At 44.1% G+C, this 71,831-nt stretch overlaps 3 protein-coding genes across 4 annotated transcripts; 2 read left to right on the top strand and 1 right to left on the bottom strand.

Moving 5' to 3' along the window:
• The first annotated feature begins 202 nt into the window (after positions 1–202).
• Positions 203–13,524, top strand: Tex55 (testis expressed 55). Its single transcript, XM_038344386.1, has 4 exons — positions 203–1,024; positions 2,076–2,219; positions 6,544–6,606; positions 13,480–13,524. The coding sequence occupies exons 1-4, from the start codon at positions 203–205 to the stop codon at positions 13,522–13,524; spliced, it is 1,074 nt and encodes a 357-aa protein (XP_038200314.1).
• A 6,791-nt stretch (positions 13,525–20,315) lies between these two features.
• Upk1b (uroplakin 1B) lies at positions 20,316–47,820 on the top strand. 2 transcript variants are annotated; one of them, XM_038346021.1, is made up of 8 exons: positions 20,316–20,414; positions 31,190–31,277; positions 32,264–32,464; positions 34,902–34,976; positions 35,634–35,756; positions 39,792–39,971; positions 42,858–42,941; positions 46,781–47,820. In XM_038346021.1, the coding sequence occupies exons 2-8, from the start codon at positions 31,209–31,211 to the stop codon at positions 46,829–46,831; spliced, it is 783 nt and encodes a 260-aa protein (XP_038201949.1). In that variant the 5' UTR covers positions 20,316–20,414; positions 31,190–31,208; the 3' UTR covers positions 46,832–47,820. The 2 variants fall into 2 exon arrangements, with proteins under 2 accessions (XP_038201949.1, XP_038201950.1); XM_038346022.1 differs by lacking the exon at positions 20,316–20,414 and adding an exon at positions 22,182–22,224.
• Positions 47,821–53,057: 5,237 nt separating this feature from the next.
• On the bottom strand, positions 53,058–71,173 carry B4galt4 (beta-1,4-galactosyltransferase 4). Its single transcript, XM_042055809.1, is given in 13 exon segments — positions 53,058–54,007; positions 56,504–56,608; positions 59,682–59,804; positions 61,173–61,274; positions 62,645–62,898; positions 65,573–65,614; positions 65,616–65,720; positions 65,722–65,763; positions 69,587–69,676; positions 69,679–69,744; positions 69,747–69,799; positions 69,802–69,822; positions 70,783–71,173. Coding segments are annotated over 13 exon segments (1,389 nt in total). The 5' UTR covers positions 71,036–71,173; the 3' UTR covers positions 53,058–53,874.
• Positions 71,174–71,831: the final 658 nt, after the last annotated feature.

Genomic DNA, 71,831 nt, shown 5'->3' with positions numbered 1-71,831 from the left:
AATTACCCATGGGCAGTAGTTTTCCTTTTGACAGTGATGGTTGTTTAGTCAGCAGGAAAGCCACCTACCTACTCAGCTGCCTCAGCAGAGGCAGAACAAAGCCCAGCAGAGTCACAAGTTCATGGAAGGTTGCCTAGACAACCAAACTCAGGCCCCACCCACAGTGCTTGGCAACCAAAGCCAGTCAGAGGTGCAGCAGAAAATGGATAATCCTCCACAAGAGGCTCCAGATGGATCCTTGAACTATGAAAACACAGACAACGGATCTGAACATGCTGGGGTTGGATCATCCGAGCAAACTGGTGGCAAAGCATCCAGCCAAACTGCTAATGCTGGGTCTGGACAGACTGACCAAAGAACTCCTGAAGAGGCTTCTCAGTTGACTGACCATAAAAGAACATCTCAGCAGGCTGACCGCAGATCATCCAGTGAGGCTGAGAGAAGAACTTCTGAGCTGCCTAATCAGCAATTGCCCAGTTTGCTCGAGGGAAAAGCCTCTGAGAAGATAGATGACCGAGTGTCGTTGCCCTCTGTTAGGAAAGCTTCTGAGAAGACTGACCAAGGACCTTTAGAATATGATGAGGAGACTTCACCAGACCAAGCTGACTATGAGACATCAGGAAAGAGTCAACGCCAAGTCTACAGCCAAGATGAGTTCCTAGATGAAGATGACACTGATCAGCACAGGTCTAGTGAGGACAACAACCAAATTAGACACGAAACAGAAAAACAGGCTGAGTACCGCTCATACTACAAAACACTTGCCCAGGCTGAGAACCGCTCATTATCTGAAATTGGTGACAACAAAGAGATCAAAGACGCTGACTTTAAAATACAGCCTTGCACATTTGAAGATAGCCAAACGGACATCAGATCCAAGGTCTCAACTGGCGAGGAAACAGAAAGTGCAACCACTGTCCAAGCTTACCACCTACTTGATACTGAATTCACCAGTGATTCCCAGTCCTCGTATGAAAAACTGCCCTCCATCACCACCAAATTTCAGACCACAGAAATCACTACTGTAGGTAAAAGGGACATCTGATGTCTGCCTGGGAGGTTGGAGGACAGGACAGGATCTGTGGCATTAGGAACAAGAACATGGGGGGTAGAAAGATGCAGGTTAAATCAGAGATGAGGAATAAACCCATGTAACGTCTTTAGTGCTATCCATAGGTTTCAAGAAGGGTGTGAAACAAAAGAGATATATTGCCTCCTGGTTTTCCTCTGGACACGCAGGAAGGATCAATGAAGCCAGGATTTAGGAAACCAATGGTTTCAGGTTCTGTTCCTAACTCTGTGTCACTCAATCACTTCCCACGATGGGTGTTATCATAGCAAGGACCACCCAATCACTTCCCACTGGGTGCCTACCATAGCAAGGACCACTCAATCACTTCCCACGATGGGTGTCTACCATAGCAAGGACCACTCAATCACTTCCCACGATGGGTGTTATCATAGCAAGGACCACCCAATCACTTCCCACAATGGGTGTCTACCATAGCAAGGACCACCCAATCACTTCCCACAATGGGTATCTACCATAGCAAGGAGATGTGAAGTTAACTGGATATCCCTGTGTGGGAGAAAGTATTTAAAGCAGAGAAATCTAAGATATCCTCCCACCAAGTTTTGAGGTGCTTTATAGTGCTTAAGGATGATTTGGCTCTGCCAAAGAACTGGCTCTGAGGATCATAGCCATTCATGGTTACTGGGACAGATACATTCTCTCCTTGGTGTAAGCTCTGGTAATTTACCCATGCTTCTGTAAATAACCTTTGATCCATGCTCTTGTAAGGAACCCTTAAAGGTCATTAGTCTCTCTCTCTCTCTCTCTCTCTCTCTCTCTCTCTCTCTCTCTCTCTCTCTCTCACACACACACACACACACACACACACCATGAAAGTAGCACAACTAGTATCTTTCTTAATTCTCAGTGTTAAATCTTAATTCTTGACTTTAAATTTCATTAAATCTAGATCCCACTGATAATGACAGCAAAAAAAGTGCTATTATTTTTAAATTTATTTTCTAAAAAAAGATAAATCTTTGGGGGACTATTTCAATTTCAGGATGTTACAGAATTTGATCAAAGAAAGGGTTCTCAGAGATCGAGCCAAACTTACAGGAGGCGATTCCCTCCAATCATTTTTGAAGACCCTTATCAAATCGCACTCCGCTACATGGAAAAGCACAACATCCTTCAGATATTCCAGGTAAAGCTCTTAATTCTTAACCTTTCTTCCTGATTGTTGGCTATTTCAGAAATTAGTGTTTTAACCAAAAAAAGTAGATGAGAAATACCAAGCCAATGATACCGTGACATTAAGTTTATCAAAAGCATTGGAGACCATGTAGGATGGTCGTTGGGGTAGAATTTGGCCAGTAATTATCATTTTAGCTTTAAATAAGTGTATAAGAAAAAAATCAGCAAAAAAAAACCAAAACAAAACAAAGTTTGAGGGCTTTTTAGAGCCGAGTCTTCAAAAGCAGACCATTCTCAGGACCACCTGAGAGCAACATTCTTTAGAAGGAAATGATAGAAATTACAAATTCCTTCCAGTTCCTGAATCATAAATCTCACTGATGCCAGGGTTTAGAACTGGAACTTCCTTTAAAAAGATTTCTTGAACAGTATAGAAATATGAGAGATTATTGCAGCTGTAATTTGGTTGTTTTGTTCACCGGGTACGTTTCTTTTATCCGATAAGCAACGCACATATCCATCTATGACAGCGTGTGTTTGGAGTGACTGTTTCGACAGGTTAAAATTTGAGTAGTTTGCCTCTTATTAAAGCATCCAAAATAGAAAAGTTTGGAGCAGCGTATGGAGCAGCGGTTCTCAACCTGTGGGTTCCCACCTCTGGGGGTCAAACAACCTTTTCACAGGGTCACTTCAGACCATCAGAAAACACTGATATTTACATCATGATTTATAAGGGTAGCAAAATTACAGTTATGAAGAAGTAATGAGGATGATTTTGTGACTGGGGGTTCAGAACAACATGAGGAACTGTATTAATGGGTCGCAGCATTAGGAAGGTTGAGAACCACTGGCACAGCAGGAGGAACAAATACCTTGCTCTATGAGCACCACCATTCATATTCTAAGTTGGTCACGCCTCACATTACTTAGTTTCTATGGCTCTCAGATTCCTCATATAAAATAGGGATTTGAAATATCTATTTCATTCGCTCTGCTTTATGATGTTTCCTTATTAAAATATCCTGTGCTTTGTACAGTTTAAGTGGCCAGGTTTCTGCCTTTAATCAGAGAACCAGTAATTGCTAAACAAAACTAGGGAATGTATTTAGGAAAGCAGAGTTCAGGGGCTGGCAAGACAGTTCAGTTGATTAAAATGCTTGCCTTTTGATCTACTGAAGGCGTAAGTCACAAAACAATCCCACACCAGTTTGGAATTATGATTTTAAAAAAATGGTTATTTAGGGGGCTGGAGAGATGGCTCAGAGGTTAAGAGCACTGGCTGCTCTTCCAGAGGTCCTGAGTTCAATTCCCAGCAACCACATGGTGGCTCACAACCATCTGTACTGAGATCTGACGCCCTCCTCTGGTGTGCGGGCATACATCAAGACAGAATGTTGTATACATAATAAATAAATAAATTTTAAAAATGGTTATTTATTTAAAAGGAAAAAACTTATAGATCACTGTCCCAGACAACAACCCTTTGCGTGATCAGGAAAGGAGTCTAGTAGCTGGAAGCAGAGCCAGAATCAAGAGAGTGAGCATGTGGCTACTGCTGCTTTTTAAAGCAAATGAGACCACACCCAAGTGGGCTGGTATCTTAAAGGCTATTGGCTGAAGGAGCAGAAGGAGCTCCTGCAGCACCCCTTTTGTTTAAGTAAGAGAGTTCTAAACCCAATACAAAACAATATATACTAGGAACAGATACTAATAAAAGATTAGAATTACATAAACATATGTTAAACATATGCATAAACAATATTAAACAAGGAACATATGCTAAATGTTTTAACAAACATTCTATCCTATGGAGTCTATGTCTTGTAGAGGAAATGGCTTGGCTAGATCATAAGAGGACAATAACTATGACTATCTTCAATCCTATCGAAGGCCTGAGAAAGGAGATAATATTACTTGAGCAGGCAGGAAGTACAAACAAGTAGCTTCTAAAGCGAGCAATATATGACAGAGACAATTAGCTACCTGAGCAATCACCCAAAGTCTCATTTTGCAACATTTAAGGAACCAACTTTGGCTATGGCCTAGAATAACTGACAGACCATTTTCAAAGGCAAGAAATTTTTCAAAACCGTCTTACCCTGTCTTGGCAAGATTTGACAGTCCTGTTTATCCATTTCTGAATACTATATCTTGTCAGTGGTCGAGGCATGGGCACTTCTTTGCCCAAAGGCCAGTTTTTGCAAGAAGAAAACAGACTCCAAGTGGAATGTCTTTGGTGCTCAACATTCTCTAGATCGGTGCTGCCAGGAGCAATTATGTCTCATGTCAACAAAACCCTAAGTTATTTAAATGCCATGTTCCACAGATCCTTGAAGTGGTGAAAATTATCTACCTATACAGAATATAATCTCTATGTATCTAAAGAACCTGATTAGTCTAACTATGACAAACATAGATGACTATTGATCTATAATTCTTAATACCTACCTAACTTAAAGATTAAGACAGTAAACAACTGTGCAATAAATGACAATGACCTCCAAATGTAAACAATGTATAAGTATCTTGATCAGAGGTAGAAATGTACACTGCAATATGGTAAATATATATATTATAAATACATAAAAATGTTTTAAACAGAGGTAGAAGCATACATGCATACAATATTCAATATAATTTAACTTTGTATCAATAATCTACAAAACTGGGGCTGGAGACATGGCTCAGAGGTTAAGAGCATTGCCTGCTCTTCCAAAGGTCCTGAGTTCGATTCCCAGCAACCACATGGTGGCTCACAACCATCTCTAATGGGGTCTGGTGCCCTCTTCTGGCGTGCAGGCATACACACAGACAGAATATTGTATACATAATAAATACATACATACATACATACATATAAAAAATAATAATCTACAAAACTTTATGGCCAGATTTCAATCCCCAAAACCCAGGTAAAGGTGGAAGGAGAGAACTGACTCCATAGAGCTGTTCTCCAAGCTCCCAGGCTGGACCAAGGTACATACACACACATGCACACACATACATACATACTAATACAACTTTCCTACATGTACCAAGGTACATATACACATACATGCATGCACATACATACACACTAATGCAAGCTCCCTGCATGGACCAAGGTATATAAACACACACACTCACACATGTACATACACACTAACGCAAGCTCCCTGCATGGACCATGGTACATACACACTAATACAAGCTCCCCACATAGATGAAGGTATACACACATGCACACACACACACATGCATACACATACATACACATGAATACAAGCTCTCTGCATGTACCAAGATACACAGAGACATGCACACAGATGCATACAGACTAATGCAAGCTCTCCCATGTACCAAGGTACACACACACATACACATTAATGCAAGCTCTCCTCATGTAACAAAGTACACAGACACACACATGCACACGCATACATACACACTAAGGAAAGCTCCACACATGTACCAAGATACACACACACGTGCATACATGTACATATACACATTAAAAATAAATTTAATTTTTAAAAAAGTTTTGTCTATTCGATAATTTTTCAAATTAAAGAAAAGTAATGCTTATAAATGGAGTGTGATATTAAAGAAAATAAATTATCAAATATATATATTGTTCAATAAAAATATATATGAAGGGGATGAATATATAGCTCAGTGAGAAGATACTTGCCCCACATGCACAAGGTTTCCAACACTATAAAATCAATTGATTAATTAATTTAATTAAAAACTTCAAGTATATATATTGAATAAAGAATTGAGTGATACAGATACATTTAGCATATTTAAATATGTTATTCCTGAAATGAACATGATTGTTATTCCCTGCAAATGAGATGCTTGCTTGCTTGCTTTGTGACAGCATTTTGAGTTATTCAATAACAGTAAAAAGTATGGAAGTTAATCTCATCAGTCTTATATATCCTTCCTCATTTAACACTAAAACTAAACATGATTTTTATGTTTTAAAGTCAAGTATTTTGGACAATTATATGTAAATCCGCAGTGCCCTTCTTTTGTTCCCTTTTAAGAACTCTTTTTTAACTGTTTAAAGCAAACAACTTATTAACTGGTCATCTAGCAACATCACAGTTCTCAAAAGCTTTGCAACTTTCCCACCACCTCTTTGGTCTTGGAAACAACCAACGAGATGCATTGCTCTTTAAATAAAACTTTTAGCCCTCTAAATTTGATCTTGATTTGCCTGACTTCATCCAAATAAAGAAAGTAAGATGTTTCTTGGGGATATGGGAACGCCTTTAGAATGGCTAGGGCAGTAGGAGCTGACTGCAAACCTCTTGGAACCAAGTGTGGTGTGTTGTGCTTTCTCTCAGCAGATCACTGAAAACCTAGTCTATGAAAAGCCAGATGACCCTCTGAGCTTCATGCTAGACCAGGTATGGAGTGGGAGAGAACAACCCTTCTGTTCTCATTGTCAGAACACAGCACACACAGACCATGAACAGCTCCAAGCCATCATAAAGGAAATGTACTGCAGCTTCCATCCAAGAGTTTTTACTTGTCCAGAACAAATCTAGGGATGGGGGTTCACCTTTTGAATGCCGGTGCTCAGGGAGCAGAAGCAGGCAGATCTTTGTGAGTTCAAGGCCAGCTAGGGCTACATAGTGAGACCCTGTCTCAAACTGGAAAAGAGCGGCTCAGCATCACAGAAGCCTCCCTCCTCAAGAGTTCCCACATAGGAGTTGCTTATTTTGACCTCTCTAAGACCTTGATCACTTTTCTTTAAAATTGTACTGTCGAACATGAATCATAAAACACTTTTGTTGAGACCTGTGAGCTCTCTGAACTGTCTTTGCTGTTCTCATCTTCTCTATTTTGCCCCAGATTCTGTCTGGGAGATGGAGCCTTCTGTTGCATGTAGCTATTCATCCATTTTCATCACTGCATGCTATTCGTCGGGTAGACTGCTACAGCTGACTCATTCTCTTTTCCAAGGATATGGAGAATATTTCCAATTTGGAGCTATTATTATAAAAACCCTTGTGGTAAGCTTTCCCATCCGGGTCGTTCAGTGGTATGTCACTCTTGGCTGTATACTTTAATCACTGGATTGTAGAACATGGATCTGCTTAGCTTCAAATGGATTTTTTTCATTTTCCAACATGAGTGTACCAGCTTGCATCCCTCCCCGCGATGGCTCTGTAGCTTTACCAGTGTTCATTGTTGCTACCGTATTTAACCATGGCTGTGCAGGTAAGCAGGTAGTAAAATTTACAGTATCCTTTTGCCTCTTCCTGGCTGATGGGCATTGGCATGCTTTTCCATCTGTTTACTGGCCATTTGGAAACACTTAGTTTTCTATAGTATTACTTCATGTATTAGTCCTTAGCAACAGGCTTCTGTATGTTCTGGCTGTGGGCATTTGGTTAATCATGTATGTTTGTATATCCATCCACTCTCTGTCTGACCCTCTAGCTCTTACCTTTTGATGAGCAGAAAGTCTCAAGTTTACTATCAACTGTAACAATATTTTTATTTATGATTAATACTTTCACTGTCTTATGTTAGAAGTTTCACCCACATTTGGCTATAGTTTCCTAAATTACTCTCTCTCTCTCTCTCTCTCTCTCTCTCTCTCTCTCTCTCTCTCTCTCTCTCTCTCTCTCTCTCTCTCTCTCTCTCTCTCTCTTTGTGTGTGTGTGTGTAAAATAAATAAGGATTTCTTTGTTACCTTTCAAATCTATGTCTACAATCTTGAATCAGTTTTGTATATCATAGGAGACTGGGTAAAGATTCACTTCTTTCATTCATCCAGAAACCAGCCCCTTTTAGTAAAGGTCATAGTTTACACACAGATCTGTATTTCAATCATTCCACATATTTATTAGTACTTGCTTCAAAATAAGACTCTTAATTATTGTGACTGGAATAACTCAGTACCTAGTAGAGAAAGCTTGTCTGCTTTATTCTCCTTTAAACATATCTCTGATATTCTTAGACTTCTATTTCCATGTTAGTTTTAAGAATTATGAAGTTACACAAACCTATACTTCCATATACATACAAGCATACACTAGGAGGAATGTGTGTGTCTGTTTGTGTGGTTGCTTTTGGTCTCAACTGGGTCATTATTTGGGGAGAGTGATAGCTTTAAAATGAATGCTTCCCATCCTTCTTGGCCATTCATTTAGGACTTAAGTTCTCTCAGTACGTTTACTATCTGCATACATGTTGTACATGTATTTTGGTGGCTTCCTTGTGGGCATTTAGTGTTTTTGATGCTAGTGATGCAGAAATATGGTTTTGCTATTCTTATAGTCATTAGCCTCACTGACCCTGACTTGATTCTAGTGAAGTATTTCCAGTATCTGTTGAAGCACTGGGGGTTTCCGCAGACACACACACATCATTTTCTTTTGACCTTTCCAATCCTTCTTGCTCCCTTGTCTGATCACCTGTGGGGCAGGTCTTCTCTGTGATGCTTCACAGCCATCTTCCTCTCTTCTCCTCCCTACATAAAGGCTGATCTCTAGGAACGCAATTAGGCTTGTATCCTGATTCTCTGCTGGGCTGAGACCATGAGAAACCCCAGATGAAGAGCAGAAAGAAAAAGAAAAGCATGCTTAGGTTTATTACTGTGGCCTTCTTTATGAGTACATGCTGATCTGTCTGTCTGGAGGCATCTTATTTTGCATGACTATTACCTTTTGGATTCCAATCATGTTTAAATCCCACCTCAGTGTGTAGTGCACATGTACGCACATGAATGCACGTGCGCGCGCGCGCACACACACATACACACACACCTTCAGGCCTAAAGTTACTTCTACTGTATCTAGCTTTGATTACCTTGATCCATATGGGTCCCCATATCTATTTCTTTTTTAAGTAACCCCTTTACCTTCATAGAATTCTAATGTGAATGTATGATCTGTTTTTCTGTTTGTTGTTGTTTTGTTTGAGATAATGATCGATGAAGCACACGGGTTAGAGATCTCCAGAATAATTAATGCTGAATGCAAGTACCTGCTTTGATTTACCTTATTTGTTCTTTAAAAAATATTTTTTCACTACTTCACTATTAAATGTTTATTGTTTGTAACTGTCATTGCTCATTTAAATAAGTTCCCTTCTCATATATTTTCTGAGATTTTTTAAAATAAATTTTATCAAATTCAAAATCCTTTACTTTACCTTTAGAGATGATTGTGTGATTTTTTTGTTCTTATTTTAGCAAAAGGGAGAATTTTTTTTTTTTTTACTTTTAGAGCTTTTCAATCATATGTACGGAAAACTGCACAGATCTGAAGGGGGTCTTCCATGACTCAAAGCATGGAGCAAAAGCACAGAAAATCAGTACAAATGCATAGCTATTGTGGCAGCTTAGGTGAAAATGGCTTCATAGGCTCACAGGGAGTGGCACTATTAGGAAGTGTGTTCTTGCTGGAGTAGGTGCGGCCTTGTTGGAGGAAGTGTGTCACTAGGGGGCAGACTTTGGGTTTTCAGATGCTCAAGCCAAGCCTGCTGTCTCTTCCTTCCTGCTGCCTGAGGGTCCAGATGTACAACCTCTCTCAGCCCTTCTCCAGCTCCACGTCTGCCTGCAAGCCACCATGCTTCCCACCGTGGTGACAATGACCAAACCTCTAAACTGTAAGCCGGCCCCAATTAAATGTTCTCCTTTATGGGAGTTATTCTGGCCATGGTGTTTCTTCACAGCATTAGAAACCCTAAGACAGCTTTATTGAAACTGAATGCGAAGAGCACACTCCACCGAGCAAAGTCACTCTCAGGCAAACACATGGCTCGAGAGCTGCCTTGTTTCCAGTCCAGGAGCTTTGGGTTATAAAGGAAGGGTTCCCTGAAGAACTGGGTATTTCTTGACCTGACCTAAGTTATATAACCTTGTGTTTACTGAGCATGTGCCGGTCATCCCATAATCCTCTCTGTTGGAGTGAGGAAAATGCTATGCTGCTCATACGTGGTAGCCCCTAAGTTATGACATCCCAAAGGTCACCCTGGGACACTCTACTTCTTTTGTACACATGTGTCTCTTGGGAATACCCTCCTAGGTTTCACTTCCTAAATGTGGTCTTATTTTTCCTGTTCATTGAAGGGGGCCATCATACAATCCTTAGGGTGATCTCCAGCAGTACAGGGGATGATAAAGGCTTGCCTGGGGTGGCCTTTCCAGTTTCTCTGTTCTAGAGTTAACCTTACGGTTCACAGTTCTGCTTTCTTCCCTCAAAATCAAGACAGCATGTTGGCAGCTCCTCAGAACTCAGTGAGGTGCCTTACCCTTTCTCCTACATGAAATATTCATTATTGTTACTTCTAAATTAATGTCCTTTAAAATGTAACATGAAAGTAATGAAATACGTATTGATTACTTAAGAGTTTTCTTCCTTGATCAGCAACATAATTGAGATTCACTCACAGGGTACATATTTGTAGTGAGAGCTACAGGCCTGCTTTTCGTCCTGCCCGGCTCCCACTCAGCTAACTTTACCTGAAATAACAACACACAAACTGCATTCATTTAAACACTGCCTGGCCCATTAGTTTCAGCCTCTTACTCACATCTTGATTAACCCATATCTAATAATCTGTGTAGCACCACGAAGTGGTGCCTTACAGGGAAGATTCTAGTGTACGTCCATCTTGGGCTGGAGCTTCATTGCGTTTGACCTGGTGGCTGGCTTCATCGCGTCTGTCTCCCTGAGCAGAGGCACCACGGTCTTACTTAGGAGAGGCGTAGCATCTGACTGAGCCATCTACCTCACTTCCTTCTTCCTGTTCTGTCTACTCCACCCACCTAAGGGCTGGCCCATTAAATGAGCCAGGCAGTTTTTTTTTATTAACCAATGAAATCAACTCAAACAGAAGACTCTCCCACATCACATATTGTCATTATTTTTTATTTGTAAATTCTCATTCTGAGTTATATATCAGTGATCCTTCGTGGGTTATTATGTGTACCTCTATAGTGAACATAGAGTTACAATGATTTTTTGACACACACATGTATTTCTAGTGCTCACATATCCAAATATATGATTTCTGAGGCATAGGATATTGCCATGAATTCAACTTTAAACTTTTATATTTTATCTATGCTGTGGTGTGTGTGTGTGTGTGTGTGTGTGTGTGTGTGTGTGTGTGTGTATTGGGTCCCATGTACCAGGAAGTGTGTTCAGAGTCAGAGGACAACCTGCAAGAGTCCGTTCTTTTGACCCCTCTTCTAAGGATCCCAATTATATGGATTTGGGGTCACTTGAAGTTGTCCTACAGCTAACCTGAGACCTGGTAGAAAGGATAACTGGAATCCCCATGGTTGAATCTAGTGTCTAGAAACAGTCAGCCAGAGAGATCTCTGGAATACTGAGTTCTTCACTGTTCACAACTGAAAGACAAAATGTTAGTGCCATTGGGAGAGAAATTAGAAGGTGAGATGATGATTTTGATCATGGTTTGCTGAGCTTCCAATGTTAGGGTAAAGTCACAAACAAAACTGTTGAGAAGCTGTTGTTAAGCATATGGCTCTCCCTCCTTTTCTATTTCTTCTCTAAATCTCCTGTGATCATCCTTTACCTCAATCCTCTTCTAAAACTGTGATCTTTAATGTCATAAAAACGTGCCATGGGCCAACTGAAAAAACTGTCTCCAGCATTCTCTTCCTCAGCCCTGAGACTTTTGACAGGGTAATCACTTGTCACCTTCAACTCTACTTATTTCCTAACTCTCCTGCACCCCCGAGGGCCACCTTTCCCCTAGACAGGTGTCCATCCCTTGGGCGTTCTCCAAGGTTTAATCTCTGTCGACTTGACTATCTCCATACTAATCACGGAGTATTCTTCTGTCTCTAGCTACCGACACAATGCAATTCCAAAGTCCTCACATCTCACGATTATCTCTCAGGGCTGGAAATATATTGTTCCATGCGTTTTCAGGTTTAGGGTTTCTGATGAGAAGTCTGTTGTTGTAGTTCTGAAGAATTTGCCTATGATCATAAGTTGGTATCTTTCTCCTTCAATTCCCCTCAGCTTTCAATTGTCTTTTCCTGTTATTTAGTCTAAGAATTTTAACTATAATGTACTGTGAAGAAATCGGCTTTGGGTTGTGCTTATTTAGAATTTTAAATGCCACTCACACTTGAATTCCCATCTCTTTTCTTATATTTGGGGGGAAATTCTGCTATAATTTCATTGAATTGGTTATTTTTCCCTAAATATATTTATGGTTATGTGAGTGTGAGTGAGTGAAAGAAAAGGGGATGAGGATGTCAGTGGAAAACAGAAAAAGATAAAGAATACCTTGAAACTGGAGTTCAGGTGGTTGTGAAGTGTCTAAGATGGGAACTGTGTGTGTGTGTGTGTGTGTGTGTGTGTGTGTGTGTGTGTGTGCGCGCGCGCGCATTCATCTTTGAGAACATGGGCATTGTGAGTGCGTTGGAGCGCATGTGGAGGCCAGAGGACAACCCGGAGGGTCATCCTTCATCTTCTACCTTGTTGGAGACAGGGTCCCTTTGTTGTTTTTCCCCTGACTATACCAGGCTAACTGGCTTTGAGTGTCTGCTGGGAATTCTCTCTACCTCCCATATCCCTGTAGGAACACTAAGATTTAAAATGCTCCTGCCTCAAATCAGGTTTTTATGTGGATTTGAACTCAGGCCCTCATGTTTGTGCAGTGAGTATTTTTGCTTTTACCCATCTTCATAGCTCCTTTTCATCACTGAAAGTTAAATTAGAAAAATCGCTTTATGAGGACTGAGTCAAATGCTGGCCGTGTAGACCTGAGGACCTAGCCAGCACTTTAATATTTTAGGGAGCAGTTTAGTCCATCTTGTTCTCAAGCCAGTGGTTCATGACCTGTGTGCTTCATGACTCCTTTGGGGGGGTCGAACGGCTCTTCACAGGGGTTGCCTAAGATCATCGGAAAAGACAGATATTTACTTTACGATTCATAACAGTAGCAAAACCACAGTTATGAAGAGGGCTCCTCAAGCTGCGATTACAGGCAGTTGTGAGCCATGAGATCAGAGTGCTGGGGTCCAAACTCATGTCCTCTGCAAGAGCAGTGTGTGCTTTTAACCACTGAGCCATCTCTCCAGACTTTGTGTATCTTGATTTTGTAACGGTTTATCTAGAGATGACACCATGGATCTTCTCTCGTGGAGTCTAAATTATTTGTGCTTACTCAGTCCAAAGACTTTTATATTTTAAACTGCTACTTATTTAACCCCCACAGGAGGTAGTGATTCTGAGGAGATAAAGATTCCAAGTGGAAAATTTGCCTTTTCTTCTTCTCCTTAGGTACAGGAGATGATCCGATACAGAGACCAGCGGAGGAGCATCTGAAGACTAACTCGCCAGCACTGTGCTCTGTCACCCACGTCAACTCTGTGCTCCTCTCTCCCTGGGGGAAAAATGTGTTTTCAGCAGGCATTGACAGTGATTCTGCCTAAGTATGTTCTCGGTTTAGGTCAGAATATATAGAGTGCCTTTGTAAATTTCACACGACTACTCTAGGTATCTCTGGATAATCCCACAAAATGCACACACTATGGCTTCTTATCACTGCCTGCTTCATTCTGCCCTTGGTGAATGAGATTGAATCTTCCCCTGGCTTTTAGCCTATAGTAAAACTCAGGCATTGTGTTACTACCCTACACACATCTGGACAGGTGAGGCAATGCCACTTCCTCATCACCTTTATCCCCTAGAGAAATTTATATCAGGCAGAATGTGCAACCAGTCCAACTGGTATTTAGCAACCAAATGCTTTAACTCAGTCCATCTGGTATGAGAGTATCTGGTCAGAAATCATACTTGAGATGATTGATCGATTCTATTTTTGGATGGCAAACATTTTAAAGCTTTTCTATGCGAACATTGATGTGGACTTGACTCTTGGTATTGTTAGCTAATGACGAGGTAAGGCCATGTGACTATACGGCAATGGATTATGCTTGTTTGACATTCACACACAAATCTGCTGTCCTGGCTCTGACTGTTTCTTTCCCATAATTGTACGCCCAGCATTCCTGCATGGTTTCCAGATTGTTTAGCTTTTCCTTTAAGTTGTTCATGAACTGTGCGTGTGTTCAAACTCAATGAACGCTCTCTATGTAGAGGCAGCTTGTCAGCCTGGAAGCTGAGCTGAAAGCTGACCGACAAGTGGTGACCTACGGAATAAACTAGAGTGATGTAAACTAATAACCTAAAGCCTGAGGGGTCATCCCTGTTATTAGCCATAGAAATGTGGAGGCTTCAAGGCCATGGTGTATTAAGTGATGATTCTGTTGGGGGAGCACACTTTTAATCCTCACATTTAAAAGCCAGAGAAGGACAACCTGAGGTTCAAGACCAGTCTGGGCTATCTAACAAGATGATATCATGTATAAAAGGAAATGAAAAGGGGCTGATAAAATGGCTCAGTGCATATAGTACTTTCCATAACAGCCGGTCAACCTGAGTTCAACCCCTGAATCCCACAGTCAAATGAAGGAACTGACTGGGAGGGGGGGGCGTGGGGGGGGAAGGTCCTCTGATCTCCATGCTGTCACTGTAGTGCACACGCCCCACCACGACTTTCCCCACACATGCATCCTACACATGCCACTCACACAGTAATAATAAAGAAAATTAACTTTAAAGCACTGAATTTAGGGTTTTTTTTTTTCATGTCTGACCCTAGTATTAGATAGTTACCAAGTTTCTACAGGTGGCGCACCCCTGATCCAACCACTCCAGCAGCTGCAGCCACACCCTCAGCTTATCTCCAAGGCCTTTCGACAGCCTCTGTGACTCCCGTCATGAGGCAGTGGACCAAAGGGGATGAGTGGGCTGTGATTTCTTCTGCATGTCGTCACCTGAGAAAGAAGAACCACATGCACAACACTTCCCACCTCCTGACTCAGGAGCTCTACACAAAGGCGTCTGCTGGAGGAGATAATTAGCAGCAGCTTTTGAGTGGCAGGAAGTAGGCCCCCCCAGGCCAGAAGTAAGCACTCAGCGCTGGCATCTGAGCGCTGATTGGGGAGCAGGAGGCGGGGGGGGGGGGCTTGGAATTGGCCCGCTGTGACTAGATACCAAGAGGACAGAGTCGCCACGTAGAAAAAATGTGGGGGCTGCAAGTCTCAGTGGGGAGTAAACTGAGATTCCAACACGTGGCTTCTTTTATTTTATTTGGTTTTTCACACAGGGTTTCTCTATGTACATAGCCTTGGCTGTCCTGAAACTCGCTCTGTAGACCAAACTGACCTCAAACGCATAAATCCATCTGCCTCTGCCTCGGTCTTGCAAGTACTGGGATTGAAGGCACATGATATCATGCTTGGCTTGAAAGACCTGAGTTCTTGCAGGAAGCTTTCAAGGACAGTTGTGAAAAGAATTACCCTCAGGGCTATGAGGTGTGTCTCAAGTGTGGCTTTGGGTTGAGAGGGAAACTTAAGTAACCCAGGCTGGACTCAGACTTGCAGCACAGCTGAGAATGACCTCGGGCTTCAGCTTTTTCCTGCCTCTGCCTCCCAAGTGCACAGGCTGATGGGTGTGGCAATGGGCCTCCCTCACTTTTGTCACTGATTTCGGTCACAGTGGCAAAAAGCAGATCTCTTTCCCTGGGCTTCCGCATTCCCTCCCTTCCTCCCCCTACCTCTCCCACTTCCCTCCCTCACCACTTCTTTCTTCTAGGCAGAGTCTCCTGTAGCCCAGGCTAACCTCAAAGTTGCTTTGTAACCAAGGATGATCTTGAACTTCTGATACTTCTATCCCTGCCTTCCAAATGATGGAATTATAAGTATATAACCACACCCAGTTCTGTGAAGTCCTGGCGATCAAACCCAGAGCTTCCTGCGTGACTAGCAGGCACTGTGCCAGCTGAGCAACATCCCCAACCCTCCTCTCTGCTATTGAAAGATTTCATTTCCCTCTCCCTTAGCACAGTGGGCAATGCATGAGCCTCATAAAGAGGAATCTGAGCATCATTGGCAATTAGGGAAATGTAAGTGAGAGTTGCAATGAAGCAACGTGTCTCGTTTAGCAGAATGGTTGCGGTCAAAAGGTGAGATGGTGGCAAGTATTGGTAGAAGTGGAAAGAAATCAAATCCCCTCTATCCTGCTAGTGGAGATGTAAAATGCTACAGCTATGTTCTGGTCTAGATGACTCTTGAGAGTGATGAGCTCAGTAAGATCAGCCAGAGATGAAATGTTGTATGATTTTACTTAAAGTTCATCATTATTATTAAATAATTAATATTAACTATCAATCATTAGTATTAATTACATTGATGTCAATAATTAGCACTTAACATACTTATAAATATCCAAATTTGAAGAAGCAGAAAGCACACTGTGGTTATTGGGAGCTGAAGGAGAGCAGAAGAATTAGAAGCCACTTGAAGAGTCAACTCATCTGTTTTGGAAGATGGAGAACTCTGGAGACGTGTTGCATGAGAGTGTGCATGTCCTTCACCCTCCCTGACTGTACACTCAGCACAACTAGTTAGCGAATGGTGTGTGCGATTTCTGCAATTGTTAAATTTAAAAGGGAAAGGTGGTGTGTCCACACACAGTGGTGTTACTTGGCAATGAAAGAGTGGAATACAGAACGCAAGGCTGTGACACAAACAGGCCTAAGGAAAGACATATATGGTTTCACTACATTAAATCTCAAGAACAGGAAAGTTTGTGGTGTAGACGGAGACCAGCACATGCCAGTTGGGATGAAAGGTGCTTCCAAGAGATGAATTTTGTGAGATATAACATATTTTAATACATTTTAATATAAAAGCTTGGAGGTTAGCATTTTTAAGCTTGCTGGAAAACAGAAAAAATGGTAAAAAAAAAAATATAGCTGTGAAATTCAGAACAGCAATGTTCAAGTCTTCTAGAAATATCTTTCTATTCCCCCCAATCCTAAGAGTCTCCCCATCTCACTCTCCTACTCAAGAAACCCTTTAGTAGCCCATCCTTGTCTGTACTTAGCCATTCTTCTCGCCTGTCTTCTTTGCTCTTACATAGCCCTCTCTTAACTCTATTCACCCCCACCTGCTTCTCTACCTTGCAGCACAGATCAGCACAGGTAAGCACAACTATGCCTGGAGTTTGGTCTCCGCTGATATCTGTGTGCATAGAGGTATAGACAAGTGTTGTTCCAGGGTACCTGTGTCCCAGGAGCTGTAACTATAATCTTCTCGTCAGCCATGTGAGGCTGTGGGTTCAGCCCTCAGCCCCAAGGAAGGGAAATATTTAATTAGGAACACTGTGAGGGTAAAGCTCAGAGAGAGTTGTGGTTTTGACCTGTGGCTATGAGCCACTGGGGGACTCTCTTTTCGGAAGACAATTACAGTCATGTTAGTCCTCACAATGGTCATCACCAAAACTTCCCCACTATAAAACCACTCAGTGGATGAATTATGCCTCCAGAAATGGCACCAAGTTTAGAGGGCTTCATAGGAAAAGTTTGTGTCAAATTTTTATAATAAAAATGTGAGGATAATTGTAAATCTATTGCCCATCTATTCATGGGTCAAATACATACAATGACATTACAGTAAATCAATCCAAATGCTGTTACTGTTGCTACTATTTAATATGTATAAGTATATGATCTAACCCACATCATATAATACCTTTTGACATACATAATAGCAAACACATATAGAAAAAAAAAGTCAAATAGATGAAACAATGATTAACTAGATAAAACAAAGTAGAAAAGTAGGATAACATGAAATCTTGAGTTTAAAAGCCTTTAAATATAATGCCAAAATCAGAAATCATTAAAAGCTGTACATAATTTACATAAGTAAGCAATACTTATAGGGTAACTAAAAAAGCCAAATGGTAACTTGATATGGAATTTCCCTCTATTTACTGTGAATATGTTTTATTGCCATTGGTTAATAAAGAAGCTGCTTTTTGCTAATGACTTAACAGAATATAGTCAGGCTGGAAAAGATATACAGAGAGAATAGACAGAGTCAGGGAGAAGCCATGTAGCTGCCACAGGAGACAGACACCAGACACCGGATGAAACCTTAACCATAGACCACAACCACATGGCGATACACAGATGAACAGAAATGGGTTCATTTAAGATATAAGAGCTAGTTAGAAATATGCATAAGCTAATAGGCCAAGCAATGTTTTAATTAATGCAGTTTCTATGTGCTTATTTCGGGTCTGGGCAGCCAGGAAATGAACAAGCAGCTTCATCTATAGTAACTAAAAAAATTAATAATTGCAACATACATAGTGCACCAATATTCTCAAAAATGTATCAAGCCTTCCTCAGGTTAACTTGTAAGACTACACACACTATACTTATAGAAGATGGCCAAGAACGTGAAAGAAAATTGACTGTAGTGTATTAAATCAGAATGGTCCCCACAGGCTCACATATTTGGATGCTTGGTTCCCAGTTGTTGGAACTATTAGGGAAGGGTTGGGAGGTGTGGCCTTACTGGGGAAGGTGTGTCATTGGTGACAGGCTTTGAGGGTTCAAAAACCCACGTTGCTCCTAATCTCTAAGTCACTGTGCCTCCTGCTTGCTGGTCAGATTTAGCTCTCAGCTACAACTTCAGTGCCATGCCTGTGTGCCTGCTGCTGGGCTGTCTGCCATGGTGATCATGGACTCCAACCCTCTGCAATCATGAGCCCAATTAAGTGCTTTATTTTAGAGGCTGCCTTGGCCATGTCATATAAGCAATATAAAATTAAGACATTTGCTTGTGAGAGCATGTGACTGACAAAAGAAAAAGAAATTTTAAAAAGTTGAAAACTTTTAAAATGCCTTTTTGTCTTAAGATAGTACCCAAAGGTGAAGAGAAATGGGGACTTTCACTGTTCCAGGAAACAATCATTTCACAACATCTCTGAAATGCTCATAAGTCAAAATATTTTTAAATAAACATAGCCTTTGGGCACAAATTTAAATTTTAAAAATGTTACTAAGGAAATGATAAGCATTTAAAAACCCGTGTTTTCTGCAACATTATTAAAACAACGGGAACTTTTTTGATGACCTGAATTTTCAGCCAGGCAGATGGTTTCAAATTCATCAAGCAGAATACAATGCATCCATTAAAATGACGTCGCAAATAGGCAGCTGTCTCTCCATCTGTGATACGAAGAAGGTGGTGTAAAGGAAAACAGCTTCAGTTGTAAACATTGGAAATGTTTGACGTCTAGGGATATAAGAACAACTGAGGAGGGTTCCTCAGCCTTGCTCAGGAATAGGCCTCCGCTATGAAAATCTGTTTCATTGGGTGACCCTCGCCTAAAGACATAGATCACGGAGGCACCCAGTGCAGAGCTCAGACAGGCCTTCACTCTCAAAGCTGCCAGGGCATGGTCCGAGGCTGTCCCGCCTATAATGTGCTTGAGTCTCTATGGGCCTGGATCTCAGGGCACACTCTGATGAGCAAACTATGCTCTAACTCTGTTCCTCGAGTAAAAAGGAAAGCATTGCCTGTGAGGAGACGGTGCTAATCTGTGAGAACTCCCAAGTCTATTGATTAAAGCTTCCAGTTCTTTCCACTATCCCTTCCTTTACTCTTCCCCTCAGTGCTAGCTAGGCTATGTGCTGCTATTGACCCATTAAAAGCAATATTGTTCATGCTGTGTGTATATGACTCATAGTGGTCCTTAAGGAAGGGACAAAGAGAAGAGAAAAGGAAGGACCTGGTTAGACATCGAATAATTACTTGATTGTATCTCTATGTTTCTCCATCTGTTTCTAACTTTCTTCTCCTCTACGAGTTGCTGTTCACCTTATGAACATGACTTAAGCTTTTACTGTCCGTGAGAATATAACCTGTGGCTACAGACAATGAACCTGGCCCTGACACTGCAAGCAAACAGAGAAGGGAGAATGATCAGCCTTCTTCATTATGCAAAAGCTTAGAAGTTAATGATCCAATCAAACAAAAGAGCATCAACTAAACACAAAAATCCTGAGTTTGTATTCAAGGAGAAAAGCTGACCTCTCCATCAGAGATACACATTCCAAAGCAGCAGAAATCTGCCCGCAGTGCTTCCTGCTCAGCCGGGCAGGTTCAGGCAGCAGCAGGCCCAGCCCATGTGAGATGTCTCCTCCCAATCACAGACCACCCTTCCCTGGGACTGTAGTTCCAGAGAAGGCAGTGGGGTAGAAAAGCATCTTGGGCTGGTGTGCACTCCAGAGTGAGTCAGTGCAGCCCAGAGCCAGCAGGCAAAGGGAGAAGAGACCACCCAGCAGCCACTGTGTAAGTACTCGAACATCTCAGAGAAGCCCACTGTGCACTCTGGGCTCTCCTGGGAGCTAGGAAATGGGGTTTGATGAGTCTGTCCCATTTGTAGTTTAAGATCTTGCAACTCTTCTGGGAAAATCTCTTTCAATAATTAATTACCTGTCCTCTTACCTGACAAAAAGTTTCCTATTCTTCTGATAAATCATTTGGTCTGACAAGCCTTGAAAGGATTGGTGGCGCGATTTCTTTGCGGGTCTTCCCTCTAAACAGCTCTGCTTTGATCAGTGTGTGGTCTGGAATAAGTCAGCCAATTAGTTTTCTCTAATCAAGGCCACTTTTACCAGACCGAGTTTTACTGTTCGCCAATGAGTTGATCCACCAGGATCGGCAGGTTTTAGATACACATATTTCTGTTCTAATATTTTTTTACACAAACAAGTTGCTTCAAGTAACACTCGTATTATTAGATTTTTATATTTCTATGATTCTGTTTATAAGTCTAAATTTTCATTTATCAGTAGCTTTAGGCATTTTTAAGAACATTTATGAATTTGGATTAATTTTAACATCTTTAAAAAAAGTCAAGGCACTTGGTTGCGGGCTGTTTCTTGGTGGGGAGAACTGATAAGCACAGCATCAAGAAGGCAATATGCTTCCTGCTGTGCATTATTTCATTGTTATAGGTAATGTGGTTGCTGTGTAGTTCTTTTGATTAATCTTCCTAGTAAGTATAAAAATGTCTTTTTTTTTCTTCTCCGCTTACAGCACACTGTTTTGCTTTGTGTTATACTAGGCTTCCAAAATCAACTTTCCTATATTTTTAACTACCAAGAAAGACTCATAAACATTTAGACAGCAGGAGAAGTTAGGCACCAGTTAGGCAAAAAGTAAGTGAAACGACAATCCTTTTCACTCTTGCTTACATTCCGAGCAACAGCATCAATCAAGCCCAGAGTCCACTGTGCCCTGCTCTGGAATTCGGGCCTGATGGCCCTGCAGGCTGCATACAAACCCGAGGAGCCACTGCTGCCTAACTGGGACAGAGACCACACAGATGAGGAGGGTCCTGCTTCGTCTTTCTCTTTTTCACCCTCTCTTTTCTTTCCTCCCTCCCATTTTCCTGATCCAAATTTCTCTAGCATGAGTTTGAGGTGTGGTTTGTGTATTCTCTGGTGCCAGAAACTTGAGTAAGTAAAAGAGGTAATGAACTTGAAAAGACAATCTCATGGGTGGTAGGGGAGCCTCACCTCTCTCCTGCTTTGGACATTGCTTTGTTTAGTGAGCAATTGTTTTTAAGCCTATCCACCGTGTCTGAAGGTATCAACACCCTGGGTATGAATAACTTGATAAGAAAACAAACTTAAAGAAGGCACAAGAAAAGGGGAATAAAAGAAAGAAATGCCTTTTCAACCTCTTAAAAATCAGGGCTTCTAAAAGCAAAAGGCCTCCCAGGGTGTTGAGCAATGAAATCATAGAGAAGCCGGGTCATCTGGACATTCTTCATTAGGGCGGGGCTCACGGGGCCCCTTACGTGGGAACAGGCGAGGTGAGGCGCACAGTCAGCCGACCGTGCCATCGCTGTTAGTGTACACAGCTATTTCTCTGCTTCTGCTGCTGGACACTCACGTGACTTGCACCTCCTACCTGTTTCTTCTCTAGCACTTCCATGGGTGAGGGAAGGGGTATGTGAGAATGATATGAGAGGTCTCAGAAAGTCAGGACTGCGAGCCAGTCTCTAATGCTGGGTGCTCAATAGAAGGCAAGAGGAGAGGGCATGTCACATCTCTGGGAGTCAACTATCCAGAGAGAAAGACCCAAGCTGCAGGTGTGCCCATGCGCTCTTGCTCTCTCTCTCTCTCGCTCTCTCTCTCTCTCTCTCTCTCTCTCTCTCTCTCTCTCTCTCTCCTCTCTCTCTCTCCCATCTCTCTTTCCCATCTCTCTCTCTCTCTCTGTGTGCCACCCTCTTTCCCCTCATCTCCCTCCCTCTCTTTACCTTTTCTTTTTATCATTGTTGTTTTAAGTTTTGCTAGGCAGGTACTCTGCCACTGAGCTACATCCCCAGCCTTGTTTTATGTTTTGAAACAGGGGTCTCTCACAATGTAGCCCAGACTGGCTTCAAACTCACAGCCCTCCTCTCTTGGCCCCAGAGGGATGGAATTGCAAACACAGACATGAGACACCACTCCCAGCCTGAGGTTCCAAGCTTGGCAAGGGAGGTTTGTCTTTTTAAGTTGTACTTTTGTTTGGGGTCTGTGTCCTTCGGGCAGAACCCTTCTTCTGCCTTGAAGATCAGTAAGCAGAAAGAGATAGTAAAATCACTCGCCATGAGGCATGGCTGTTGATGGCTCATGAGACTCACCATGTTTCTTCTAGATGTTTCTGCATATTAACCAGGAGCTAAAGGGTGATTCTGTATCTATGGCATTTCATGAACTGAAGGGAAGAGAGGAGAAGACTGAGCAGGGGGTGGGGATGGGGTGGGAGGTGAAGGTCTCCCTCCTGGTGGTTTTGTGTGCAAGATTCCCTTAACTGTGAGATAAAAGTCGGGTCAATGGCAGGGGAATTAAAAGCCTCTCAATTTTAAACATGAATGGAAATAACATCTTAAAAAGAAGACATATTAGGGCCGGTGGGGTGGCTCCTCAGGTAGACACTTGCCTAGCAAGCCTGGTGACTTAAGTTTAATTCTTAGAGCCCATGGAAAAAGGAAAGAACCAACTGCCACAGGTTGTCCTCTGACCTCTGTACACAAGTGATAGCATGCTCATGCCCATATTCACACAACACACACACACACCCTCTGTGTGTGTGTGTGTGTGTGTGTGTGTGTGTGTATACTGATCTATTGAGAGAAAGAGCTTGATCTTAAAGAACTGGATTGCTAGATTGTGTGATTTTTAACTAACAGCGTGTCTGCAGAGTAGATGGCAACCTAAAAACTCAGAGTTGATCTCTCAGATTGAAACTCAGGATGGCTTCCAATGCTGCAGTTTTAGAAAGAGCTACTACTGTTTCTCCAGAGAACATCAGCGTTTGCACTTCCATTGACTGGGAAGCCTTCCGTGTGATAGAGGCTGAGCCACTTTACTCAGACTCTTCTGATGTGTCAGGTGCGGTGGTGCACATTTTAATCCAGCACTTGGGAAGCTGGGGTGGGAGAATTACAAATTCTAGTCTGGGATACACAGTGAGACCTCATCTAAAAAAAATAGTCTACTAACTTAAATGTTACATCCGAACGAAGGAGTTTTCATAGAAATACCTAAACTGGTATTTTGAGGCAAGAAAACAAAACAAACAAAATCTAGGCACCAGGTCCTCCCCAAGTTGACAGGTATTATTAGCCATCACAGGAAGAGGGTGTCATGAAATCTGATACCCTCGTCTGACGTAAGAGGGCACCAGGCATGCACACAGTGTGCGTACATACTTGCACACAAAAGACTCACCCACATGAGATAAATAAATCTTTCTAAAAATTGTTTAATCAACCCTCGCAAGAAGTATATTCTGCATTTCTTTATCAAATATGCAAAGAGAACAATTCGTATCCTGTGTATGGATAAATGTCTACCTGTCCTTCCATGCTTCTTTCTCTTCTTGGAAAGGGAAACATTCACAGTGTCTTTTAAAACATAACTACCAGGGGACTGGAGAGATGGCTCAGTGGTTAAAAGCACTGGCTTCACATCCAGAGGACCTCAGTTCTGTTCCCAACAACAACATGGCAGTTCACGTCTGTCTTTAACTCCAGTCCTAGGGGATCTGACCCTTCTGGACTCTGTGAATACAAGGCACAAACATGGTAGGCAGACAGACATGCAGACAAAATACCCACACACATAAAATAAGAATGAAAGGGTTTTTTTAAAAAAAAAAAAACTAAAAATAACTCTCAAAATAGAACTTCATCAAATCTTTTGGTTTTAATCCAAAACATGTACCAGTCAGTTCTTTTCTCCAGAATTTATTTATTTTGGAAATAGGGTTTCACATACCCAGGATGACTAGGAACTCACTCTGCAGTAGAGGAAGATTTTGGCCTTTGATCCTCCTGCCTCTGCTTCCCAGAGCTGAGATAATACGCACATGTCACATCTGGTTTTAGGTGGTGCATGAATGGAACCCAGGGCATTGTATGAGGAAGCAAGCACTCTACCCACTGAGCAAATCCCAGCCTCCAGGCATAAATGAGCCTTCGCACAAATAATGTCACCTTTTCTCTCAGTGCCAGGAGTGCCTCTTTTCCCAGAGAGCCTTCTGGCTGTGTATGACAGAAGCAGTTTCACCTGTGCATTCTCCAGGAACAATTTCTAGATGTCCTGCATTGAATCAGGGCCCTATTGCACAGAGACAGCATGCTGTCAACTTCTGTTGTGGCTGGGGCTTTCTCACTACACTCCATAAATTCTCTGGGTGATTGCCTTCTGAGCGTTGGGATCTGCTTACACCTTTCCTGTTAGGTCAAGAACTCTGGCTTTGGACAAGATAGAGAGCTGATGTGGGATGCTCTGAGGTCACAGACTTCCCACTCCTCTTCCAACTGAAGGAGACCATTTTGATCTGCTCTAACATATTGGATCATATATCTTTATTTCCTTTGAAATGAAGGCTGTGTTGTTTTATTTTATTTTATTTTTTTAATGAAGCCACTGCTTTAGTTGCCTTTAATGCTTCCTGGCTTGTTAGATCTGGTCTGTCTGCTTCAAGAAGCTGAGACAAAAGCCAAGAAAATTAACATTGGCTAGGCAGCCAATATAATATGACATCTTTGCATATTCTCACTTAATTTTTACAGAACTCTTGATACTGGGCTTTTACAATTCTCATTAACAGATAAAGCTCAACCAGCATCTTGGGGTAACAGAACTACATGATTAAACCAAAACTCAAAGCAAGATTTATCCTGAGCCCATATCTCTGCTTCTCCCTCTTCCTTAATCTAGTCTGCAACAGGCTCTAGGCAAATCAGCCGTTCACACATTCAGCTACATGCTCATTCCTTCAAACAAACATTTATTTACTTTTTCTTTTATTTAGAGAAATAAGTGCCTCCCTCCTGTGTGTCGAACACTATTCCATTCTGGGGCTGGAACAAATATAACAGAAACCTATGCTTTCCATCTGGGAGACTCTTGTTATAATATGCAGGAAGCCCTGTGTAGGAGGCACTAACAGTAAAAGGTTTCAGAGTGGGGAGAGGGATACAGTAGGGGCACTGAGGGAATGGGGGGGTCAAAAAGGTTTATTGGAAAAGTTACTAATGGCATAGATAGACCTGCAGAGGCAACATTATGGTGGGGGCTCTGAGAACGTTCAGGCCAGGATCAGAGACAAACAACATGACAGGGTCTCTAAAGAGATGATCAGGGACCACGTGGCCGAAGTGGGGCCTCTTTTTATACCCATCTGAGGATGTGGGGGCTTTCAACATAAAAGCCTGAAGCCAGGCTTTCTGGAAGGAGACAGAGAAGGTGGTGGCAAAGAGGATATGTAGCCACCGATACCTGCCATTAACGTAAATTCACATCCCACGTGGCGGATCTGGACACCAAGAAGTCTGTCAGTTAGAGACACACACACACGGTGTCCTTGCAGGGTTCCTGCCAGCATCTATAGATGAGAAAGAGCTCAGCGAGCTATGCCAGCCCGGGCAGCAGCTGAATTCTAACGTGCCGTTCTAACGGAGAAGAAGAACGCAAAAAGAGAAAGAAAGTATCCCGTGTGCAAGAGAAAACCTCAGGGGTCATACCCACATCGCCACAGTCTGAATCAGAGGGTTCAGCAATGGTCAGGGCACAAGGGCAAGAGTTAACCGGACAGGAATGCTGACGGAATGTACAGACACCCTCCCTGCCGACAGACGTGCAACTTGGTACCTGACACGACACACCCCAACACAGTTAGCAGGCTTTCTCTCTTTTCCCAGGGAGGTTTTTACATCTTAGAGCCAATCATGGAAACAGAAAGAAGCACAAAAGGGTAGTGGGTGTGCCGCCTCCAGGGCTTAGGGTGCTGCCGCCCCCCCCCCCAAGGGAAGAGGAAGTTGATACAGGCCAATTCTCCTGGACCTGGGAGCCCTTAACTGTAGGACCAACCAGTCATCCTTAGTACCTCCTTCCTATGTTCCACGGGTTGTTAGGGTATTAAATATAACCTTAACTCAAGACCCTCTCCTTTCCAAATATCCCCTGGTCATCATGGACACTGTCTTGTTTGTAAACCATCTTAGTATTTGATGATTGTAACAGTTCTGTGAGGCAAGTTGTATTCTAGCCATTCTATAAATGAGAAAATAGATACTAACAAGGTCAGTCACTGCTCAGAGTAACTCTTGACAGGAAGACTTGACTTTGAATCTGGCATTCTGCGGCCAAGTCTAGCATGCTCACTTTTAGACCATAACTACCAGACACCACAATAAACAACAGGAAGCCCACATTTGACTTACTCTTGACATTTATGCCTGTCCGTAGGGTGTCAGAGACACGTATTTAATCTAACCGAGAGACAAAGCCAGCCATCATGGCACACTTAGGAAGCTGAGGTGGGAAGATCCCATGTTTGAGGCCAGGCTGGACTATTTTGAAAGACCCTATATCCATAAAACAACACGCAAGTGGCTGAGGAAATTTTATCAAACACTGGTCTCCCAGACCTCACACTGCAACCCTTTATTTCCAGAAAGTAGAGGGGAGTAGACGAGAAAGCTGTGGGTTTGGAAAACATCTATGCAGTTTCCTGGATAACAGTGGGAAAATATTAGTGTGTTAATACCCTGTGAAAAGGCTACGCCAAGAAACTAGTGAAGGGTGCGTGGAGAAGCCTGGTGTTCTTTGCAAAGACAGGCTCTTTGTGTTCTCTTTGTCCCCAAGTTGTCAGGTAAGCTAGACAGGCATTTATTTCTTTTTTCTACCTAAAGCATTAGCATTGTGCTAGGATTGCTAAACTCTGGTGTTAAATAACTTAAGAGTCAGGATGACCTGGATTTGACTCTGGGTCCCGGGCTTTCTGGCAGCAAGGTCTTGAGGAAATGAGTCTCTCCAAATTTATTCATTGCAAAGATGGAAGGAAGCAGGTTCTCTGCCTGGATCCTTAAGGAGTGTGTATCCCATGAAACCTCAGTAACAGGGATGCTCAACATAACAACACCAAGCGGATGGGGGAAATCTTACAAAGCCCCACCCCTGGATGAAGAGCTATGTGCAGTCAAGGGCTGTTGAGAGAGAGAACCCATTTTTGATGCAGGCCAGCCCCCAGATAGGTCATCCAATCCCAAGTGGTCATGTTCATAGGAGTAACACTAAATGGGTTCAGGAGGGGTGTATATGAGTGCGTGTGTGTTTGTGTGTGTGTATAACAATAATAATTATAGGAGTCATAAATTTGGGAGGGAGAAGTAGGCATAGGAGGACTTGGAGGGAAGAGGGAAGTGTGAATAATTATAAGGGCAATACTCATGCATGGAATTCTCAAAATGGAAAACATTAAAATTTTTAAAAGGAGTACAGCCCAATCAACACAGATTTTAACTCAGTGACTCTCATTTCAGACTTCTGACCCCAGAGTGACAGAAATTACATTTGTAAGATTGAGGAAATCTGTTACTATAGCAATAAGAAACAAGCACAGATTTTTATTTATTTATTTATTTATTTATTGGCAAAAATATCCATTTAGGCCGGGCGATGGTGGCGCACGCTTTTAATCCCAGCACTCGGGAGGCAGAGGCAGGCGGATCTCTGTGAGTTCGAGGCCAGCCTGGTCTACAAGAGCTAGCTCCAGGACAGGCTCCAAAGTCACAGAGAAACCCTGTCTCGAAAAACCAAAAAAAAAAAAAAAAAAAAAAAAAAATATCCATTTAGGTCTGTTGAGAAGATGAACCAAAGGTGCCTAAGGCAGAATAGAGAGCACTGTGGGGCCTGATAGGTGGCAGTTCTGATTCCTTTTGGTCATTTGAAAAGTTGGGGCTGGAGAGATGGCTCAGCGTCTAAGGGCATTGCCTGCTCTTCCAAAGGTCCTGAGTTCAATTCCCGGCAACCACATGGTGGCTCATAACCATCTGTAATGAGGTCTGGTGCCCTCTTCTGACCTACAGGCATACACACAGACAGAATATTGTATACATAATAAATAAATAAATAAATAAATAAATAAATATTTTGAAAAGTAGCATGGCTTTCTTTAGAACCAAACAGAACAACAACAAAAAAAGATTTATTTTTAATTATCCCTTGCTCAGGAGCCCTCAGCTTCCTTCTGGACCAGTTAAGACCCCTTGTTGAACATCTCTCTTGTCCCTTCCTTTTTCTCCGCACCTCTCACAACTTCCCCTCTGTTAGGACCGGGTCCAGTTAATGTACCTTTAAAATCCATGTTGCTATTGTCCCACTTCAGTTTCCCTGAGAGAAGAAAATTTCTCTTCTTTGTTCTTTGAGCCCAACTCACCACTATCAAGAGACTTCTGTGTGACAAATGGCCACCGACTCGGTACCCTGCCGGGCAGGGACGATATTGGACTTGGCCTCTCCAGATATTTGCCCTTTACTCTCTGTTTCTATTTTCATTTCTATCTTTCAAAGTCCATTTATTTGTGTGTCTGGTTTAGAGAGCAGCCTAACTGGTCAGGGTTAATGTCCACGTGTGCCAATAATGAGTTTTACAATGCAACTGATCCGGCTGTACCAGTTAGATTCTTCCTGGTGGAGCCTTCTAGACACTGCAAGGTTTTACCCTTATGATGTGGAAGGATTACTCCAGATAAATAGATGGCATTTCTTTTTTATTGATTTTTATTGAGCTCTACATTTTTCTCTGCTCCCCTCCCTGAACAGATGGCATTTCTAAAAAGAAACTCCAGAGGTTGGGTGGTGTCGGAAGATGGTGTAACAAGGGCCCAGATTCTTCTGTTTCTTTAACAAACAATGATTGTGTGTGCCAAACGCTGAGCTAAAACCATTCAAAGAAAGAAAGAGAGAGAGGAGAGAGGAGGAGAGAGGAGAGCGAAGAGAGAGAGAGACGAGAGAGAGAAGATGACTGAGAGAAGAGAGAAGAGAGAAGGAAGGAAGGAAGGAAGGAAGGAAGGAAGGAAGGAAGGAAGGAAGAAAGAGAGAGAGAAAAACTATTTAGGGATGTTTAAATTACTTAGGCTATTAATACATGCCTATAGTGCAAGATTCACCAAGGCCAGAGTCAGATAAAAGACTTGCGCTGAAGGAGATGGATGGGCTCAGCAGTTAAGAGCACAAATTGTTCTTCTAAACGGCCTGAGTTCACTTCCCAGGCCACACATCAGGTGACTCACAACAGCCTGTAACTCCAGCTCCAGGGGACCCGAAGCTTCTGATGTACACATACATGCGACATACACTCATGCAGACATACAAAAACACATAATTCTAAAAAGGAAGGCAGAAAAAAAAGAGGAAAAAAAAGGAAAGCAGAGAGGGGAGAAACAAAGCAACAAAAGCGAGATGCTCCTCCCCACGGGTTCTGTCCACAAACCAGGAGTTCAGCCAAACTGGCGAACTTGCTCTCTGGTCTCTGCTTTGCTCTTCTGAATCTACTCCCTGACTTTCCCTCTCCTAGGAATGTCTACCGTCTCACTCTCCTACTACACATCCTACCTCTCTCTCCTCTCCTGATCCAAATGCTGGCTCTATAATCAGCTAGGCTGGAACCTGTCACGCCCAGACCCCACTCATGTATTTAGTCATCCACTTACATATTATAACTACTTGAGAACTTAGCTTCTCTCCCAGAACAAAATCTTAGAATGTAAGAATCTTCCTCATGCATCTTTACATGCCCCAACATGCAAATTGTATCATTTAATACCTTTAGAGTGTCAGTTGGTTAAAGTGTCAAGGCATGTGAACAGCTTTTCTCAGAGCATCTCAAGTGCAGAAGCCAAAATGATTGACCCGAACACTTAACCTTGTGTTCCTTCCAAGAGAATCCTCAAGGAGACAAGAGGTCCATGTTTAGCTCCATCTGGCATAAATAGTATAAATAGTTTCTAGGAGCTAGTGCAAGCAGCAGGGAAGAGTGTGGGCCTCAGAGTCACACAGACCAAAGATGCCACCGACTCTACCATCGCCAGTCTGTGTCGCCTCGGAGGTACCACTTTACCAGTTAGTTAGGCTTTGATTTCCTGGTGTGCAGAAGGACCTCACCCTGGCTCACATCTAGCTGGGTTCTGGGACTCTGATAGGCACGAGAAGTCGCTAGAGGAGTGCCCAGTGGAGCTAAACACGCCTCTTCTCTTCTCTTGCATTACAGGAAGCTTCATTATGTACAACCTGTGCTTTTTTAGGATAACAAAATATTTAACATCAACCCACAGGCTGTAGTGACCTCAGCCAACTCTCTTTGTTTACCTGTGTTTGAAGTTGGCCTTGTCCGAGGATGGCAGAGGCAACACCAGGGACTCTCAGCGTGTGTCATCACCACGGCAGGTCTTCTCTTTGTGCCCCTGGTGACCTTGAAGACTCTCATTACTTCTCTCAGAATGAGACTCTGGTGCCCTTCATATCCGAAAGGACTACCAAAAGGCACTGGTCAGACTCTGAAAGCCTTTTTTATATATAAAAAGCATTCTTTATCTTCATAAACCTCATGTGATTGCTGACCTAGGGTATCAGATTTTCACCATTACTAAAAGCTCTCATGATCTTGATTTGGATAAAAAAGGAAATAGGTGATGTTGTGATTTAGTGACGGTGTAGAAACTGAAGCAGTATTTGCTACCTATTCCCCCCAAACTGTAACATTTTTAACTGTGTCTCCAGCCTGTGGGAAATCCTGAAGATGGCTAAGGATGATTCTACTGTCCGTTGCGTCCAGGGCCTGTTGATTTTTGGACACGTGATTATTGGTGTAAGTTATGAATATTTTTCAAAAAATACGTTCTTCTTGTAAGCATGGTTTTTAGATGACTTAAAAGTGAAAGTGTAAGAAAATGGTGTGATTACCGCTCCCTTTATAGTGCCTTCATCTTAAGAAATGTGGAGGGAAACACACTAGCTAGAATCTTAGGGTAGCCGTCTATAACTGACCTATTATGATAGAACACCATGACCGGCTTTAAAATAGATATTTCCTTTCCAGTTCTAAGACATAATGAGTATTGAGTCATGTTCACTATGGCCAGTATCCAAGCATACCTGCTAAGCACACCTGCTAAGCATCCCTTTATGCTTCTGTCCAGTTTCACCTTGGCCTGACTTGGAGACTGTGCTATTAAAGATGCTGGGAGAGATGTTCTCCTACATGGAGTGTGATAGTGGCTCAAAACCCAAACTGTGTGGACACGAGGAGAAGGGAAGAACACTAGTCAAGGAGTCGAGAGAACTAGTCCTTGACTCGGTTCTGTCTCTACTTCTCTGTGTACAGCTGTGGATGAGTCGCCATCATTTGGGGCCTTAATTCGTCATCGATAGAATATGAGCACTAGGAAGAATGTCACTAAGATTCCAGAACCACTGTGACAAAAATCAGGACATTTCAATTATTCCAAGAAAGGAAGATATGCACTGGGACAGGATAGGGGAATAACTTTCATACAAGAAGACACTGTCTGAGTGGGTCATATCACAGGGGCTTTATGGATGGTCTGAGACTACCTAAACCTTTTCCCAAATCATAAGCAGACAGAGTGAAATGTGGAAGAAAGCATCAAAGACAGAGGGCATATGAAAAGGAAGCAAGGTACAAATAGCTGTTGGATCTCCTGGCAATGAGGAATCCATTGCATTCCTGTAAGGGAAGGGACTTGGCTCTAGGAGGTACCCTGCCTGATCCCCTTTCCCAGTGCTCTGCTCTTGGTCACCAGCCTGACAGATCCACTCATGGCTTGTTTCCAGATGTGTGGCATCGCCCTAACTGCAGAGTGTATCTTCTTTGTATCCGACCAACACAGTCTCTACCCGCTGCTTGAAGCCACCAACAACGATGACATCTACGGGGCAGCTTGGATTGGCATGTTTGTGGGCATCTGCCTCTTCTGCCTGTCTGTTCTCGCCATTGTAGGAATTATGAAGTCCAACAGGAAAGTGCTCTTGGCGGTAAGACCTCACAGCACTCTGCGAGCTGGAGGTGTAGCTCAGTTGGTTGAGTGCCTGCCTAGTGCACATAAAGTCTTGGGTTCAAACCTTAGTGCTGCATTATTTGGGTACGGCACTGCACAGCTACAATCCTAGCATTCCGTAGGCAGACAGGATGATCAGAAATTCAAGGTGAGCCTTGACGGCATAGTAAGTCCAAAGCCAGCCTATGCTACAAGAGAACCTTTCTCAAAATAACAACAAATAATTCTGCTGTTGCTTTCCCGGGATGATCTCGATGAACTGTTTCTTCTCCATGGAGCACAGAGCTTTGGTTTTCACTGAGTTAAGTGGGGAAAAAAAGAGTTTCAGGTGAGTGGTAAAAACAAAACCACCACAAAAAAACAAAACAAAGCAAAACTGGAGATCCCCTGCTGCAAGATCTTCTGTGCAGGAGGCAAAGATGCCCTCCATAATTGCAAGTTCGGGTTCTAGTAAAAAGCACTGCAACCAGAGACAGCTGTGGGTGGTCCAGCTGACTGCACAGATGCTCTTCTCCAGCTACCGTCTGCACGCGCCCAACACTCACAGCCAGGAATGACACGAACAGGAGAAAAATCCCAGGCGGGGGCGGGGGTGCTTTTTGTTATATTTTGTTTTCCCCTTGACAGTAGCTCATTTTAAGTGTTGTTTTACTATCAGTCAAATAGAGGTGTGTTGAGACACAAAGTACAAAGTAGGCATGAATTTTTCAAAGCAGACAAGAACCTCTCTGGAAACTTTTGAGTTCACAGCGGATGGTTTTTCCGTGATGGCCTGTGCTTCCCACATTATTGTTGACTCTGCGGTACAGGGACCTCAGAAGACCCTGATTGGCACCATTGTGAGCGACCCCTTCACACTCCTCCGTGGTTTCAAGCCACTGACTAGATCATGCTCTGACTTTGCAAATGGAAATATTAACCAGTGGGGAAGAAACTCTTACTTGGGCCTAGACCTCTGCCTTCTGTTCCTTTGCCCCAAGACATCAGTTTATGCCACCGTGATCACATGCACACACACACTCACCTGCACATCCCTCCCTAGCCCTGAAGTCAATCTCCTACCCTGAGTCCCACTTCTATAGAAAAAGCTCAACCATTTAGGGAGCTGGTTGGCTCACTTCTCTAAGGTAATGATCGCCCTAGTGCCCGGAAGCTCAGAATATTTACATTGTCTGTTTCCTTTGGGTGAGTTAGTTCCAGGGCAAACTCACCCACTCTGAGAGAGTGGGAAAAGGCATGGAGCTCCAGAGAGAAGAGGGAGATCTTCTTGAAGACAATTTCCACTGGACCCTGGGCTCCTTCTTGGCCAATCGTATGTGCCTGACAAAGCAAGAGAACTGAGCTGGGGAGTGGGGGCAAGGAATGAACCCCTTTCTGTGAAGCTGAAGGAGAAATGTGTGTACCGGTGCCTCCTTTCTGGACTAATTGTAGAGGGCCCTGAGGTTCTGTAAACCACCAAAGCTCTTGGCAGAAGCAAGACAACAGTCAATATGAAGAGGGTTATTGCAGGGGCGGGGGTCCTCTGGTGTCCCAGAAGGCCCTTTACTAATTTTTTCAGAGGGGTGGTTGTGTTTGTTCTGTTTTGTTTTGCTTTAGAGCCAGATAGTAAAAGCAACAAACAATCCTGACCTTTGAACCCACAAACACCCCCAAAAAGAGAAGACAACTTCCCCTGTCTTCTGCCACTGGCTCCCATAAGGGCAAACACGCATATATAACAGTGTGCGAGGTAGAGATAAAGTTTTCAATACACACTGTAAGGCGTCTGCTTTTCAGCTGTTTCCCAGCCAGACCCTGGGGGCGGGGCTGTGCAGAGCTGTTTTCTTTCCCACAGTGCCTTGCAGTCTGCACCCTTTAGTGCCTAAGCAGCACCCAGAGAGCTCTGTTCTGCCTTCACTAGGACATGGGTTTGTGACAGGAGCTCACCCGTGAGTCTCCACGCCTGAAGGCTGCCTGCACGTTACCGAAGAGCCTTAAAGGCATTAAACGTGTTCTGTCATCTTTTCTTGGCTTCTGTAGTCCATGAAGAAAATGATTCCCACTAAGAAGGGATTGGCAAGGCTCGGTGTTGTATATGAAGCACTAAGGCTGTCTTGCCGGCAGCCGCTGGGCATTTGTGTGTACACGAAGACTCTGAAGCACCCACACATCCCTTCACTGCTTATATTAGCTCTCCATGTTAAAATAGAAATTCATGATGCCGGATGAGAAGGCTCTGAATGGTCATTTCTCTAGAGAGAAGCAGAGAACTGAGAAGACCCACCTGCTGCCTTGTTCCAAGGACCTACCACTAGCCCCTTTCCAAGCAGCTGGTCCAAGAGTGTTTGTACGGCTTGGATATTACATTTAGATGAATATGGAGTCACGTGGTGATATTCCCATTCTAACTCTGTTCTCATCTGGTTCCTTCCCAGTACTTCATTATGATGTTCATAGTGTATGGTTTCGAAGTGGCATCTTGTATCACAGCAGCGACACAGCGAGACTTTGTGAGTATGGTCCCCAAAAGCACAGAACAGAAATGACAATAGCACTGACCCTGTAGCAACTGACATGCTTTAAGCCCTGGCTGTGTGCTGGTCGTCCTAATATGCACGTGCTAATACTAATGAGTTATATTTAATATTCGGAACCCTAGAAAGGGAGTATTGATTGTCATTTCTAAGTTAAAAGAAGAGGGGGGAGTTTCCTTCAGAGAGAGAGAGAGGGAGAGAAAGAGAGAGAGAAAGGGAGAGAGACAGAGAGAGAATGAATGCAAATTCAGTTATCTAAAGATGCACAACTGACAAGTGACAGCAAGATTTCTGATCCCAGGAAGCCTGGCTCCCAGTGCCCAACCTGTGGTCCCAACATTGGTCATCCGCCACTCGACCATGCCATGGCTTTCCTGCATGTTCTGCCTTGGGGGAGACACAATTCAGAATCCTTCTTGTTCCATTTCTCACTAATTCTCTAATCTATACCATCTTAAAACACCTGTCTACACCAGCCATACGGTGATTTCTTCTTCTACAGAAACCCAAAGCAGCCCCAGCCAAATGCGCCTGGTGTCCGAGTTTAGCTTCCCTCCAGCCCTGCAGAAGATGTTGCCTTTCGTGGGAGCAGGCATGCTGATGCTCTCTCTTGTGTCATCCCTGCCCCTGCAGTTCACACCCAACCTCTTCCTGAAGCAGATGCTGGTGAGGTATCAGAACAACAGCCCCCCAACCAACGACGACAAATGGAAAAACAGTGGCATTACCAAGACCTGGGATAGGCTCATGCTCCAGGTAGGCTGTGTGGTTCTGTGGTGTTCCACTGAGTGTCTGAACCAGTAAGAATGTGAAGGTGGGTGGGAGTGGGGTCGGTGCCTCCAGGGGCTTCCCTTCAGGAAGAGACTTGTTCCTGGCCTGGCCAGCAAGGCATCTTGTGTACTGGTGAGGAAGGAGGATGTAAAACACGTGACTCAGTGGGGCCTCTGGACCCATTCTTTATGTCAAGCTATACTGCTGATTAGCCTGCCTTTATAGAGTATATGTTAAAATCTTTAGATTAATAATAGGTTCTGCCTCTTACAACGTTAGGTCTCCCTTATGTTAACAGAAAAAGGGGCCTTCTCACCCCTAAAGCAAATCAAATAGTGATATGTCCCTGTCTCACCTTTTTATATCTCCTATGAAAAATTCTAAGTACCAGGAGATAGGATTTTATTTAATCACCCAGTTTTAAGTGGCCGCCATTCCATATATCCAAACTTATTCCAAATACCATCAGAATATTGCCCCATTTTGTCTTTTGTGTATAACCAATAAATGTGAGCCAACTCTTCATTGGTCCCAAAACACACATATGCACATGCACACACAACTCTCTCTCACACACACTTTCATATTCATACAGATATTCTCACATACATACAGCCACTCACACACATAACCAACCTTTCTGTCTAGTTTACTTTCGAAGCTCTCTTGACACTCCTGCTTCACTAGAAACCAGGTTGTTGCCTAGTGTCCCCTGCCTGGGCTCTTACCTTCATGTGCCCTAAGACTTAGAAACTGGCTAGGTTTCCTCCTTCTCTGCCTGGCTTCTATATTCTCTCTTCCCCGATTCCCTCCTTGTTCAAAAACTTGAAGTTCATGCCAGCGGCCTGTGGTCTCTTTATTGCAGTTATTTGACAAGCACATTCAGTATCACCAGCTGTGCCCTCTTCCCCCATACTATCAGCATCCCGCCTTGGACGAGGTTTCAGAAACCAGATGGGTCTTTGACAGCATCTGCTCTCTCCATGCCTTGTCTTCCTGCATCCCGCAGATCTCCTCCCCTCATCTCAGCCATCTTCTTCCACGGCCACAGCCAACATGTCATCCCAATTACTGTGCCACCAGCCAGCATGCCACCACCAATTACCGGGCACCCACTTTCTGACAACCTTCTGTGATTTCTTTCATTTGCTCTACTATCCTTATTTTATCATTTTATTCCATCAGAATTAACTGATTTGTCTAATCACTCTTCCACACTCTCTCTTCCTGCCATTGCTCTCTGTTATCTCCTTCACTCTGCTGTGAGTCTGTTTTCATCTGTCTTTCCTACCCAGTCCCTAGGGAAGTGAATACAGTTTCTGTCCACTCCCTCCCCCGAAGAGGAGGAAAGCCCCTGGTTGTGCTGATTTAAATGACTGTAAAGCTCAAATGAGAATTCTCTGTCTCCTGGGTTTTTTTAAACCTGCTTTATCACCATTGCATAGATTTCCCTTTTCACAACTCTGCCAAATTCCTCTTGCCCCAAGCCTCAGCAATGGCTGCACCCCGTGCCTTAAGTATAGAGACGCAAGCAGATGACATCTGGTTCACCTCTCTACCAGCAAATGCGCCCATCCACTGTGATCTGCAGCTAGGCCTCTTCAGTAGTGACAGACAGACTGCCACAGCCAAGTCCTCGGTTTCCATTCCGGTTCCTCTCCTTGTCTGCAGCCTACTCCACTCTGACTCACCGGCTTCTCTCTAGCATCAGCCTAACGAGAACACCTTCAAGAACTCTTGCCCACTGCTCACCCAAAATTCTGCTCTACTACTGTTCGATTTCACGGCAAATCTCAGAAGAGAGTCGCAGACCGGACGCTTTCATTGTCCCCCTTTTCAGCTGCTTTTAGCCCCGGTGCTCTGCTCACACGACACGTATGACAGTTACCAGTTCCTTCCATCCTGCCTCAATGGCCATGGTCCTGTCCTTATTTTCATATTAGTCACCTTGACGACCCCTTCCTAGTCCCATGGACTTTCACCCCTCTCCCAACTCAGGGTTAAAGTGCATAAAAGCTCTCTTCCAGAACTCTTTGCACAACACACACACACCACAACACACCACACACACACACACACACACACACACACACACCACAGAATGATCTTTTTCCTGGTTAGCTATTTCCTATATCTAAATGGCAAAAATGCCCATTATTTCGAGATGATCTTTGCCCTTAGATTTGCTTGGCTATATTTATCCTAAAATTTTGGGGAGGCCTGTAAGTTTTCCTCCATCACTGAAACATTAGGAGAATTTATGATAAGGAAAGAAGGCAGTATGGATTCCACAGCCTCTCTCCAGTGTGTGCAGAGTTCTCAGGGCATTAGATGTGTCTTTTGGCCCCTTCTCCTATGTAGAGGGACAAATGTTTGCCACCAGGTCTGAAATGTTTTTCCAGTTTACTTTTCCTCTTATAAAATGAGGTGGTGGTGCATGCCTTTAATCCCAACACTCGGGATGCAGAAGTAGGCAGATTTCTGTGAGTTCGAGGCCAGCCTGGTCTACAAAGTGAGTTCCAGGACAGCCAAGGCTACACAGAGAAACCTTGTCTCAAAGACAAAAAAAATGAAATAAATAAATAAATATATGATAGATAGATAGATAGATGATAGATAGATAGATGATAGATAGATAGATGATAGATAGATAGATAGATAGATAGATAGATAGATAGATAGATAGATGATAGATGATAGATAGATAGATAGATAGATAGATAGATAGATAGATAGATGATAGATAGATAGATAGATAGATAGATAGATGATAGATAGATGATAGATAGATGATAGATAGATAGATAGATAGATAGATAGATGATTGATAGATAGATGATAGATAGATAGATAGATAGATGATTGATAGATAGATAGATAGATAGATAGATAGATAGATAGATAGATGATAGATAGATAGATAGATGATAGATAGATAGATAGATAGATAGATGATAGATAGATGATAGATAGATAGATAGATAGATAGATAGATAGATAGATAGATAGATAGATGATAGATAGATGATAGATAGATAGATAGATAGATGATAGATAGATAGATAGATAGATAGATAGATAGATAGATAGATGATAGATAGATGATAGATAGATAGATAGATAGATGATAGATAGATAGATAGATAGATAGATAGATAGATAGATAGATAGATAGATAGATAGATGATAGATAGATGATAGATAGATAGATAGATGATAGATAGATAGATAGATAGATAGATAGATAGATAGATAGATAGATAGATGATAGATAGATAGATAAAACTAATGCATAATTGCTCTAGGAAAATATTACAAACACAGAAAAGAAAAGCAAGAATAATTGCTAATAATTTCTTTACTACTAAAACTTCTCATTTTATGATTTTTAAATGATAATACTCTCATGTTAATGTATCTTGCTTTAAGTATTAATAATAATAAATGCCTTGTAAGAGTTTTCTATGAGCTAGGTGCTATACTAAGTACATTAATTATATTAACACACTTGATCCTCACAAAAATTCTATAAGGTAGGTCCTATATTCATCTGTAATTTATAGTCAAATGGAACAAGCCTTAGAACAGTGGTTCTCAACCTTCCTAAGGCTGCAGCTCTTTATTACAGTTCCTCTTGTAGTGGTGACCCCAAACCATTTTATTGCTATTTTATAACTGTAATTTTGCTACTGCTAAGAATCATAATTAAATATCTCATATGCAGGATATCTAATATGCGGCCCCTGTGAAAGAGCCTGTCCACCCCCAAGGGGTCGCGACCCACAGGTTGGGAAACACTGCCTTAGAGACTTACAATGTTATTCCCATTCATGACTGTTAAATTAATAAGCATAAAGCCACTTTTGGAAACCTGGGACAACCATGAGCTCCAGTTTGGAGATATTTTAGTAATGTAAGATATGGTACGCTTCTAGTACTTTCTCCACAAAGCCTTGGTGTGACACTGATGACTTTAGTGTGGGCCATAAGGATAACGTGGTGTCTCTCATCGGCTGGCAGGACCACTGCTGTGGTGTCAACGGCCCATCAGACTGGCAGAAATACACCTCTGCCTTCCGGGTAGAGAACAGCGATGCCGACTACCCTTGGCCCCGACAGTGCTGTGTCCTGAACACACTTAAACAGCCTCTCAACCTGGACGCTTGCAAACTCGGGGTGCTCGGTTACTACCACCATCGGGTGAGTCCCCTCATCTCCGAAGACCTAGCAGGAAGTGCTTCTGCTCCTCGTGAGGAGAATAATAGTCAGCCATGGATAATATCTCCATGGACATCTACCTGTTTCCCCTACACCTGGCATTATCTGTTTTCTTCTCCTCAAGTGCCCATTTAGAATTGTTGCAATTTTAATTTTACTAAAATTACTGCGACATGGGGATTTCCGTAGCACAAACCAACTTGGTGTCAATAAAGACAACCTGTGTAATGTTTGCAACCGGGTTTTTTGAGAAATGTTTGCATTAGAGAAAGGCTTGCAAAATGGAAATTAGAAAGAATGATATACAAAAAGAATATTATTCAGTTCCAAAACAACAGCAACTGCCGAGGTCAGAGGTGATAAAGGGGGTGTTTAGCAGGATTAGATTGGTGATTTGGGCGGAAGATGATTTATATGCGTATGAGTTTTACCAAAGTGCGTCTGCCTGATGAAAGTGACCTAATGACGATCACGAAACCCTTACCGATGTCTTCCTGAATGCCTGATGTTGTGTCATGTGCCACACAGAGACTGTGATGCCTGGGGTGCTCAAAAGTTGGTGCTGGCTAGGCTCTGTAGTCTATACAGGAGGAATGGAGCTAGAGATGCCAATCGGACCTTGCCCGTGCTTACACGGTTAGTAACTGCAAGCCACATAGCTTGAAAGCACAGACGCCGCATCAGTAAAGGCTTGGAAATAGTCCCACAACGTCTTGTTGAGTGCTCTCAGACCCTGTAACCAACATCTGCTGACACAGCACACTGAAGCCCTCTGCCCTACTTTGGCAGCGGTCACTGTGAGGAAGCGCGGCAGTAGGTCAATCTGTCAAATAATTGAGAAGCATCAGCCTTTTCCACACAGAAGTAAATGCCACAAACCATACATTTGGAGTGAGAGCCGCCTGGCAGGGTGCCCAGACTGGATGCGTCCATTCACAAAGGACAGGGGAGTGATACGGATGACTTCGGGGTGGTGTCCATAGCAACCCTCACTGGGCTTCAGAGCAACCTCGTTATGGTATTGTATTAGCCACTTATATTTGGGTTATAATAAAAATTAAATTTATTGCCTAAAATCAGCATAAAATGCAGCTATCACCCAAACCACTCATAAAATCTTTTCAGCATTGTCCACGTTAGAAGCGGCTCGTGCAAACCAGCCTTTACTGAATTACAGTCACGAACAAGCAGTGTCCGCTCTCTAAAAGGGACAAAGGGATCCACCTTCCAATTAGAGCATAGCCTTGTCTTCCCCCTATAATACATAGCACTCGGGCAATGGAAATCAACTAAAACCACTTACTCAAGCTTAAAGAGGCGAGTTTGAAGGGGAAACACAAATTAACTCTTTTTCTTTTGACTGTTTTGGGACCTCCAGACCCATCTTGACACCTTCCTTTGGCCTTATCTGCCTTCAGTGTCTCCGTCTCCACTCCAGTCAGCTGAACCACAAGCTAAACCAGCGCCACTTCGCCCCACTCTTCAACCAAGTTCCCAGGCTCTGACATTTCTTCCTCTATTCCTTTTCCCCTTTGCCTCTACTTCCTCCATCTCTCATTCTTCGCCCTGACCACAAGCAGATCTATCAGTCTGACTCTCCCTATCTTGGTCCCTCAGATTCCCACATAGCCCCACTTTATGACATACAGGTGCTGCTAATTCTGCTCCCACAATTGTTTGCTATACAAGGAAACAATCCACCCGAAATCTAGTATAATTTGTTATTGTTTTTGCATGTACCTTGTCCACAAATTTCTATGAACTGCCTTAAGAGCTGTATTACTCAGTTCTATATCTTCAGCACTTGGCATAATGCTTGGCACAAGGCAGAAACTCAATAAATGTTTGGAGGGTGCATAAGTGAGTGAAGGAGTGGATGACTTCCCTTTCATAACTGTATTGAAGCTTTGCAACATTTGCAATGCACCAAGGATGCTCTTCTTGGAGGGGGACTTAGCCCTCAAGTGAGGCCCTGGAGGGGCCAGAGCAGTAAGAGGAAAAAGACTCGGGAGTGCTTGCGTTTGTGATACTTTTAAATAGACCCTAAAGGATTTGCTTAAGGTTGAATGTTGGAGAAAGAAATTAAGGAAAATTCCAGGAGGTTTTGTTTGGGCATCCTAAATTGTAATGAAGTCATGAGGGAACTATTGAAGTATCAGGGTAGAAAGCAGCATGCATGTGGCTTAAGGAACCAGGACGCTGAGTCATGGAACATGGAACATGAAGTGCACAGCTGTAGCTGCTGGGTAGAACATGATTCACAAAAACCCAGAGACAGATACTGGGGTTTAACCTGAAGGTCAGAAAAGCAAAAATAGCCAGCCACTGGCTCTTATCTCAACCTTGGTCCAAAATGGCGATCCTGCCCCCAGGAATCTCAGAATGAGACTGCGTGTGAGAGCTGACTCTTCCCATTTTATATTCCTCTCTAGTGCTGGGATTAAAGACGTGCACCACTACCACTGGTTTCTATGGCAAACTAGTGTGGCTACTGGGGTTAAAGGTGTGTGTCCCACTGCCTGGTATGTAAGACTGACCAGTGAAGCTGTTTTACTCTCTGTTCTTCAGGCAAGCTTTATTTATTAAAAACAAATGAAATATCACTACAGCTGGGTGTGGCCTAAACCTCATGGCCAACCTAGAATAGTTGCTGAAATTTGCAGACAAATCCAGCACACTTGCCTCTGGACCTTTGGGGGCATGGAATCTGCCTGGCCTGATTTCCTGCATGACCCCTGTGATCCCTAAGGTTATGGTAAAGTCCCTCAGATGGCTACTCAGATGGTTGTCAGCTGTTAATCTGACACCATCGGTTCTCATCTCTGCTCTAGGCTCCCCACATTAACGTAGCTCATGCCATCTTCCCAGGGCTGCTATGAACTGATCTCTGGACCATTGGATCGGCATGCCTGGGGAGTTGCCTGGTTTGGATTCGCCATCCTCTGCTGGACTGTGAGTTTCCTCAGCACATTTAGATAGATAGATAGATAGATAGATAGATAGATAGATAGATAGATAGATAGATTTCAGAAAGGGGCAATAACAAGAGACCTTGAGATGATTCCTGGTTATATCAACTAAGCTAAAAAGTCTGGAAGCCAAGTCTTGCAGCTAAGGGAGTCAGGAGACTTCCGGCACCAGACCAAGGACAATGGGGTCCCTTAAGGTGTGGGATGTTAACCTCCCTCCTAGGGAAAGGATGTGTGTACTGTGTAAACCCTTCCTCTGGATGCCCCAGATGGACCCAGCTAGGCTTCTTAGTGAGCTCCAGCCGTGCTCCACACTGTGCAATTCATTGCAACTAGACTTCAAGGCCCCTCCTGTCACCTCTCTGGACAGCTCCTGAGGCCCGAACTCTTTCAACAGCCTGATCACTTCCTGCTGCCTCTCTGTGAGGTCAGAGCTCTGGCTCGCAGCCCTGACTGCACAGTGAAAGCTCCTAGACAAGGCGGAGCTGGTGTGCACCCCTCTGTGCCTCCTCAGCGGAAGCTATGGCTGGGCCTGGGAACTTTGTTTTATTTTGCTTGTGTTTGTGTCTTGATTTGGTAATTTTTTCTAGATGATTGTAAATTTCTGTCGCAGCCGAGAACCATGACATTCAGGAAACAATCGCAGAGTTTGATTACTATTGATCACCTTGAGATATGAGAAGAATTAAAAAAAAAAAAGCTATTTTTCTCTGTGACCAGGGTCTATTGACATTTACTTCCACCAAGTATAGCGACTGAAAAAATTAAAAATTTATTAATTTGTTTTAGAATAAGATAATAAGCCAATTGCAAGTTCATATAACAACATAATCCTAAATTAGGAATTACAGAAAAATATTAACTATTTTGCAAAATGGAAAATTTGTGAGGTATTGCATGTTCCTCCAATCCTGTCGAGGTCTAGCTTCCTAAAAGAAGCTGAGTCTGTCACAGGTGCCCCTCCATTCCGTCTATGCTAACATTCACCAGCGCTGAAGGACTGGAAGAAAGTAGGTCCCTCACAGCAGTGTGCAGTTACAAACAGGAATATTCTGGCAATCTTATTGAAGGTGAATATCCTGAATATTGCCTTGAAACTATACACCCTTCTCTACAAGCTTCTTCAAGATAAATTGCAGAATGGAATCTGAAATTAGATTAATGAAGAACTTTCTGTACTATTTGCATAATCTCCCATCTGTACCTAAGCCTATAACGTCGGGAACTGGCTGTTTGGGGAAATGCAGCTTCACTGTGTTTTGTAGCACTTGCTGGTGTTGATTTCACTATGTTACACTAGAAGATCACATTCACTAATATTGCCACACTGGAAAAGATCTCAAATGGGATACTACCAAACCCATGGGAGCATGACAATTCTCCAGAGATCTGATTTTTGTTTGACAACTCAGATTCATTATTGGCATCATACATTGTCAAGTGTTTTCTTTGCTGTAAATTTTGAAGGGAATATCTGCCCAAATATCCAAGCTTAAATAACTGTAGCTTCTTTTATTGACTTTTTTCAAATAAAATTAATATTCCAAGAAAAAAGTTAAGTCAGTGCATAACCATTACATAAGTCCTTTCCTTCTGCACAACTATATCTCAAATATGCCATGGGATTTGGAGCATTCTTATTATCTAGAATATTAAAAAGATATGTAAATCAAAGGTCAAAGTACTATGTGATCAATAGCTTTGGTAGCTCCCTGGAGGACCATCCCAGATAAACTTCCTGCTTCCTCCTTTTCCCCAGGTATATAACAGTGCAGAATACACTGAGAGCTGATGCAATTCAAGGCCTCTGCCTGGATTTCCCCTGAGGCTTGGCAGTCTGACCTGATTCTGCTTTTGTACCACCAGTGCCCATGGAAAAACACCGAAAGGGCAAATGAAGCCCTTTTACTTAATTATTCTTGGCCTCTCTGGCCCCTGAAGGGTGTTTGTGTTTTGTGCTTTGGAAAGGGCTGAGTGAGAGGATATAGAATGAGGGAGACAGAGAAAGCTGTTCCTTCAGGAAGTGCTCCATGGTCGCTCTAGGATCCGCTCGCTGTGAGGCGATGCACCAATGACATAGTCGATGCTGCTTGAGGCAGAGAAGCCGCTCTCCTTTGTTCCCCAGTACCTAGCACAACAGAGTAAAGGCTCAGTGATTTATTGAATCTATTTTTTTTTCTTTTGGTTTTTTGAGACAGGGTTTCTCTGTCGCTTTGGAGCCTGTCCTGGAACTAGTTCTTGTAGACCAGGCTGATCTCGAACTCACAAAGATCAGCCTGCCTCTGCCTCCCGAGTGCTGGGATTAAAGGCATGTACCACCATGGCCCGGCTTATTGAATTAATTTAAATGAAAACAGGGAAGTGTCTGTTTGTGCTGTACTACCAGGAACTAGAGGACATGTAAAGGCGTCTAAGGGTCATGGGGTTACTAACTGTACACAGGTATCAAATTCTCATTTTTAAATACTGTTAATCTCCTGAAAATCAGTAGCAGGGGATAAGAATTAGAGGTACTGAGGGTCTGCTATGGACGAGACATCATGCCAACTAGTTTTCATATGAGACCCCCTCAGGAACAGCGGTCAGTCTGCCCGACAGAGAACCACACTTGAGAAGAACCCCTAGGCAGAACCAGTTCACTTCTGCTCACAGAGGGCTTTCCAGTTCTCAGCCCGTGGGTAGAGATCCCTTTGTAGGTTGCATATCAGATATCCTGCATATCAGATATTGACATTATGATTCATAACAGAGAAATGTACAGTCATGAAGTAGCAACAGAATAATTTCATGGCTGGGGGTCAGCACAGCCTGAGGAGCTGTACTAAAGGGCTGGGCAGTAGAAAGGTTGAGAAGCACAGCTCTAAGGCCTGTCGGGCTCTGTGTCTTTGGGTTCGTTACTTCGCTGTGCTTCAAGTCCTTCAGAGACGTTTGAAAGCCGATGTGCCTGGTGCATACAAGTCATAATCAATGGTCAGGCCCAGTTATAACTCCATGGTCTCACTCACAGCTCTAGATATGAGGTAGACAGAGAGAAGGGATGAAGTTTATTTTACAGAGACTGGGGCTCAAGAAAGCAAAATGGCATGGCTAGGACCCAAGGAGTAGATGGCAGATCGGTAGCAGCCTGGACATTCCAACTTCCCTTCTGAGTGAGAGGTTCTAGGCTCTGCGGTATTCTTCAGAGGCAGTCATTCAAAGTGGCAGGAATCTTAGAAGGAGAATGTGACCCAAATGGCTGGAGATCTAGTTCTGTTGGGGGAGCGCCTCCCTAGCATGCCCCAAACCCCAAATTACATCCCAGCACAAATAGACCAAGGATGCTTGCCATGCCTATAATTCTATTACTTGGAAATGGAAAGCAGAAGGGTCAAAAGTTCAAGGTCATCCTACGCTATATAGCAAGTTCAGGGCTAGCCTAGGCTACCTGAGACCCCATTTCAAAAAATAAACAAATAAATAAAAATCAAAAAGATAATCTATGCAGTTTCTAATGAAATGTGAACGCTGGAGTACTTAGCTTTGATAACAGGAAGGATTTTCCCAAGGCCATGTCAGTACAGAACTGAGAGGAGCACTTAAGAACTCAGAGACTACACAGGAATTGGTGGACACATGGGGAATGGAGAAATTGCTCTGAGTAGCTGATTATAAGCAATGCTCTTATATGGGATGGACAGAGCAGCAGCTGGTCCTTAAATTACTGCTAGAGACTCCGTGTCACTTAAGTCCGAACAAAAGGAATGTCATCGTTTTATATTAAGATTGATGTTTTTAATATCCTGTCTTAATTATTTGTTTTCCTTTTTCCCATTTTAATTCTAGTTTTGGGTTCTCCTGGGTACCATGTTCTACTGGAGCAGAATTGAGTACTAAGCACACAGTGTCTCCTCCACATCTCCCTCCTCGGGTGACTCTGGACGTGGTGCTGGAACCTGCTATTTCGTCACTTGCTCTCTGTGTGCTCTCCACAGTGATGTATGCTTCTCTCACTCAAATGCCAGCTCAGGTGGAATGGGCTCCTTTTAGGCTCTCAGGCTGCTGTGCTCCTCAACAGAAATGTTTCTCATCCTTGCCTAATACCCTACAACGTATTTATAGACTGTGAGACAGAACATTTGGAGTGAGATAGCTCCATCCCTGTTTATGTTTACTGTGAGGACACCATGACATTCACAGGAACGTGCCCCACCACTGCAAGCTCTGTCTGTATTTAATAGCAAATTCTAGCAACAAGGAGCCCATATTTCTTACTATTTTCTTCAGCCTTGCAAGATGCGCTTGTCACTGTATAGACTGGGAAAGGGGAGGAGAGGAGATTGCAGAACTCTGTTCTGGTTTGGCGATAACGTCTGTCCACACTGGTGGCACTCCTGACACACCCGCTACCTTTGGATACTTTTTATTCTCCGGGACAGTCCTTGATTTTCATTTAATAAGCGTTCAGACTTCCTCTTCTGCCCTGCGGAGTGACAAGCATTTAGCAACTTCATTCTCGATTAATTGAAAGTACGTAATCTTTAGGGACATTGACACTCCCCACTTTACATCAGCTCAAAGGTTTGAACGTGGCAGTCCAAGCCAGCTATTAGAATGGGTGACTGAAAGGTACTTTGTTTGCTGTCAAAATAGTTTGCTCCTGAAGGAAGTCCTGACAACTCACCATTGTTTGCTTATCTATCAATTAAGAAGCCCATAAAATACACTTACTTTCTTTGATTCCAACTGGTAATGCATGAGTCTAACAAAAAGGGGGTTCCAAAAGAGGAGCCCCAACTGTGGGGGTTAAAGTGAAAGAAGTGGGAGACACACACTTGTGGATTCCTGCTGACTAATGCACTGTCACTGTCCACACGGACAGGAAATGGCTGGGATCCTCTCTCCTTTTTCTTTTCCCTCTTTCTACATTGTGCTGTGGAATAATGCTCTAGTACACTGTAAAGATTTGCCATTTGTATTAGTTTAATAAAACACTGATTGGCCAGTAGCCAGGCAGGAAGTATAGGCGGGGTGAGCAGACTAGGAGAATTCTGGGAAGAGGAAAGGCAGAGAAATGCAGTCACCAGCCAGACTGAAAAGCAGGATGAGAATGTTGCACTATGTTTAGCCATATGGCTAAACATAGACAAAAAGTATGGGTTAATTAAAGTTATAAGAGCTAGTTAATAATAAGCCTGAGCTAGCAGGCCAAACAGTTTATAATTAATATAAGCTTCTGTGAGTTTATTTGGGACTGAACGGCTGCAGAACTGGGCAGGACAGAAACTTTTGTCTACAACATTGTCCTTTGAAGCTATTGCTCCACTAGGAAGCAATGTGTGATGCCAACAGCTCAACTGTGTTCCTTATGCAGAAAACACATCCATCACTTAGAAACAGTCAGCCTAGGCATGAAGGTCATGCCTCCCCAGATCCCTGTGGTTAGGCAGAACACTGGAAAGGAAGAGCAGTCAGAGAAGAGAAGTGGACTCCCTTGCAGCAAAAGCCCGCTGTCTGATCCCCAGCACAGCTTGCCTCCAGCCTTCCACCTGGCTTTCTCTCTTCTGAAGAAGACATCACTCTGTGCCTGCTAGGTGAGCACTCTACCCACTAAGCTGTATCCCTACCTCCTGGTGCCCGTTGCTTTCCACCATTAACTAGGTTTTCCACTGGGCTCCATTGGCTGAGTGGTTCCCACCCAACCTTGCCCCTGCCTTCCCTTCCAGAGATTTATGCTTCAAAATGCTTTCTGCTACAAAACCCTCATCTCTTTGTGACTGGATCTTAGTCTCAAAAGCACAGTAAGGAAGTTCCATTACCCACAGGAACAGGCTTTGCTCCTTCCCAAACCAAGGAAGGATGGTGAGCCCAGCCACCCCAGTGACAGAGAGTATTGCATAAGAGGGGCAAGGCTTCATCTCCCCCTGAAGCGTTCTGCCATTCCCAAGCCTGAGCTGTGACTACTGCCATCACTCCCTTAAGGTCACCCAGCAATTTCTTCGTAGAATCCCACTTCCATTCCTGCCTCTTTCCCTCGTGCCCCTGGCTTCCTTCTCTTCTTCAAGCTCCTGGAACTGGAAATAGGATGGCAAGCCTCAGGCTCCGGCCACAGCTTAGCAGGGTCCAGGCCTAGCACTCCCAAACCAGGAAAAGGAGACCAGAAGGATTGGTTCTGGAGGGGAGGAAGGCTGTTGTCCTTGAGAGTCACCCAGACATGGTTTCTGTAAAACCTTCCTTTCTTAGTCATTAGCTTGCCCACCAATTATCACCGAAACCCCAAACCAGTCAGGCTAACTCTGGGGCAAGTTTTATTGAGTGCAACATGGAAAAGTCACCCTGTATCTGATTGGCCTCATCCTTAAGCTGTGGCAGCCTGATTAAATTAAACATTTCCAAGTCCTGGAACCAGAATAAAGAATCTGCTTCTGTCTGAACAACAGAACAGATGCATTCCAGCTATTCATAGGTAGCATTACAAACTTGAAAAACTACTACCCCCATCTAACCCCACCCCTACCTGTCTGATTGACAAGCAGTGCTGTGGTTGGGGGTGGGCTTAGAAACTAGCCACTAACCTGACTTCTTACTATAAAGGATTGCTCTCCATGGAATCTCCCTTCTCTTTCCTGCTTCACCTCACTCGGCTTCTTATCCACTCCTAGACAAGCTAGGGAACATACAGCAACCACCAGATAAGCAGCTGAGTCCGGTTTCATGCATGTTTATCTGAAGGCTCAAGTGGTCATATCCAACAAAGAGAGCCAGAAAGATTTTAGATAGTAGTCCTTAATCTTCCTAATGTAGCAATTCTTTAATACAGTCCCTCATGATTGTGGTATTCACAACCATAAAATTATTCCATTGCTAACTCATAGCTGTAATTTTGCCACTGTTATAAATCATAATGTAAAGATCTGATATGCAGGATATCTGATCTGTGACTCCTGTAGTGGTTGAGACCCACACGTTGAGAACCACTGTCTTAGAGAAAGGGAGCATTGTGAACACATGGGAGATATTCTCTTCCTCCAGCCCACGGTCCCCATGCCTGGCACAATTGGGTACATGCACGTGCACACACACACACACACACACACCCCTACATGGTTAGCAGAGAGTTAAAATTTAAAAACCAAAGGGTGCGGTTCAGTTGTACATTGTTTCCCAGCATGTGTGAGGCACGGTACCATAAAAAAAATAAAACAAACAAAAATACGACAGAGGAGAGATGGGTCAGTGACTCGGAGAGCTTGCTGCTCTCACAGAAGACTCGGGTTTGGTTCCCAGCATTCACAGCAGGGCCTCACAGCAGACTGTACCTCCAGTTCCAAGGGATCTGACACTCTCTTCTGGCCTCTGTGGTCACCCACATTTGTACACACACAAACACACACACACGCACATACACACACAGTCTTTTCTTAAAGAGAGAAAGTTTTCACAGGATAAGCATTCACTTGTGTTCTACCTTTTGCTGACTTTCTAAGCCCCCAAACTACACACTTAGACACATGCACACTCAAGGCTGAAGATTTATCAAACTACACACTTAGACACATGCACACTCAAGGCTGAAGATTTATCAAACTACACACTTAAACACATGCACACTTAAAGCTGAAGATTTATCAGCATTCTCAGCCATTGTCAACGGACCCTTTGTCTATTCGGGTGTGCTCCCTGAAGGGGGGGACCTCTGAGCCACTCACGCGAGTGCATTTTGGAGACCTGTCTGACTCTCTCAGCAGACATAAGTGCTCCCTATACTGCAAACGATGCAAGTGCTACAGTTTAAACTATCTTGGCAAGCGAGAACTTGAGACTATGCCTAATGTTTTCCATCTTATAGCATCCATCGATGGCTCTCGGCAGGGACTGTGCTTCTGTCAGACCTGGGGAAAAGTGGAAAATATGAGTCTGACAGAAATTGACTTTCATTTCCTTCAGGAGTCCACTCCAAGAAACTTCTCCTCCTGGAGTATGGGAGGAAGTGTGTGGTGATTATTTGGTTAAGAGCCAAATAACTAGGGGAGGAGAGCAGATAAACTCTTGAAAGTCATTTAGGAGGTTCAGAAGATACTAAATCTCAGTAGGAGTCGCAACAGAAATATAGATTCAGGAAAGTTATCCCCAAAGAAAGAAACCCTGATGAAGACAATATGGAATAGTAGTTTTATAGTCAGATGACCTGAGTCTGGGCTTGACTCAGCTTTTGCTCAACTGTGAGATCTCTAGCAACTGCCCATCTGTTCTGGGTCTCCACCCCTTCCCTTAGCCCTCTAATCCCAGGAAATTGTATAAAAACATTACAACCTGTGAGCACCATAAAAAAATGAGCACTAGCCCAAGTAATTTTTAAAACAACAATTTAAACCTTGCAAGGGCCACTCATGGCCATGGGGAGTGTCAATGTCCAAACAGCTGGCACTCATATGGGTCTTGGCAGCCATGGGGTGCTGGTATATCTACCTTCAACATCCAGAATGCGTGATATTACCGCATGGACTGTGGCTGAATACATACGCAGGAACTGGGAGCTGGCTCCTTTGCCAGCCAGCGAGGCATAAATGATAGCAATTAGCAAGTAAGTAGCCCAGGGCTCCAGCCCCTCAGTGGGCCTTGGACTACCTGCAGGAGTCACATGGCACAGGGGTGGCATGAAGGTCCCACAAAGTGATCTTGCACCTGAAGACGTTTTGGAACAAGTCATTGAAATGACCTGTCCATTTCCCTGATTGAAAGAATTAGCTGAAGAAAGGCCAGCTATTTCAACGGTTTCCAACATTTTGTTAATGCAGATTGCCTATGACTAACAACAAAAGTCGGGGAGTTTCTATATGGCATTCACTATATTCTTCTTCCCTTAAAAAAAACTGAGTCTCACGGGGGGGGGGGGGGGGAGTGCATGCCTTTAATCCCAGCACTAGGGAGGCAGAGGCAGGTGGATCTCAGTGAGTTTGAGGCCAGCCTAGTCTACCAAGCAAGTTCCAGGACAGCAAAGACTGTTACACAGAGAAATCCTGTCTCAAAAAATTAAAACAAACAAACAAAAACCAAGAAACTGAGTCTCAAATCCCCTGACACACCACTCTTTCCTGTTACCATCCCCAACTACTTTCAGAGACCCAGTGCCTTCGCATAAAGAAGGGGAGTGGGAGGAGCTTTCTCACTATCATAGGCCACTACCAAATCTCCCAAGAATACAACTCCCTTTATAAGGTTTGGCACAAAAACAGGAAAACCATGAGTATGATTTTGCTAAAGAAAAAAATGCAGTTTTTACTTCCTATGCAGAGTTATTGATAAACCAGACTAGCCCTAAGCAAACCTGCCAAGCTTATTAAAAAAAAAAAAAAAGTTCCTTCAAATTCTTCTTCCTCCTTTGGTGGTGTTCACTCTAAACCCTCCTGATTCCTTTTCCTATCTGGCAGGATTAGGTATTATCTCTACTTACCAACTGAGTCTAGTGGCGATACAGTCACGTAATGATGACAGACTGAGAGGCCCCGGGACGCAGCCACACAACACTTAACATCTGTGTTAATTACTTGCCCATTTATCTACCTAAGCAAATGAAATAATTACTACTCTTCGACTCAGAAACAGAATGGCTTCTTCTGTCTTCCTTCCATTACCCTGACCCCTTTGCCTTGCCCACCACGAAGCTTGGTGGTGCTGGGACCTTCTCTCTCCAATTGCTCTGGTTTCCAGGCCAGCACCACACCCCCAACATTACTCCAGATTGGGGGAGGGGCTGTCCCTGAGCACTAACCAGCCAGGAGCACTCCCAAAGCCCTACAGTTTCCACTTCTGACTGTGGGAAGGACACACAGAGGAATAAAAACAGTAAGAATTCAGAGAGGTCCGAGACTAAGACCGAGATGTGGCTTGCTGCAATTGGCTGCTGAGACCAGAGGCATAGGGTCCCCTGAAGCTGGCAGTTGTAAGTTCCCCCTCAAGGGAGTGCTAGGAGACAAATTCAAGTCCTCTGCAAGAGCAGTACATGCTCCTAACTGCTGAGCTATCTCCAGTCCACTGTTCGGTTCATAAGATGTTTAAAATCAGAGGTGCGGAACTGAATAAACCTTTGGTCTAAACAAACAGTAAAAAAACAAGCCCAAGAGGCAGAAGCATTTTCATGTTTTACTACAGAGGTACTCTAGAGATGTATTACCAGTCATGATGTAGCTTACAAACGGCTCATTCATATCCTATGTGTACAAAATCATTTTATAAAAAGTGCTTTAAAAACTAGAAGAGAGTGTTCTCTGGTGGGCTCTTGCTGGCAAGTGCCTCTGAAGAGACAGGTACATTCAAGGTCGGGTGGCCACAGGCTGGAAGGTGTTTCCCATGAGGATGCAAACAGCACGAAGGACTGGGGGCAGCAGTCACTGCTGCCAGTTCACGTCACACTCCCCCTTCGTCGTCTCTTCATTGCCAAGTTCATGGCATCTGATTCTTGACTTTGCTTGGCTCTTCTATGGCCTTCTTCTCATCCGGAATCCTCTGCTTCTCAGATGACCACATAGGATACACACGTGACAGAAACACATCTTAGTACCTTTCTATCTTGGGCCTAGCAGTTCTGGCTCTTTAGGACACGGGGATTTTGTTCCCCCTCTTTAATCCCCTGATGCTTTGCTGGAGTTGATCCTTCGAGGACACGGCTCCCAGGGAGCATTCACTGCACCCTTTCACCTTTAGTCCGTCAAGTATATGCGTTACATTTCACTGTCGGGATCAGAACAACTAAGAAAGCTGTCTTGTCATGACGGCTCTACATTCCCCATGACCAAGAGCGCTGCCCAGAAAACACAAAATGGAAAAACCTGGCCTAATAATTAGCTGGAGTGAGTCCTTAGTGTGAGCTACTATGGAAGTCTCTAGGCCAAAATTATTACAAGTTATCACTTCTCCTGAACCCCATCCAAAGATCCAGGTCACGCACCAGTCCAGAAATCCACTGTGACGTTGATATATAAAGGATTGTGTTCCACAGAGAGTAATCTGTAAGAACAACTTGATAAGCCATCTGTTTTCCAAACTCGTGACATCTGGTTTAACAGCTTCATCCTAAGATAAAAAGAGCAAATGAGAATGATATAAAAAAGAGAGAGAGAAGGCAGCACGCATCTCCACTGCTTTTTGTCCTGCTCCAAAGTGTAGCAGAAGGAGTTTTACAATTTACCATTCCTGTTGAGTTCCCATCACAAAAAAAAAGTGTTTTCCTCACTTAATAGACATTAATGACAGCCAAGTATTTGTGGATTAACCTCTATATCGGGCCCTGGACCAATAGAGGACATTGCCTCTAATGGGCTCATCTATAGGGCAGAGGGGTTACAAGAACCACTGACTGAACAGGGTGTGTCCTGCCCGTTCTGAACAGGTTCTTGGATGAGCATCAAAGGATCTCTCTGCTCATTCCACTACTGCAAGAAGAAGCTGTCTATAGACAAGAGGGTACATAGCTGTCATCCGAGTCTCAAAAATAGTGCATGCATATGTGCAGGAGGATAGATTAAGGGGCACTTTATTTCATGAGAGTCTAGGGAGGGAGGGACATCGAGAAGGCCAGTTTCACTGAAGCCTAAAGACATGACATTCACGAAGTGAAAAAGGAGAGACAGGATGTTCTAAAGCAAAGACTACCAGGCCACTTGGGCAAGGGGCACGGACTGACGAAAGAACAGCGCGCATTTGAGGAAGGATAACCCACCCCTGTGGCCGGACTGGAGCAATGGGGTAGAGAGGTGAGCACTAAAGAGTTCTCTAGGCGCTCAGCCATGACAGTGACAACATGGGTGGAGAGCAGAAGCACAATGCTGAGCTATGTAATGCCGAAGGAGGAATAAATACAGTGGGATTCACTGACACACAGTTGAAATCGTACCAAACTAATTTCTGCCTTACTTAGGAATGCACACATATGGAGAACAAGAAACAACCTAGAGAATTATCACAAAGTTCAGCAAAGTGTCACCTAGGTCAGGGGTGAGTGTGAAGAGGAGGGTATGGGTTTAGAGAGGCCACACGGACATACCCAAGGGGTCGGCCTAGGTATCAAGATGCCTCACGCTTGTCAGGCAATTTGTAAGCATTCTCTTGTAAATATTAAATAACAAACACAAAAATGCACAGTTGACTGATAAAGACTGGGATGACAAAAAAGTCTATTCTTTTGAAACTGTCTCCTCTAACAAAAGAGCTAAAAGACTATTTAACACAATTTTAAAATGTAGAACTAATAAGAGGGCAAAAAATGCTTGAATACAGCTTTTCATCAAAGGGAAAAGACTCAGAATAAAAACATAAATTTTTCCATCAAAGCCACAATGTGTTTATCTGCCAACGTTGCTGGGCAGGACAGAGCAGGGCCAAGTAGGCCATCACCCCTCTCCAGAGCCCAGAGCAGGAAGCTCTCAAGGATGGCAGTAGCTACATCCTCAGGACTTGGGAGCCAGTTTTTAATGCTCCACCTGGACAAAGTCGAGAGGACTTTCTGACCAAGAACATGAACTACAAATTGAAGGATGCTCAGGGATACCAAGTTACTGTTCTGGAAAACGACTCATCAGTGCGGGGCTCTCACCCTTCAGGCTGCCCTGCACACAGAAACTATACCCCAAGGTACTCAGACAGCTAAAGAGCAACCCTTGATGCAAGCAATGAGCAACAGGTGGTAAAAACAAAGTCACCAGATAAAGATAGGATAAGAAACCTCAAAATAAACAGATCACGCCCATGTCACGGAACAATCCTGACACCAAACCTGCCCTCCTAGTTTATAAAAAAATGAAAATAAAATAATAATATAATAAAGCAGAGGTCACAGGAACACATCAAATCTCCAGGTGATAATTATCAAAAATTCATAAAGGGAGTGATTTTGAATCTATTGGATAAGCAGCCTGGTATGTTCAACAATAAACCACAAAACAAGAAAGAGAAAGGGTAGGGAATGGGGATACACACTCAGAGGTGAGACAGCTGGGGTCACTTGAGGCTAAAGGGGACAGTGAAACCTTGTCTCCAAAAAGAATCAAAGGGAGAACTCAAGCCGAAGAGATCATCCTGACAATAACGTGGACCTTGTTTATCATACTGAACAAACCAACGCGCTTTCTCTTTTAAAGATCCTTATTAGACAATCAGGGAATCCTAAAAGATGATTGGGCATGTGATAAAGTAATGAAGTACCTCATTTTATTTATTTATTAGTCTTATTTTAAGCGTGATATCAGTACTATGGTTTTTCATACAGGACTTTTTATATTTTAAGGATGCATGTGAAAATACATACACAGATGCTATGAAAAAGAATCCAGTAGGACAGAAGGAAAAATCCAGAAGGAAAAAGTGGGACAAAGCAGAGAAGCCAGGAGTTCACGATCGTAGAAATAAGGGGTCTATGTTCTGCTCTCCCTTATTTGGGTTCTGCTTTAAAAGCTCCTTCATCATATGGTTTTAACAAGGTGAACGGACTTATGTGGTCAGTCCGGCCTGGTGTATTGGCCACACAAGAGACTCAGCACCCAGCCAGGGCCAGGTGGGGCTTCCAGAGCTTACCGGTCCCCATTCACCTCGTTGCCCTTGTCTCTGGTGTGGAAGATCATAGTGTATTTGCCCACATCAGGATCAGGCCGGGATATTTTCATTTTGTGGAGCTCAACCCTAGAAAAATAACAAGGTTTATTTTGAGATCTAGCCTATCTCTTTACCACTGAACACTTAAAAAGAATTACCTGCAATTAAAAACAAAAATCACACACGCACAAACACACAGCGGTGGCTGGAATAGCGTGATGCTACCCACAGCCACAATGAGACTAGTCACTGTGCTCCGAAACCAAAGTGCCACCAGACACTTGGCAGCCACATCCTGAAAGGAAGGAATTAACAAACAGTACATCCTATAACCCTATGCAATTGCTAAAACATATTGCAAAAAACTTCAGTGTCCTATTTTAGAAAAAGATCATCCAAACACTAAAAGCAGCTTCGAATGGTAACATACACCTGTAGCTCCAGCAGACTGAGTGGAGATGCTGGCCAGAAGCAGGAGGTACGAGGAGAAACCGAGGCTAGCCTAAGCTACACAGTGAGTTCCAAGCTGATGCGAAGTGCAGGTGAGACCCTATCTCACACACAAAGAAATGATATTTAGCACTCACTAGTTAACTGCTTTGAAAAAGAGGAAACCTGATAAAATGTTAATTTTAATGCATTCCAAAGGGCAAGACCATCAAGTCTGTCAGACTCTAATTAATAATGCTGTCTCGTCACAAGGAAAGGAAGGGCTGTGTAGAGTTGTAATCTTTAAAGCCACAAACCAAGGTTCAATCTAAGCTCTGTAACTGACAAGTGTGTTGATCGGCTCATCCCACCAGACCTCAGCCTTAGTAGAAGTGAGGCTGGTGGCATAGACTATGCATTTCAAAAGCTCAGGTAACAGGATTCACTGGAATGTGCTCTGCAGACGTAATGCATTCTATAGGAGCTCAGATGCTCAACCTTAGCAAATCTCAGCCAGTGTTACGTCCCGCCCTTCCTGGGGTATCCAGTGTACGAACAGAGATCTGTTCTGCAGACCATGATGTTCCCATGGAAGCAGAACAGAAGGACAGAAAAGCAAAGGGACATGGGAAAAGGAAGAACCCCCCCTCACCCTGGGGATCTAGCTGCCCTTCCTGCAGGCAGAAAGGAAATTTTAGCACTGCTGATAAGGCCAACATTGCCTACAGAGATAATGCAGGGTTTTCCTACAGACACCTCAAACTTCAATGCTAAAAACAACAGTGTCTGCCTGGGCCAGAATGTTTATACCCTTGAGTTTTTTCCATGGTAGCAGGCCTCTCTCATCCCTAAACTAAATTACCCACCTCCTGAAACCACATTCCAATTTCATTTACAAAAGGAAATTCTGGGAGAGAAATAAGCAAGTCAGCTCATAGATTTTTAAACTCTACTCAAACATTAAGTGCTGCGTAATCTTTAAACCTTGTTGTGGGTCTGGAAAGATGGCTCAGTGGTTAAGAGCACTGGTTGCCCTTCCAGAGGACCTGAGTTCAATCCTCAGCACCCACATAATGCTCACACCTGTCTCCAGTCCCAGGCTGATTCCAACGCCCTCTTCTGGCCTCCACAGGCACTGCATGTACATGGTGCACAGACATGTCTGTGCAAACAAAACACTCATATATGTAAAATAAAAATTAAAGATTAAAAAAATTCTTAAGTGCACGGGATCAAAGGTGTGTACATTTGTGTGCATGTGCTTGCACACGTGAGACAACTTCCCCTAGAGAAGCCCACACCTACACATGGGTGTGTCTTATTCTTCCCCCTCCAAAAAAAAAACCCTCTATTTATATGAACACCTGCACATAATCTATATTAAGAACACCTTTAAATAAATTCCAATTCTGCTTTCTTCTGGCTTGTTCTGAAGCTCTTTTCTACAGCAAGCAGAGATCTCTGAAGCGAACCCTGAGGCTGCTAAAGGCGGCAAACCTACCACTGCTGACACCAAAGGAAACCAAAACCGAGGGGTTCCCTCCCCCTTACAATTGAGGGGGCAGCAGGAAATGAGACAGCATGGGTATGTAGCCATAGCAACAGTCTACTGTTCTTCCCAGCTGGGTGGGATAAGGGACTTGGGGGAGAAAAGAGCTCGACTTCCCTCTAACCCTTTCTGTCCCTACCCTGAATCCAACAGTCTGTGGATTGTGATTACTGAGGGGCTGGGCGACAGGGAGCCTCTATGTAGGAAAATCTCCCTCTTCAGAAACATGGCAAAGGCTCTCTGCCCACTGGGAACAAGACTAACCAGCATGAGGCCTTCAGCTCCTTCCCACCAGCCCAGTGGGAATTTGCTAGTCACAGGGCTATTAATTCAGAACTACAGCTGAGAACATACTCTCCAAGAGGCAGTGGGGATGGGAAGAGGAAAAGGTCCCCTGGCTGCCAGGAGGCCCCCTTGTGATGCTAAGAACTCTGACATATGGGCCATGGGCTTTTGAACAGTAATTTCTGAGTAATAGGAACGCCTTTAACCTTCAAGTCACAGGGGAAAAAAAAGGAAGGAAGGAAGGAAGGAAGGAAGGAAGGAAGGAAGGAAGGAAGGAAGGAAGGAAGGAAGGAAGGTTAGTTCTCAGGAGGGAACAGGGAACTAAAAGAGGCCAGGCATCCTGGGGAGTTTCTCTCGGTCCTCTAGAGCAGAGAGCTGTCTGAAGGGATCCAGGAGTTAGATACACCAGCAGCCCAGGGTGAAACTTCAAACTCAGGTAGCTCCCACAGTGCATAGCTAAAAAACACCCTAGCCTTCTTTGGGGCATATGTCCCCTCCTTAGAGAAGACAGCACTCTGCTCCACATGCTGTAAACAGTGTCAGGGCTCTCGGGGTCTGAGGAAGGCACAAGACTTACAGGCCATTCCCAGAGAGGCAATCTTACAGACAACCTTACATTTGGGCCTTTTCATTCACTAGTGGAACCCAAGGCCCCCACCAACACCTCTGCACCCCACACTCAGCAACAGACGATCCTCGTTGGTTTCTAGGCTCCCAGTGACAAAGAACAATTTAGGTCATTCTGCCTGCCCTCCATACCCTGCCCTCCCTTTCAGCCCAGCTCTGCAGCCCTATGACCTGCTGGCCTGGAATGCACAGGAGCTACACACAAGCACAGCTTTCTAGAGTCATCACGGATAGCAGAGCCCCATGAAGGCTCCCTTCTCTGCTGTTCACCTGAGTCTGAGGTCATCGTCTTCGCCTCCCCATCCCCAGTAGTTGTTAGAGAATCCATTCACCTTGGAAAATTGTTCTCTGCTGAGGGCAGTAACACCCCCAAAGTATTTACTGTAGCGTAACCTGCAACAAAAGAGGAAGAGAGAAAGGTGGTGACATTTAGCACAAGAACCCTCTGTTCCCACAGATACTCCAGCACTCCCTGGTTCTGGGAATGGTACTCCAGAAACACTTGAGGATACACCTCTACCCATGCCATTCATTTGGTCTTTTCTCATGTCTACCTCCCTGTTCTCCTGACATGCAATCTGCTATTGATATCACTGAGCAAGATGACCCCCGCATCCCTGATATTGATAACACTGGTATCCAGAGACCTGTAAGGATACCTTCTCAAATGTCAGTAGAGATTTCATCCCATATGCCAATCCAACAAATGGTAATGGCTGCTAAGGGAAACCGGTGGAGCAGGATTCTGAGTCGTATCCATGCTCAGCATGAATGAGTGTCATGATAATTTTTTTTCACCTCTTTCTCTCTTGGGAGGGAAGCAGTGTGGATCAGGAGACAGACAGTTCCAGGCCATGCTACGAGGGTGCTCACTCTGCAAATCTCCATCTTAGAGTGTGTTTCCTACCGAAGTCAACACCCCACCCACTGCCCTGAACTGCTGGCTTGGGCAACTGTACGGAATGCAGTGCCTCTGATGAAAAGTTGAGTATGGAGAAAGTAATTTGGTTCTGAGGGCAAGGCGATGAATTATTCTTGGGTGAATCTGAGATGCTCCTGGGCCTTTTGCCAACAGGCAAAGGATGCAGGGTGCAAGCTCATGAGACACCTGTGGCTACAGATAACTCGGCAGTTGTGAGCACTTGAGGATCCCAGAGCAGCAGAAATCACGGAAAACAAGAGTGAACAAGAAGACCTGAGCATGCGTGGAACTGCTGTTAAGACTGACACGGGAGAGAGGCAGCTAATAGCCCAGGGGAAGAAGGAGAGATACATCACGAATCCTCCAGGACGCAGACTTTTCTGCATCCGGGTGACAAGTCAACAAGTTGAGATGAGGCTCCCCCTCCACACTGGAATTGCAGGTGGAGGGAGAAACTGAACGACCATGGGACCACATGGAGGATTTCTAACCTCAGCCAACTTCAGTTCTAAATGTCTGGGGCCAACTGCAAACTGATGTCTCCCAGACAAGAAGAAAAAACCAAATCCACTGTAGATATCTCCCACCTAACAAGCGGCATCCCCAGGGCTTCTCTGAGGCTGAGGAGTTTCTACAGTCCTAGTGCAAACCCTAGGCGTGCCATTATAGAAACAGATTTAGTCACGTTAACCAGATTATAATCAAGGCAAATGTCTGAGGGAAATTTTTATTCTGTCTCATAGCTCCAATCCGTGGCCAGCTGGCTCCATTGCTTTCAGGCCTGTGGCAAGTGAGAATTTCATGATGGGAAAGGTATGGCCAGTGGAGAAAGTACTCACTTCATGACAGTCAAGACACAAAGATGAGGAAGGGGAGCAGGATAAAATCTGCCCCCAAGAACACACTTCAAGTGACCTACTTCATCCGAGTAGGCACCACCTCTGAAAATACCCATGTCTTTCCATTAATGCTATCAGATCACAAACCCATCAGTTAGACCACTGATTAGCTCAGATCCCTTAGGCTCTAACTGTCTCTAGAGATGCCCTTATATGCACCCCTGAGGTACACCCAACTAACTCATTGGCACTTCTCAGCCTAATCAAGTTTGACAACCACAACTGGACTATCACAATTACATTTGTGCACCTAAAATCCTGGGAAATTCAAAACCTAAAGCCAATAAAAGAAATAAATATTTAGAGCACAGCAATTACAATCATTTATTAGCAGTGACTATGTCCAAGATTACCAGACTCTAGTTAATAGGGAAGGGGCCCTTAACTACCAAAAGCAGCAGCTACATCTAGACCCTGTAGATAAAAATATCAGTCCCAGGGACTAGAGAGATGGCTCAGTGATTAAGAGCACTGGCTGATCTCCCAGAGGTCCTGAGTTAAATTCGCAGCACCCACATGACAGCTCACAACTGCCTGTAACTCCAGTTCCAAGAGATCCGACACCCTCACACAGATGTACATGCGGGCAAAACACCAATACACATTAGGCAAATAAATAAATAATTTTAAAAAAAGAATAAGCAAATATCAGTTCCACATAACCTTTCACACACCAAAGAGCAGTCTCCATGAGAGACCCAGCATGCAGGCTCTGGAGGGGACTGCCAATACCACCATCATGATGGTCGAGGGCACAGTGCCAGCAACACTATTCCCTCCTGGAGTTCAGAACTGAACAATACCAGGGTTCTTAGAAAGGAATCACTGCCACAGCAAGGAGCAGAGCCTGGAAGGACCTGGATCTGCAGAAAAGGTGGGATCTAGTGGTGAGAATCAGTGAGGACGAGCAGGAGCTAAGGAGCACTGAGACTGGAGCACATGGGACCAGCTGTGCTGTGGACGAGCAGCGGATGCTCAGGAGAGAGAAAAACTACAGAACCGTTCTCACCGCTGCTGTCCAGCAGGCAGCTCTGCGTTTGCTGACTTCTGCGTTTGGTCCCTTTCTGAAAAAGGATGTATTTAACAGGCTCTCGGGTGAGTTTACACATGTGTTTTAAAGGGCTGTTAGGTCCCCAGAAGGAGGAACATGTCAAACAGTTACAGTGGAGTCCTTGGAGAAAGGGGGGCAGGTTCAGGGGGAATTCTTGGCAGTAAAATCCACCATGAGGCTGAAATACTTGGGGAAGTTCCTTTAACTTCATCACGCGAGGGTGCGGCAAGTGGAAATATTTCTTGCTGTTTGCTTCGTTTCCACAGTCCAGGCTGTTTATTCCCTCTTGTGCACTAAGCCATGAGTCCATACGGAATGGGCTCCCCGCAGCTCAGGCCCTTTCCCGTCCGTCCTCACAAACGTGAGGCTCCGGGTGGAGCAGGCTGGTGCTGCAGCTGAACCCAGGTGCCCTTCTCTTTTGCTTCCATTTTCTTCTATCAATTTTCCTCCCTTCCCTGCTTCAGGAAGCCATCTTGGCTCTGGGAAAGCTTGGATGTGCTCAATCCACACGTTAATTCTCTCGGCAAGAATCTTGCCCTTAACTTGCCTACTTGCAATGATGCCCACAGCATCCCGGGTCATGTCGTAGACTCTTCCAGTTTTGCCATGATAACACTTAAGGGGCATTCGTTTTTGAACAGTTTCTATTCCCTTAATGTCTACAATATCATCCTTCTTGTAGACTCACTTGTATGTGGCCAAGGAACAACTCTAGTGTTTTCCTAAAAGGCCTGGAAAGCATATAGCTGGTGTCCTTCTGCTTTCCCTTGTGTTTGCCATTTTGGCGAGTTCCTGGAAGATGCCTGCCGTGGTCAAAAGGGGCCAGTGAAGAAGCCCGAGCTGGCTGAGGCTCCATGGCACAGTGATACAGACCGAGTGCCTGTAACTGAACTCACCAGCCGCCGGCAGGATTTTGCCCAGTGATAGCAAAGTTAGGGAGAGAGAAGGCCTACTTTTTCCAGGCAAAAAAAATTAAAAATAATAATAATAAAAGGCATCTGAATGATGGATACAAGAAGACATGAAAAATTAAAGCAATAAAATTTACTTAAGAATGTAAACTCTAAGTCTGAACAGATGAAGCTAGGATGGGCCCAGGGCTAGTGGAACTCAGTTGTGGAGAACTTGCATACTGTAAGGGCCTTCTGTATAACTGCATCAGCACTTGTGCACGCATGCACGCACACACACACACACACACACATACACACATACTCCGGTCATCACGATTTTCAGTTTCTAAAAGAGGTTCACAGTTTCCTTGGGAGCTTGCATTTATAATCAAAAGATAAACACATTCATTAAGTAAAGGAGACAACGGCTTGTGGAGTTTCTGGCAATAGCAGCAATGTCTGGTCAATTGTAAGGATAAGTTAAGCTGCAAGATTCAGGCCTAGCCTGTCTCTTAGCATGCACAGCATTGGATGGAATCCAATGTTGGTGACACCAAAGAATAAGTCAAAATCAGTTCCCAACAGGAAATGGCAATTGTCTCTGCCCACTGATGGCAGGTTAACACAATGATACAATCAGTCCAAGGCCTGTGCTTAAAATTTCTCAGAAGGAATGGAAGCTTAAGGCTCAGAGTTAAAGAGTCGATCCCAGCTGGATGTATGGACTGTTGACACTTCTGCGTATAAGGAGGGAGCAGAGAGCATCACTGGACCCTTGCCGCTGTTCCCAGTTACTCCTCCCAGCCATCTGTAGGAAATGCCCTAACTGCACCACGGCCTTGAGGTCTGGGGAGGTGCTGAGTTACAATAGGCTAGGGAAGGTTAACCCAATGGACAACCATCTATGTGGGGCACAGGGAAGCTGCCCCCATGATTGGTACAAACCTTCCAGAGAGGCTGTGTTTAGTAAAGCCACACATCCTCACCGCCAGCAGCTCCTCACCCAAGCTCTATAAATAAGCCTAATAAACAGTTGCTCCTCAGGGTAAACTTCAGTGAGATCAACTCTGCTTCATCACAGGGACCTCTGTTGTAAGAGACCGCTTGTTGGTTCCCAACTGCTCAGCAGCTCAGACCCAAATAACCACACAGAAACTATATCATTTAAATCACTGTTTGGCCCCATCAGCTCTAGGTTCTTACTGGCTAACTCTTACATCTTAATTAAACACATTTCTAGTAATCTGTATATCACCATGAGGGTTGTGGCTTACCAGATAAAGTCCCCAGCGTCTGTCTCCAGTGGGATGACATGGCTTCTTCTCCCTGACTCCATCTCCTTTCTCCCAGCAGTCAGTTAGTTCCCCCCACACCTAAGTTCTGCCCTATCAACAGGCCAAGGCAGTTTCTTCTTTATTCACCAATGGTAGTCACAGCATACAGAGGGAAATCCCACATCAGACCTCTCAAGCAGGAGGCAGATATGAGTTATGCTCCTACCCTGACAGGCATTCTCATGGGAGTTACAAATGAATTCTCTTAAGTAGTCCAAAGTGAGAGACCTATACTGCAGAAGCAACATGGAAGCGAAGACGGAGGAAGATGTCAAGAGACTCAGTTTCCCTTAGCACTCTATATGCCTCTGGCAGAGCCCCCCCCCCACCTCACAGTTTAGTTTAGCTTCATACTGACTTCCTCCCTCTCCCTCCTAACTTAAGTGCTTACAGCTGTGTTTGCAGATTAACGCATCTCCATAGGCACTTCCGGTCTCAGGAGATCAGTACTCATGCTGCCTCTTTAACTGGACTTCTTGGCACCTAGCCTAGTGTCATAACTACACACATGAACGCAGGACTTGGAAGAAGGTAACAGGGAAGTGCACATGCTATCAGTTTAATTTACCAGAAGTCATCTCAATCCGTATTTCCCTTTGTTATATTTGACTAGGAGCTGGTATAAAATGCAAATAAGCCATTTGTTCCTCTCTTGGGGACAGAATGAAGGCCTGGTGACATTTTTCCCACAGTGGCTTTAAAAGAAAAGGACATCCTGGTTCCAAGAAGACTATAAGGTGCACCCCACCTTTCCCTAGAACTCTGGCAAGCTAAACTACCCTAAAAAGAGATAGACATGTCCTGCACAGGTCCTGCAGGTGAGGCCACCACGATTTGCTATGCTTGGATTACATTCTCCCTCTCCTTTCCTCTTTGTCTTTGTGCTTCTGCCAAGGTTGTGGGAGGGTCTTTTGCTTCCTTATTTCATCCTTTCATTGCTGTTCGGGCACATTAAGGGAAAATGGGTCGTTCTTCTCCCTCCCCCCCGCTTTCCTCACTCACACTGACACATTCCAGCCTTGATCACAGTGGAAACACCCTGCACATCCAGAGCGGCCTCACCTGAGCCAGTGGCTGTTCCCTGCCAACCACCAGGTGCTTGGGGCTGATCGCCACACGTGTAAAGGTTGAAGTCATTCTCCGGCACCAAATCCACGTCGTGGAATATGAAGCAGTCCCAGTTTTCCTCCTTGAGGGCCTCCAGATAGCCCCACATTCAGGAGCTTGGCGCAGATTAACTTCTTACTTACTGTCTCCAGTCTATTGAGGATGGAAAATAAAATGAAAAGCGCTCCAGAGAGAAAGGCTCTCCAATGTCCTCCCCCTCACACCCATTATCGGAGTGGTACATTACCCTTGTTACTTTACAGGACAACACGCCTAGATCTAACAGATGCAATGATAACAGAAAACAGTTTGGGGTTTGTGTTTCACACATATTTATATTTCGTAATTTTTTTTTTTTTTTTTTTTGGTTTTTCGAGACGGGTTTCCGTTAGTTTCTAGAGCCTGTCCTGGAACTAGCTCTTTTAGACCAGGCTGGCCTCGAACTCAGAGATCCGCCTGTCTCTTGCCTCCTGAGTGCTGGGATTAAGAGGCGTTGCGCCACCCACCGCCCGGCTATATTTCGTAATTTAAAAGCATCCCCTGACTCTGGCAAAGGTGACAATGGAGAATGAGTTGCTTAGAAAGACTAAAAAAGTTAAGTAGGTAGGGTTACATGGCAGTATATTTTCTTGTTTTTGTTTTTGAAATATTCCTCCTTCTGTAGATAACTGGCCTGGAACAATCCTCCTCCTGCCTCAGAATCCCAATGCTGAGATAATGGCATGAACCATCATACAGATCGAAAAATCTTCGTTTGAAAAAAATATTTTATTTTTCACGTGTGTGTGTGTTTGTGTGTGGTGTGGTGTCTACCCATGTGAGAATATGCCACATGAATACATAAGTGCCTGTTAAGGTCCAAAGGCATCGGGTCCCCTAGAGCCGAAGTTACTGCAGCAGCCGCTAGTGGCCGGGAGTGAGTGCGAGGGAGCCAGACTGTTCCTCTGCCAGAGTACAATGCGCACTCCACTACTGAATCATCATTCACCCACCCCGCAACTTAACACTACAGATGCAGCGCACTAACCGTAACAAGACAGTTTTTAAAAAAACGAAAAAAAACACTGAGCTAATCATTTTATGTGGCATTTTAGCACAAAAATTAATGTCGTTTAAAAAACACAAATAAAAATAAAGCAACAACTAATTGGGCCCTCAAATGTATTAAGAGGCTAGAGAGCCATGTCAAGTGTTCTAAACGCAATCTCTAAAGAGTCTTTACTAATTCCTTATAAACTATAAACCTCTTGAAGGAACCTGCCATGTCAATTAGTGTCACGGCTTCTCTGTCAGCTCTCAGCTGATCCCCAGCTAACCTTACTCACTGACATTGAACTTCCAAGAGACGAGGCTAAGAGTTGGCCAACAGGGATCATGAAACCTGTGACCTAAACAGCAGAGAAGGCTGCTGCTAATTACTTTAAGCTACTTAAAACTTTCTTGGAAATGACTTAAGAAAAACTCTCGTTCACAACACCAATGGCAGAGGCTATTCCTCATGGCCTTGCAGAGGGACCTAATGAAACTCGACCCGGCAGTGTCATCAGTACTTGACATGCAATATGACCCAAGGACTTCTCAGTATTGCTGTGTTCAACCCAAATCGAATTCTGTAAAGAATGAAGTCTGATTTGACAGCTAATCATAACAGGTCCAAGCAATTCTTAGATATTACCACAACACTTTCCTAAAGAGTAACAGAGTGGAGAATAGTTTCTCTTTATACAAGTGACATAGGACCTAACCAGGGTGGTGGCACGGGCTTATGATCTCAGGACTTAGAGGCAGAGCAGAGGCCAGAGAATCAAAGTTCACATCAGTCTAGCCTGGCCAATCTGGGGTGGGGGGGGGGTCAAGGAGGTAGGAGAAGGTGCAGGAAGAGGAGCAGGGAACAAAAGGAAGGCTTGGGTGACGGCCACATATGCCTAACAACCTGAGTTCAATCCGCAGAACTCGCATAAAAAGCCGGATGATTCTGTAACCAGGCAAGGCTTCCAGTGGAAGGATTGGGACACCCAACCCAGCCACAAAACCTTCAACCTACAATGGGTCCTGCCTGCAAGATGTGCTGGGAGTGCAGGTGGTACAGATCTTGTGGGAGTGGCCAGCCATGACTAACCCAACTAAAGAAAAGAAAAAGTCATGAGGTGCAAACTCCCACAACCCCAGCTCCTGCGACAAGGCAGAAGGAACAGAATGGCCTGAAAGCTCTCAGGGAAGCTACCCTGGAGTGCCAACAGCCGAACAGTAGGAGAGACCATGACTCTATGAGGTGGAAGAAGATAACTCGTGTTGCCATGCACAAGCACACACACAGCACACACACACACACACAAGCACACACACACACAAGCACACACACAAGCACACACACACACACACACACAAGCACACACACAAGCACACACACACACGCACACACACACAAGCACACACACACAAGCACACACACGCACAGTAACTTTTAAAAACAAAACTAAAAATAGTGCCATATTTTGGTAGCTACCCATCCTGTGTAGGAACTCAGACTCAATAAAATCATCGTTTTGACCAATTGACGTTAAAAACAAAATTAGTTCCAAAGCAAATAGAGTGGGCTGGAGATTAGCTCATTGGTAGAATGCTTGTCAGCACCCATAAGTCCCTGAGTGCATCCTCCAGCACCAGAGAAACTAGGTGTGGTGATAGCCTGCCTACGTCCCAGTATTTGGGAACAGAGGCAGGAAGATAAGAAACTGAAGATCAGTCATCCTTGGCTGTGTTTTCAGGCAAGTCTGGACAACATAAGTCCCTGTTCAAAGAACAAAAACCAAAAACAAGGAGCTGCAGGAGCTACAGAGATGGCTCCATGGTTACAATCGATGCTTTGGCAGAGGATACGGGGTTTGGCTCCACAACCACCTGACAGCTCACAGCCCATCTGTAATTCCAGTTCCAGAGACCCAACACCCTCCAACACCCTCTCAGACCTTGGTGGAAAACCAGTCATGCACAGGATATACTTGCATGCATGTAGGCAAACACTCACATACATAAAAATAAAAATAAAATCTTAAAAATAAACTCTAAAGTTTTATTTCAAGTCTGAAAAACCAGACACAGATGTACTAGATAAGCCCCCGGTTACCAAGTCTCTCAAAGTCAGTACACTACACAGGAGAATCCATGAGCTGTCATTCTAGCCAAATTGGTATTATCAGCTACATCCATATTAAGTCAGCAGCTAATGATTTTTGTCCATACTCTCAGGAGTTTATAAGGATCTAATGGGGCAATGATTTTAATGGCCCAGGATGATAGCAAAAGATTAGACAACCAATGTTTAAACTGATGCAGCTCTATTTTTCCTTGAATAACTTCATACCAATAGAGGCATCTTTAGTCACCCACCACTGACCTTAGAGTTGAACTCTTCCGAGTCAGCCTACGTAGGTTACATGATGTTCCTAGTAACTGCTTCTGGAAGCCAGTGAGTAAGTCAAGAAATAAAAAAGTAAACCTCGTCTGTTGTGGCATGATAAATGGTGGTGGATTTAAAGGCCGGGGTGATTAGAAAGCCACAGAACTGGCTGGCTGTGCAACTTGGCACTCCATGACATCACTCATGAGATCTCCTCCTGCACAGCCACACTCCGTAAACAACAGGCAGAAGCCCAACCCCACATGGTGTGGCACAGCAAAACCCAGAAGGACCAGGAGACAGGAGAGCTCAGGGGCGTGAATGGGCTAGTGCTGGCTAACATGGGAAAAACTTGCAAAAACAGGTTTCCTCCCAGGGTACATTTTAGGACAGAAACACTTCAACAGAGCTTGGTCAGTGGCTCCCCGTTTGGGAATCAGAATTTCCTCCTCTGCTCTCTCAAGGTGAGGGAAGAGCACTCTCCTTTCAAGAATGATCCTTTCACCCAAAGCAGATAGACATGTGGCTGCCTCCGCAGAAGACAGGGCCCAGCAAAGGCCGGCACTCACCTGGTGGATGATGTAGATGCCATAGTCCAGCTGCTGCCTTTGCAGGAAGGGGTGCAGGGTGTTCCAGCAGATTATCAGGTGTGTTCTCCTCTGTTCCGGTGGGGAATGAGGATGGCCACCCGCTGCAGGGCCTTACAATCCCTCGGGATGACACCGGCCTCCGGACACTGCTGGGGTTCTCTGCCTGTACTTCCTCCAAAGTGAGGTCTGGTTAAAAATGAGCTTGCTCTGGCCTCCTGCAATCAACACGAGGCACTGTCATAAGAGGGGCCGCGGCATGGGGCTCTAGGGGTTCACACGGCTGGTTCGGATGAAGGGTTGGCACTTCCTGTGCCTGGGTGAGCAACTGGGCCTCCGCGATCCATTCTGAAGGAGGCATGCAGACTATGCAGCCCCCACACTGCTTGCTGGAGATCAGAAAGGGCTGAGTACCTCCTCCACAAAGAAGGAACATTCTATAGACTCCATTCCCTCACAGGGTCCTTTTCCTACTTCTGCCCTATACCCCCACCCCCATGCTTAGCTCCCTGCAAGCAAGGCACTAGGAAGGGGCTGAAGCCCACCAGACTCCTAGCCAGGGTGACGACATATACTCCACATCTCCTCTCCCAGAACAGCACCAGGGCAGACATTTCCAGCTAACACAGCATCTGCCAGTGAAATTCAAGACTGTGGTACATCGATCCTGGCAAGGCTTCAAATAGCAGAATGAAGTAACTAACCACCATTTTCTGACCTGAAGTCAAGGCTATTCTCACAAGTAAGGAAAGGAGACCTAATTCCACTTAGGAGCTAAGATAACCTCCCTGTTCCATTACACCCCCTTTTAAGATCCCACAAAACTGGTGGACAAGCTGCTTACAGGTTGTACGTGTGGCCTCTCTCAACAGCCTGAGGCATGCTAAGAGAGAGGGATTGCAGTTTTCCATACCAGGCTAAGAAGAGGTCTTGCAGAGCCCCAGGCCACCCTACAGACCACTCTCTTGTGCCACACAGGGGGGCCATGGATGCCTGTGTGGGAGAGCAGCTAGACTACACAGCTAGAACAGGGCACCCCAGTTAACACACGCCTGTTTGCTTACTGTCCTCTCCAGAGATAGAAAACCTAATAGATAACAAACCACACTGTGACCAACATAGCAGGTGGAGCACACGGGGAGCTGAGAAGATTTCCTGGGACTGGGGCAGATACTTACTAAGGTTTGGAGACACAGAAGGGACAGTTGTCAAGTTCTGCTTTTTCCATGACATCATGGGCCAGAGTTTTTCTTCCTTCCCCAAAGGAATGACCTTGTGGAAACCAGCCATGAAGTCCTTTGCCTTGGGGATCACTTGAATGGGACCCACGAAGTAGCTGCTGGTGGCCCATCCAACCACAGTCAGGCACAGGGTAAAGAACAACAACAGGCGTAGTCTGTAGGGGAGGAGGCACGGCGGGTTGCAGCCCATGGCTCTTATTTTGTGGGTAATGCGTATCTCTGCTTCAGCTGGAGTGAAGAAGTTCCAAATTATACTTTTCCGGTCCGGCTGAGAACGTGATGACAACCTAGGAGTTGATGTCTGCCATGGCCCAGTGGTTCTAGTTCAGAGACCACTGAAAGGCAATCACAAAGGATGTGTTGTTTGGGGTGGAAATCCAGTCCTAAAATGACAGACCTCAACACACATTAGAAACCCAATCCCAGTTGAGTTGCAGTCTCAGCGAGATGCGTAGCCCAGGACAGAAGTCCCGAAAAGAGGTAGGATGGGACAAGAAAACACAAGGGGGACCCAAACAGAAGATGTCAACAATCTATGGAGAAAAAACAGTGAAGATCGGGGACGTCGGGTTTCAGACAGAAAACAGTCTACCACCTATCAGCCATGAGATCTATGCTCCAAGCCACTTCAATGAGCCTTACTTCCTTATCTGGAAAGTGGGGGTAAAATGATACCTAACCTTAGATAACATCTACCTTCCTGCAGGGCTGGGACTAGCATACTCAAAGTGGCCACCAGATAGTGACCATTACTCTCCCTGCTACATGACAAAGAAGGCCAGGGATGGCCAGTGAGCAGATGTACTGACAGCCCTGGACCACCGCTGTACCAAATGGTGTTTTCCATAGGTGATAAGTTGTCCCTGATTTCATACTTCAATACCATGAGGTGGGATGACATAATTCACCTCTAAGATGAGCTACGCTCTTAGTTACTAACAAAAATCCAGCTCTTCGGGGTACGTAGGATCCACCACCATACTGGT

Source organism: Arvicola amphibius, chromosome 10 (genome assembly GCF_903992535.2).
Source record: "Arvicola amphibius chromosome 10, mArvAmp1.2, whole genome shotgun sequence".
NCBI lineage: Eukaryota > Metazoa > Chordata > Mammalia > Rodentia > Cricetidae > Arvicola > Arvicola amphibius.
This window is presented reverse-complemented; position numbering and strand designations above follow the sequence as displayed.

Excerpts from the sequence above, each read along its gene's own strand:
- Tex55 (XM_038344386.1), top strand. The coding sequence starts at position 203 with ATGGATAATCCTCCACAAGAGGCTCCAGATGGATCCTTGAACTATGAA. Across the intron at positions 1,025-2,075 it reads AGACCACAGAAATCACTACT|GATGTTACAGAATTTGATCA; the intron begins GTAGGTAAAAGG and ends TTTCAATTTCAG. Across the intron at positions 6,607-13,479 it reads TGAGCTTCATGCTAGACCAG|GTACAGGAGATGATCCGATA; the intron begins GTATGGAGTGGG and ends TCTTCTCCTTAG.
- Upk1b (XM_038346021.1), top strand. The coding sequence starts at position 31,209 with ATGGCTAAGGATGATTCTACTGTCCGTTGCGTCCAGGGCCTGTTGATT. Across the intron at positions 39,972-42,857 it reads TCGGTTACTACCACCATCGG|GGCTGCTATGAACTGATCTC; the intron begins GTGAGTCCCCTC and ends CCATCTTCCCAG. Across the intron at positions 42,942-46,780 it reads TCGCCATCCTCTGCTGGACT|TTTTGGGTTCTCCTGGGTAC; the intron begins GTGAGTTTCCTC and ends TTTTAATTCTAG.